This window comes from Pseudophryne corroboree, chromosome 11 (assembly GCF_028390025.1).
Source record: "Pseudophryne corroboree isolate aPseCor3 chromosome 11, aPseCor3.hap2, whole genome shotgun sequence".
Lineage (NCBI taxonomy): Eukaryota > Metazoa > Chordata > Amphibia > Anura > Myobatrachidae > Pseudophryne > Pseudophryne corroboree.
In genome coordinates this window covers 128,554,484-128,626,572 of record NC_086454.1, presented here as the reverse complement: position 1 = coordinate 128,626,572, position 72,089 = coordinate 128,554,484, and the positions used below count along the sequence as shown (strand labels likewise).

The 72,089-nt window shown below is 44.1% G+C and overlaps 1 protein-coding gene across 1 annotated transcript; it reads right to left on the bottom strand.

Annotated features, from left to right (window-relative positions):
• Positions 1-23,990: 23,990 nt before the first annotated feature.
• Positions 23,991-25,046, bottom strand: LOC134970013 (4-galactosyl-N-acetylglucosaminide 3-alpha-L-fucosyltransferase FUT5-like). The gene has a single exon (XM_063946129.1). It carries the CDS (start codon positions 25,044-25,046, stop codon positions 23,991-23,993), a length of 1,056 nt encoding a protein of 351 aa, XP_063802199.1.
• Between the last annotated feature and the right edge of the window lie 47,043 nt (positions 25,047-72,089).

Sequence of the window (72,089 nt, the reverse complement as noted above, 5' to 3'; positions counted from 1 at the left end):
GAGTCTGCTTGTGTAATGTGTAAAAAGGGGGACTCTGCTGCTGTAATGTGTAAAAAGGGGGACTCTGCTGCCATATTGTGTAAAAGGGGACTGTACCTGCGTTAATGTGTAACTAGAAGCTCTACCTGCCACAATGTGTAAAATGGGACTATACCTGGTGTAATGTGTGTAAGTGGTGCTACTGTGTGGTGTAATATGAATAATGGATACTACTGTACAGCGTAATATGAATTGTTATTCTTTTGCGGCCACATCCCTTCCCTATGAAGCCACATCCCTCATTTTTTTGCGCTCGCCTACGACGTGCACTATTTTAAGTATGGGGTGGGGGTGCCGATACTCTTTCTTGCACAAAGTGCTAAAATGTCTAGTTACCGCACTGCCTTCCTAACCATGATTAAATCAATTGTAATCTGCACATTGTGCCAGCTTCCCTAATACATGCTGTCCTCGCACAAAATCTTTCTTCACAACTCTCACAATTTTAAGGTTAAGCTCCTCCTGAGACCCTTTGCAGGTTATCATTCATTCCAGAATGATTCATGAGTAATATCCTTTCTGAAATCCATTAAAGCAAACCTTCAGGGCACCCTGAGATTTCCAAGACCATGAACATCTGTCCCATTTTGTGTGGTGACCTACAGATGGGTCCACATTAATCTTGACCTTTAATAGGATTAACTGAGACTGGCCAGTCGGATTTAATACCCTGCTGTAATGACTTAATCCCCTGCTGTATTGTTCTCTGTATTGTATTGCAGCTGAGAACAATAGATAAATGGTTTATGTTAATAAGTCATGTTGTGCCTAGGCACAGAAAACTAGTCAAGATAACCATGGACCCATCTGTACCATTGTTCCATATAAAAGGAATATGTTCAGGTATGTGAAGTTTGTGCGAGAAGTAAATCACTCAGAAGTGCTCCTTCAGGACAATTATTGCAGCTCTCCATAACTAGAATACATTGGATCCATATCCCAGTGGATTTCATTCACAATTTGCCATTGACCCTGGGAAAAAATGCCATCTGAGCTATAGTTGATTGTTTCAACAAGCTTGCTCATTTTGTTCCATTCACCAAATTAGCTAGTGCCAAGACTCTGGCTTCATTTTTCATCCAGCATATCTTCAGATCACACAGATTGCCTCTTGACATTGTCTCAGATGGAGAATGGCAATTTGTTGCTAAATTTTGTAAGTCATTTTGTGCACTATTGGGTATCAACCTTAGCTGTTGAGTACTGTTACAGTATGTCACAGTTAATAAGTAATAATTCTTCAGTGTTCATCAGCCACAGTCATCAATCATTAATTCTTCAGTGGTTTTCAGCTACAGTTATCAAGTATTCATTGTTCAGTGTTCTTCAGCTAGTTATCTAATATTCATTCATCAGTGTTCTTCAACCACTATTATCAAGTGTTCATTCCTCAGTGTTCTTTAACCACAGTTATCAAGTATCATGTCTTCTAAGTGATCTTGTGAACGTTATTGTTAGGCGCCGCGGTCCGGGACTTCCTCCCGGCCCGGCGCCTAGCAACTAGGGACAACGAGCGCGCTGAGCCGCCGGGTCCCTAGCAACGCTAGGACGCCGTGCACGCTGAGTCGCCGGCTCCCTAGCAACGCTAGGACGCCGGGCGCGCCGAGCCGCCGGGACCCTAGCAACGGGGACGCCGCGGACGGACCGCGTTCCCCGTTGCAGGGTTGATTAATTAACTGTGCACACATGTTTTCTGGTCGTGCAGCAGGGCAGCTGCACGACATTCATTGTAATCAGGCTCTGGACTCTGATTGGAGGATTCCCTGCTAAATGCCTTCTCAGTGCCTCACACAGACGCTGGTGATAGTTTCCTGCATGCTGCTCATGTTGGTGAACGTCTGTTCCTGGTCTGCTGTGCCCGGTCATTCCAGTCCTCGGAGTTCCTGAGTCTTGGTGTTTGTCATCTCATCCCAAGGAGTTCTCCTGGTCCTCATTTACCTGTGACAGTCTTTAGATGATCTCGTTTGGTTTCGTGAGTGGCGGCCCTGCCGCGTGCTGCGGCCTAGGCCGCTTTATATTGTGTTCTGGTTTTGGAGCATTTGCGGAGGTATCCGCTTCCACAGTCCTCTCCGGAACTCGGCGGTGCCGTGTAGGAGAGTGGACAAGTGTAGTATTTTGGTTGTTCTTTTCCCTGGTGGTAATCCGTGCATACTTTAGTTTTAGGCTTGTTAGTAGCCCCTGGCCTTGTTGTTTAGTTAGAGGGCCCCTTGTTATCACCCTGTCTCGGTTCACTCTTTGTCTCTCATTAAGACCTGAGGGGGCATCGGAGTTGGGCAGACGTAATCCGCCCTTCAAACGCGGCTGCCATGGGCCCAAGCAACCATAGTCTCGCAAGAGTGTACTGACAGCACGGGCGAGACAACGGAGATAGGGCACCAGGGGCTATTCCCATTCCTTTCCCCTTTCCAAGCATTACGTTCTGGTATTCAGGTCCTTTCATATAAGATCACCCCAGACCTGAGTATTGGAATCATAACATTATCACCGGCCCAAAAACTTAAAAAAAAAAAAAAAGAGGGTTTTAAATTTTTTCCCATTCAGTTTTGGAGAGAGTTAACCGGCTTCATGAATCCGGCAGGGTTAGGACCAAATCCCGGTCAGCTTTTAGTTAACCAAATTCAAGAACTTACTCAGATGGTTCAGGACCTTTCTCTTCGGGTGAGATCGCAGGAAGATCTTTTGCGAGCCTCCCCGAGGGTGGTCCCAGAACCAAAGATGCATTTACCCGACCATTTTTTGGGTAACCGAAAAGATTTTTTTAATTTTAAAGAAGCTTGTAAGCTATATTTTCGTTTAAGGCCTAGTTCCTCTGGTACTGAATCTCAGCGGGTTGGGATTATTATGTCGTTACTCCAGGGGGATCCACAGACCTGGGCATTTGGGTTAAAAGCTGAAGATCCTGCTTTGTTATCTGTAGACGCCTTTTTTAAATCATTAGTTCTGTTGTATGATGACCCAGATAGAGAGGCGTCAGCTGAGAGTCACCTGCGTACTCTTAAACAAGGTAAAAATCCAGCAGAGGTGTATTGTACCGAATTTCGCCGTTGGTCGAACGACTGTGGCTGGAATGACCCGGCCCTGCGCAGTCAGTTTCGCCTCGGTTTAGCTGAACTTATTAAAGACAGTCTCCTCCAGTACCCCGCTCCTGAGACTCTCGATAAACTCATGGAGCTTGCTATAAAAATAGATCGTCGTCTCCGAGAGCGGAGGGCTGAAAGAGGAACAACTGTTAGGCCTAGTCCTTGTGTTTATACCTTTCCAGAGGACGTCGAGGAGCCCATACAGATGGGTCTCTCCCGGCTGTCCCCAGAGGAAAGAACCAGAAGATTAAGTTCTGGTCTTTGTTTGTACTGTGGTGGTAAGGGACATATTGCTCGCAACTGCCCGAACAAGTCGGGAAACGCTCTGACCAAGTGAATTGTGAGGGGGTTCACTTAGGTCTGCAGCTTATCTCCTTAAATGACTCTCTCTTAGTCCCTGTTAAGATTTCCTTTGGCAGCCTCAGTTCATTGGTGTCGGCCTTTGTCGACAGTGGAGCTGCAGGAAATTTTATGGATTTAACTTGGGCTAAGGCCTTAGGCATTCCACAGATACCGTTGGATAAACGTATCACCATGCACGGGTTAGATGGGGGTCCGCTTTCCAATGGGATAATTACTCACCGCACACCTCCAGTATTACTTACAGTAGGAGCCTTATATTCTGAAGATATAGAATTCTGCCTTACACATTGTCCAGCAGTTCCGGTAGTTTTGGGTCACCCTTGGCTTGCCTTTCATAATCCCACCATTGATTGGCGGTCCAGGGAGATTTCCCAATGGGGTCCTTTTTGTGTTAAGGAATGTATTTCTTATCCAGTCCGGGTTGCAGCAGTCGTCCCAGAGCTTATTCCTGTGGAATATCAGGATTTTGCCGATGTGTTCTCCAAAGGCAATGCGGACATTCTGCCTCCCCATCGGTCCTACGATTGTGCAATTGAGTTAGTACCAGGTGCCACTTTGCCTAAGGGGAGATTATATGCCCTGTCCGGGCCAGAAACCACGGCCATGAATAATTACATTCAGGAAAGCCTTAAAAAAGGTTTTATTAGGCCTTCAAAATCTCCGTTGAGTGCAGGATTTTTCTTTGTTGAGAAAAAAGATGGGTCAATTAGACCATGTATTGATTTTAGGGCTCTGAATAAGATCTCTGTGAAAAACACCTATCCTTTGCCATTAATTTCAGTGCTTTTTGATCAGTTACGCTCCGCCGTGATCTTTTCGAAAATTGATCTTAGGGGAGCTTACAACCTCATCCGAATAAAATCTGGGGATGAGTGGAAGACGGCTTTCAGCACTCAGTCGGGTCACTATGAATACCTGGTGATGCCGTTCGGCCTGTCAAATGCTCCGGCGGTCTTTCAAGACCTCATTGACGATGTTCTCCGTGACTTCCTTGGGAAGTTCGTGGTCGTTTATCTTGACGCCATTTTGATATACTCTGAGTCTATGGAACAACATGTTACCCAGGTGCATCTGGTTCTTCAAAAATTACGAGAGAATCATTTATATGCCAAGCTTGAGAAGTGTGATTTTCACATCACAGAGGTGTCTTTCTTGGGGTACATTATTTCTCCCCAGGGATTTTTCATGGAACCAAAAAAACTCCAGGCCATCCTTAATTGGGCGCAACCCACTAATTTAAAAGCAATTCAGCGCTTTTTAGGGTTTGCTAATTATTATAGGCGGTTTATTCATACTTTTTCTGACCTGGTCGCTCCCATAGTAGCTTTGACTAAAAAAGGAGTGGATCCCTCCAATTGGTTGCATGAAGCTGAGTTAGCCTTCCGGGCCTTGAAGCAGGCCTTTGTCTCAGCTCCTGTCCTCAGACATCCTAATCCGGAGCTTCCCTTTATTGTGGAGGTTGATGCCTCAGAAGTTGGAGTGGGGGCTATCCTTTCTCAGGAAGATCCGGAGTCTCAGGAGTTACATCCTTGTGCCTTCATGTCCAGGAAATTCTCCTCCGCTGAATCCAACTATGACGTTGGTAATCGGGAATTACTGGCAGTAAAATGGGCTTTCGAGGAATGGAGGCATTGGCTGGAGGGATCTAGGCATACTATTACTGTTTTTACTGACCATAAGAACCTGCAATATATTGAATCAGCTAAACGGCTTAATGCTCGGCAGGCACGTTGGGCATTGTTTTTTACTCGTTTCAGGTTTATTATCACCTTCAGGCCTGGTTTCAAGAATACGAAAGCTGATGCCCTGTCACGTTGCTTTCTTCCGGTTCACAATAGCAATCCTGTTACTACCCCCATAGTTCCATCTTCAGTCATCCGGGCAGGCCTCACACATGATTTATTTACTCAGTTAAACCAGCTTCAACACCAAGCTCCTAGACTTACTCCTGCTGGTCGTCTTTTTGTCCCTGAATTTCTGAGAGGCACTGTTTTAACTGAGTTTCATGACAACAAAGTCTCGGGGCATCCGGGTATCACTAAGACCTTGGAGTTAGTCTCTCGCTCAGTGTGGTGGCCTAGTCTTTCTAAAGACGTTAAGGAATTCGTCCATTCCTGTCAGGTTTGTGCACAGCATAAGGTTCCTCGTTCGTTGCCTATCGGGCAACTTATGCCTTTAGCCGTTCCTCTCAGGCCATGGTCTCATATTTCCATGGATTTCGTGGTGGACCTTCCCCTTTCAGCCGGATTGCGAGTCATTTTGGTGGTAGTGGACCGTTTTAGTAAAATGGCTCATTTCATTGCTCTTCTCCGATTACCCTCTGCTCAAGGGTTGGCAGTTTTGTTCCTCCGCCATGTGTTCAGGCTCCATGGTTTGCCCACTGATGTTGTCTCTGATCGGGGTCCACAATTCATCGCACGATTCTGAAAACGTTTTTGTGCCTCACTGAAGATGAAACTGTCTTTAACATCGGGTTACCATCTATAGTCTAACGGGCAAACCGAACGAGTCAACCAGTCATTAAAACAGTACTTATGCTTGTATTCGGCCAAACTCCAGAATGATTGGTCCGAGTTTCTTCCTTTGGCCGAATTTGCTTATAATAACTCTTGTCATTCCTCCACCAAGGAGTCCCCATTCTTTTCAGTCTTTGGTTTTATCCTAGAGCCAACTCTTTTTTCCATCATTCTCCAGTTTCCTCCTTGACCTTAACCTCCCATCTCAGAGCAATTTGGAGAAAAGTGCACCTTGCCCTCAGAAAAGCGGCCTTCCGAGAAAAGACATTTTCTGATAGGCTCCGACGTCCTTGCACTTTTAAGGTTGGAGATAAGGTATGGCTGTCAACTCGCAACATCAAGCTTCGACAACCCTCGGCTAGACTGGGACCCAAATTTATTGGACCGTTTCTTATCATTAAGAAGGTCAACCCAGTTGCTTTTCGGCTACGCTTGCCGAGATCTCTCAGAATTGGAAATACTTTCCATTGTTCCCTGTTGAAACAATATGTTTCTTCCAGCAGATTTCCTCGGAGGACCTCCCAGGGTAGATCTCCAGTGGATGTGCAGGGACAACAGGAGTTCTTGGTAGAGAAGGTTTTAGATTCTAAAGTGTCCCGGGGCCGGCTTTATTTTTTGGTTCACTGGAAAGGCTATGGTCCTGTTAGGAATATTTGTGTTTTGTTTTGCCTTGCATTACCTCATTCCTGCCTCTAGGGGTCTCACTTGTTGCCTCAGGTCTGAATGGCAGTTGCACACTGCCTCTGCAGGGTAATTACCTGATTGTGTGCACCTGGAGCCCAACACCCTGCTGCTATTTAACTCCAGCTCACAGGCACTTAGTTGCAGAACATTGCGGTTCCGTATGGAGTGAGACTGGGCTCTCTCCAGTAACCCTGTCCAGATTCTGCCTTATTTGCTTCTTGGAGACTTCCCTGCAGTTTGCTAAAACGCATGTGCCTTGCTTCTGGACTTCTTACCCTGCCAGTTCAACATCTACATTTCTGGACTATTATTTGCAGTTTGTTTCCATTCCTGCCTGATCACTTCATTTTTGGTATGTTATTTTTCCCCTGCTTGATTTAAACCCGGATTTCTTCATGTTTATTTTGCATCTATGTTTAACCTGAAATATTCCATTTATCGTGTTTTGTTCCATGTAATCAAGCATCCAGTTTATATTTATTTTTACCACCACTTTTTCCACAATAAACTTTACTTAATTTTCACCTGGCTTCAGCTGACATCTTTCCAAGCACGCACACACAGAGAACTCTAGAAATCGTTACAGGTCCGGAGGAAAGGTCTTGGGTCCTGGATAAGGATCTACATGCCCCTAAACTCAAGAGATTATTCTTTCAGGAATTTCCTCAGAAACCTGGATTTAGGGGTTCGTTGACCCCTCCTCAAGGGGGGGGTACTGTAAGGCGCCGCTGTCCGGGACTTCCTCCCGGCCCGGCGCCTAGCAACTAGGGACGCCGAGCGCGCTGAGCCGCCGGGTCCCTAGCAACGCTAGGACGCCGTGCGCGCTGAGCCGCCGGCTCCCTAGCAACGCTAGGACGCCGGGCGCGCCGAGCCGCCGGGACCTTTGCAACGGGGATGCCACGGACGGACCGCATTCCCCATTGCAGGGTTGATTAATTAACTGTGCACACATGTTTTCTGGTCGTGCAGCAGGGCAGCTGCACGACATTCATTGTAATCACGCTCTGGACTCTGATTGGAGGATTCCCTGCTAAATGCCTTCTCAGTGCCTCACACAGACGCCGGTGATAGTTTCCTGCATGCTGCTCATGTTGGTGAACGTCTGTTCCTGGTCTGCTGTGCCCGGTCATTCCAGTCCTCTGAGTTCCTGAGTCTTGGTGTTTGTCATCTCATCCCAAGGAGTTCTCCTGGTCCTCATTTACCTGTGACAGTCTTTAGAGGATCTCGTTTGGTTTCGTGAGTGGCGGCCCTGCCCCGTGCTGCGGCCTAGGCCGCTTTATATTGTGTTCTGGTTTTGGAGCATTTGCAGAGGTATCCGCTTCCACAGTCCTCTCCGGAACTCGGCGGTGCCGTGTAGGAGAGTGGACAAGTGTAGTATTTTGGCTGTTCTTTTCCCTGGCGGTAATTCGCGCATACTTTAGTTTTAGGCTTGTTAGTAGCCCCTGGCCTTGTTGTTTAGTTAGAGGGCCCCTTGTTATCACCCTGTCTCGGTTCACTCTTTGTCTCTCATTAAGACCTGAGGGGGCATTGGAGTTGGGCAGGCGTAATCCGCCCTTCAAACGCGGCTGCCATGGGCCCAAGCAACCATAGTCTCGCAAGAGTGTACTGACAGCACGGGCGAGACAACGGAGATAGGGCGCCAGGGGCTATTCCCATTCCTTTCCCCTTTCCCAGCATTACGTTCTGGTATTCAGGTCCTTTCATATAAGATCACCCCAGACCTGAGTATTGGAATCATAACATTTATTTCTTGTATTTGTGTATTCAGACCATAGTATCCCAATACATAATCTTTAAGCTGCTGTATTTGGACATTATTGCTTCAACCCATAGTTGCGACTGGACTCGGATACCTGCTGTTGTTGCCTTCTGAAAACTGCTTTACACTGTATGAAATAAATCAGCTGTTGCACCTTGTACACAGGTTGTTTCCTGTTAGTATGTCCATACAGGGAAAATCCCATGTGAATCCTGACAAAAAAATAATGCCAAAAGAAATGGGAATTTGGGAGGGAATAGTTATCTCTAATTACAGCAAAGTTAAGGATTTGGCACTTCAGATCGAAGATCTAATTTGCAGAACAGAGCCCCCTCTCCACTGAAAAAAAAAACCCATTATGTAAAGAAGTAATAAAAGAAGGATTGTCTCATAAGGAAACATAAGGAGAGGCAGTAAGATCACTCTTTCGCTTTTTATGAAGTGAACCCCAACTAAAATAAGTATCCCTGAATTAAGGATGACTCAAAATATGGGAAGGGATAACAGATTTTTTTAGAATAAAGAAAAGCACAAGGAGAGAAAGGTCTAAAGCTAGATCTGTGTAAGTGCTCTTACCATGAAGCCAATCAGCAGCATAACGTAGAAACATGGATAAAGCATAGGAAAGAAAATCTGGAGCACCTGTGCCACTGACAGTCTTATCCTTAACCAGTTTTCAAAAAAGCAATATTTAGCTTCTTCCCCTGCCACAAGAAAGCACCCAAGCATAGCTCATCTGAGTCTCGGGGAAATTAATTTCTTTAATGTAATAATCTTTGCTCATGATAGCAACACCCCCCCCCCCCCTCTTTATTGCATGGTTTAATTACCATCTCTCTGTTTTGTGCTAATTCTCTTAAGGCTTGTTTTTCTTTCCTCGTCAGATTATTCCTCCTGGGTATATTTGGTTTTAAGCTCTTTATGTCATCCAGAACCTATTTATTGAAGACATTGATGTATTTCCCTTTGACATGTGATGGATAAAATGTTGATGTCTTATGAAAAGATGAATCTTCTTCTTTTTTCTCGTGCACCTCAGGTACTAACATTTCATTCTCCTTAATTTTGAAGAACTTCTTGAGGGCAATTTTTCAATATAAACTTTTCAGCATCAACAAAAACTGTGAAGGTGTCACAATCCGGGTACTGAGACACCATTTTCTACCCGTTAGGTGTCTCCTGAGGTTGGCTCAGTGGGCCAGGGCCGGGCTTTAGCTATGGTTATTGCTCGCAGCGCTGGTTTCAGAGGCCGCCTCGGTATATGTACTCACGGAGGTGCCGCCCTCTCAGCCCCGTCGCGTCCGTCACCGCAGCGCCTGTGGTCCTCTCTTGGATATGCATCCTCCATGTGTCTCTGCTGCCGCCTCTGTCCCTGTGGACGCTGTGCGCGTCTGGGCGCATGAAGTTCTGCTGCTGCGGCCTCCGCTGCCATTGTTACACATGCTTCACAATACTTAATTCCCCTTCAGTTCCTGTCTATGGGCGCCGCCATGATGGACTCTAGTTACATGTCATTCTTCCACCTGTCCTCAGTACTGCTGGAGCCCAGGTATTATGGTCAGCCAATCCCTGCTGTTCATCTGGTATAAATATCCTGTTTCCACACCTAGAAGGTTGTCAGTGCTTCCATTGTCTATCCTGTGAATACAGTGTGCAGTTCACTGTGAACTTCTCCTGCAGTTCAGTCTGACTCCCTGGAAGTTTCCTCTTGCTCCAGTTCTCCAGTGTTAAGCCCTGTGGTGCAGCCTGTCATTGTTGCTCCCGCATCCAGTGCTAACTAAAGGGTTATGCTCCGGCTTTCCAGTACCCACTCTCCAGTTACCCTCTGTGTTCCCCAGATTCTTCTACAGCTCTCCTGCGAACCCCAGCTTCGCCTAAAGTTTTCCTGCGAACCCCAGCTTCGCCTACAGATTTACTGCGAACCCCAGCTTCGCCTACACTTTTTCCACGAACCCCAGCTTCATTTATTATTTACCTGAGCAGCTCAGTATTATTTACAGTTCACCTGCTACTCCCAACTTCACGTTATACCTCACCTGGGCTCCCAAGTGTTATACTGGACTTTCACACTCATTCCGGATTACTGGTCCTAACCAGCTGTATTATATTCACCTGTGACTTTTGTTTATTTCATTACACCTTATATGACTTTTTATTTAATAAATATCCTCAAAGATATTCCAGTTGTCATGGTCACGCCTTCGGGCACTTACTGCTACTGTCTGACGTATGTTTAGGAGTCCACTCACTCCTCCTAAATTCCGGTACCCATCAGCCCCTACAACTGAGGCTTCCAGCTACCTTCACCAGCCCTCAGTTGTGACAGAAGGGATCAGTATTAGATGTTGACACAAATTGTAAGCCTTTTTCTAATAATTTTTGTTCCAGAGATGTTAGAGTTTTATCGCTAATGTTGAAGATTTTGCACTTCTTTGGTGAAATTGGATCATTCAACTTCTTATTATGTTTTTTTAACCCCCGCTAGTGTGTTATGAACTCCCATGGGTTACTGAGAAACCACAATTGACTGGCGATGGCAGTGAACACAAAATTAAGTTTATTATAGGTAATCACAAGAAACAGGGGTGTGCAGATAAACCAGTGATACAAAATGATGCTTGACAAACAGTTGGTCAAAGGAGCTGGGATACTAGAAATGCATACGCTGATAATGTAAATGAATCACTGATAGAGCAGATAACTGGTATGAATTATAATCAAACTAAAGTCCAGAATCACAGCAGAGTGAAAACAAGCTTGCAAATGCAGGGATAATACATACTGATAAACAGGAGTCTTGATGTGAATGAAGCGCAAACAAATATCCAGAAATAATAATAGAAGGATAACCTAAACTAGTGAAGAAGTTCTTTAAGAGTTGTAGACCTGTAACTGATACTGGAGCCGAAAATGAATCACAAAATATAGGAACCAGACTGGAAACATGAGAATGGCATCCACAGGACTAACATGGGCATCCAGAGATATTAGGCAGACAACATTAATGACCCAGCGCTGAATGCTGGGCCCAGGGGCATTAAATAGGCAAGGAACCAGGTGTTTCCCTTGCTGGTAATTGAATCACAATACCTGATACCAGACCACAATTCCAAGACAGAACTGCAGTGTGTTAGGCAGAATCCAGAACTGTGGCACACAAATAAGTTCCCGTTGACACCTAGTGGTAAAGGAACATACTGCTGGGGAACAAAGCAAAATAACAGACAGAACATATAACATAGTCCTCCTATACTTCTTCCGTCTTCTTTGGGGTTGTCTTTGACCGTTCCACAAAAAGGTCTTCAAGTCCGATTGCCAAACTCTTCCAAACAATCATATCTATTCAATATGAAATCATTCTGTGGAAAATAGAAGTAATCTCCTCTGAATATATTTCTGTTCTCTGGATAATAGCCATTTCTAGAGAAATCCTTGCGCCTATAAAATATTCTCTGAAAAATCCAATTGGTATCCCTTCTTTGGTTATATATTATTTATTAATAGTTTTTTACATAGTGCAGCATATTCCATTGTGCTTTACAATTAGAACAACAGTAATAGAACAAACTGGGCAGAAACAGAGATACAGTAGAGGGTAGGAGGTTAGTATGTCTTGCAGTGCTGTAACTAGGCATTTTAGCGCTGTGTGCAAGAAACGACAGTGGCGCCCCGCCATGTAAGATAGGGGCAGTGCGCGCCGCAGGCGCGTAAAAAATATATAGGGGCGTGGCTACATGGGGAAGGGGCGTGGCCACAAAATAATAGCAATTCATACTACGGTGCACAGTAGTCTACATTATTCAAATTACGCTGCACAGTAGCGCCCCTACACCAGGTAGAGCCCCTTTTAGACAGCGTCCCCTTTTTTACACATTACAGCAGACAGCGTCCCCTTTTTTAACATTATGGCAGACAGCGTCCCCTTTTTACACATTACAGCAGACAGCATCCCCGTTTTTACACATTACGGCAGACGGTGTCCCCCTTTATACACATTGCGGCAGCCAGTCCCCCTTTTTACACATTACGGCAGCAAGTCCCCCTTTTTACACATTGCGGCAGCCAGTCCCCATTTTTACACATTGCGGCAGCCAGTCCCCATTTTTACACATTGCGGCAGCCAGTCCCCCTTTTTACACATTGCGGCAGCCAGTCCCCCTTTTTACACATTACGGCAGCCAGTCCCCATTTTTACACATTGCGGCAGGCAGTCCCCATTTTTACACATTGCGGCAGCCAGTCCCCCTTTTTACACATTGCGGCAGCCAGGCCCCCTTTTTACATATTACGGCAACCAGTCCCCATTTTTACACACTGCGGCAGCCAGTCCACCTTTTTACACATTGCGGCAGCCAGGCCCCCTTTTTACACATTGCGGCAGCCAGTCCCCCTTTTTACACATTGCCGGCAGCCAGGCCCCATTTTTACACATTGTGGCAGCCAGTCCCAATTTTTACACATTGCGGCAGCCAGTCCCCCTTTTTACACATTGCAGCAGCCAGGCCCCCTTTTTACACATTACGGCAGCCAGTCCCCCTTTTTACACATTACGGCAGCCAGTCCCCATTTTTACACATTGCGGCAGCCAGTCCCCATTTTTACACATTGCGGCAGCCAGTCCCCCTTTTTACACATTGCGGCAGCCAGTCCCCCTTTTTACACATTTCGGCAGCCAGTCCCCATTTTTACACATTGCGGAAGCCAGTCCCCATTTTTACACATTGCGGCAGCCAGGCCCCCTTTTTACACCTTGCGGCAGCCAGTCCCCCTTTTTACACGTTATGGCAGACGGTGTCCCCCTGAGAGAGAGAGAGAGACATACTTACCATCTGCCCGCTGACAGGCTCCTCATGCAGCTCCCTCGGTGCAGGCAGGTGAGAAGGAGGAGGAAAGAGGGAACTGGAGCCGCAGCAGTACTATTTCATTGGTAGTAAGCGCCGCTGCAGCATCCCCCTCTCCTTCCGTATTGGCTACCCGGCGCTGCTGTGGATGCTGGGATGGAGGAACCGCATCCCAGCATCCACAGCAGCGCCGGGCAGCCAATACGGAAGGAGAGGGGGATGCTGCAGCGGTGCTTACTACCAATGAAATAGCGCTGCTGCGGCTCCAGTCCCTCTCCCTCCTCCTCCTTCTCACCTGCCCGGCGCTGTAGCTCTCCTCCACAGCGCGGTGGCGGCGCAGACTTAAGAGGCATGTAATGAGTCAATTTGACTCATTACATGCCGCTGCCCATGCGCCCTCAGGGCAACTGCGCTGTGTGCCAAGCCCACTTGGCACACACGTAGTTACGGCCCTGATGGCTTGAGGGGTATTGTTCCATTTCTCTTCTCCTTCTCTCAAATGTGAAAGGTTCAAGATTTTCCCTATATTTAATGTCACTATCTTTTCTGATAGGAGAATAAATTGAATTTCTCTTCATTGGTGTTCTATCCTCTTCATTTACTTTTCTATATGCGTGTTCCAATTTATTTTCTGTTAAGTCTATTAGATTTTTTGTTAATTTTTCTGCTGATAAATCACAAGGAGGATCATTACTCTCACTCTCTTCTGAAAGATCATCCATGCTTAATGCAAAATCCACTGCATTTTTCTGGGTGAGAACTTTCCTATCTTTTTCTCCTTTATAAAGCTTGTGATCTCTTATAAGTTTTTTTCTGTTTTTTATTTATGATATCTTTTGTATTTCACTTTATTTTAACTTCTATTTCTTTTTCTGTGATTACAAATTCTGGCAAATCTCAAATGGTTTTACCAGTATTTGTAAGAACTTAGGCCCTCATTCCGAGTTGTTCGCTCGCAAGCTGCTTTTATCAGTATTGCACACGCTAAGCTGCCGCCTACTGGGAGTGAATCTTAGCTTCTTAAATTTGCGAACGAAAGATTCTCAAAATTGCGATTACACACCTCTTAGCAGTTTCAGAGTAGCTCCAGACTTACTCGGCATCTGCGATCAGTTCAGTGCTTGTCGTTCCTGGTTTGACGTCACAAACACACCCAGCGTTCGCTCAGACACTCCTCCGTTTCTCCAGCCACTCCCGCGTTTTTCCCAGAAACGGTAGCGTTTTTTCCCACACGCCCATAAAACGGCCTGTTTCCACCCAGAAACACCCACTTCCTGTCAATCACACTCCGATCGCCTGAACGAAGAAAAAGCCGTGAGTAAAATACCTAACTGCATAGCAAATTTACTTGGCGCAGTCGCTGTGCGAACATTGCGCATGCGCACTAAGCGGAAAATCGCTGCGATGCGAAAAAATTTACCGAGCGAACAACTTGGAATGACCCCCTTAATCCTTTCATTAATTTATCTTAAATTATCTCAATAGGATAAATTGAATTAAAGAAAAGTAACATGTATCCTATATACACTCAGTACATGTTCCATACTTGTATATTTGTGTAAAAAGTAGCATCAACTGCTTTTTTTCTAATTATGAACTTATATCTGTGTGCATGCCTGAGTCTGTTTATGAAGCACAACAGAGCTTGTTTTATGAAAATTAAAAAAAAAAACCCTGTGTCTTCAACTTTTTATACATATATACAACAGAAATGTGTCCTTTGTGGGAATCGAATGCTAGCTGACAGGCATAGTAACCATCAGTGATACCACTATCCAAGAGAGCCATGGAGACAGGCAACTGACACCTGGAGTGACATAGTGATGTCACTCATTGTAATTTTTTATAGTGCTGTGTCCCAACTCTATCGCTGATTGTAATGATTTTATTTCTTTTAGAGAGCTGTGTAGAACTATTAATCCTGCTTTTGTGTGTGTGTGTGTGTGTGTGTGTGCGTGCGTGCGTGTGTGTGTGTGTGTGTGTGTGTGTGTGTGTGTGTGTGTGTGTGTTGGATAACCTGAGCCAATCTTTTTCTGTGTACACATTTCTAATTAATGTAGAGATCATCTACAAAAAAGTAGATCTTAAATTACAAGCATCGTTTGACTTTACAGTGGAGACTTCACACATGCGCAATGGTGGTTTTCAAAAACGACACCTGGTGGATGAACACCAATATTGCACCTGACGGCGACTCAATTCATCACACTGTGACTGAATACACCATGCTGTGACAAGTGCAGACAAAAGTAATGCGACTAGTCTTTCACACTACACACCATACGGAAGATAGATGAGCATGGCTACATGTACAGTGTCTGCTACCCATAAAAAGTGCCCCAGTGCTGCAACTCTCATAGCTATCAGCTGTCTGCGCTACCATAAGCATTTACCTAATTTGTCACCTAAAAAAGAAACCGCATACACTGACTGACAGGGGGAGGGGGATTTTGCATACACTGACTGGGGGGGGGGGGAGATTTGATATACATTGACTGTGGGAGATTGTTTGAGGGAGGGAGACCCAAATCGGTGTCGCCCTTAGGGCCCCATGAGGTCTAAATCCGCCTCTGGCTCTGAGGTGGTTAAAAATTACGGGATATGACTGGAAATTAATGTTATTGAGGTTAACAATACTGTATGAACCGAAAACTGCCCAAATTATGTGATTTTAGCAGTTTTTATGTATGTTTTGAAATAAGAAATACAGATGCAAAACCAAAACACGTGAGGTAGTTTCGGCAAAATAAAAAAGATCCAAAACACCAAGTTAATACAGATAAAAAAAATAAAAAAAAATACGGGGGACAGCGCACATCTCTGGTTTGTATTATTATTAGTGATGTGCACCGGAAATTTTTCGGGATTTGTGTTTTGGTTTTGGATACGGTTCCGTGGCCGTGTTTTGGATTTGGACGCGTTTTGGCAAAACCTCCCTGAACATTTTTTGTCGGATTCGGGTGTGTTTTGGATTCGGGTGTTTTTTTACAAAACCCCCTCAAAAACAGCTTAAATCATAGAATTTGGAGGTAATTTTGATCCCATAGTATTATTAACCTCAATAACCATAATTTCCACTCATTTTCAGTCTATTCTGAACACCTCACAATATTATTTTTAGTCCTAAAATTTGCACCGAGGTCGCTGGATGACTAAGCTAAGCGACCCAAGTGGCCGACACAAACACCTGGCCCATCTAGGAGTGGCACTGCAGTGTCAGACAGAATGGCAGATTTAAAAAATAGTCCCCAAACAGCACATGATGCAAAAAAAAAAAAAGAGGTGCACCAAGGTCGCTGGATGGCTAAGCTAAGCGACCCAAGTAGCTGACACAAACACCTGGCCCATCTAGGAGTGGCACTGCCGTGTCAGACAGGATGGCACTTCAAAAAATAGTCCCCAAACAGCACATGATGCAAAGAAAAAAAGAGGTGCACCAAGGTCGCCGGATGGCTAAGCAGCACGTGATGCAAAGATAAATGAAAGAAAAAAGAGGTGCAAGATGGAATTGTCCTTGGGCCCGGAATTGTCCTTGGGCCCTCCCACCCACCCTTATGTTGTATAAACAGGACATGCACACTTTAACAAACCCATCATTTCAGCGACAGGGTCTGCCACATGACTGTGACTGAAATGACTGGTTGGTTTGGGCCCCCACTAAAAAAGATGCAATCAATCTCTCCTTGCACAAACTGGCTCTACAGAGGCAAGATGTCCACCTCCTCCTCATCCTCCGATTCCTCACCTCTTTCACTGTGTACATCCCCCTCCTCACAGATGATTAATTCATCCCCACTGGAATCCACCATTTCAGGTCCCTGTGTACTTTTTGGAGGCAATTGCTGGTGAATGTCTCCACGGAGGAATTGATTATAATTCATTTTGATGAACATCATCTTCTCCACATTTTCTGAAATTACCCTTGTACGCCGATTGCTGACAAGGTGAGCGGCTGCACTAAACACTCTTTCGGAGTACACACTGGAGGGGGGGCAACTTAGGTAAAATAAAGCCAGTTTGTGCAAGGGCCTCCAAATTGCCTTTTTTTCCAGCCAGTATACGTACGGATGCGGTCACTCATATAATCCTCCACCATTCTTTCAATGGTGACAGAATCATATGCAGTGACAGTAGACGACATGTCAGTAATCGTTGGCAGGTCCTTCAGTATGGACCAGATGTCCATACACTCGCTCCAGACTGCCCTGCATCACCGCCAGCGGGTGGGCTCGGAATTCTTAGCCTTTTCCTCGCAGCCCCAGTTGCGGGAGAATGTGAAGGAGGAGCTGTTGACGGGTCACGTTCCGCTTGACTTGACAATTTTCTCACCAGCAGGTCTTTGAACCTCTGCAGACTTGTGTCTGCCGGAAAGAGAGATACAACATAGGTTTTAAATCTAGGATCGAGCACGGTGGCCAAAATGTAGTGCTCTGATTTCAACAGATTGACCACCCGTGAATCCTGGTTAAGCGAATTAAGGGCTCCATCCACAAGTCCCACATGCCTAGTGGAATCGCTCCGTTTTACCTCCTTCAATCTCCAGCTTCTTCTGCAAAAGCCTGATGAGGGGAATTACCTGACTCAGGCTGGCAGTGTCTGAACTGACTTCACGTGTGGCAATTTCAAAGGGTTGCAGAACTTTGCACAACGTTGAAATCATTCTCCACTGTGCTTGAGTCAGGTGCATTCCCCCTCCTTTGCCTATATCATAGGTAGATGTATAGGCTTGAATGGCCTTTTGCTGCTCCTCCATCCTCTGAAGCATATAGAGGGTTGAATTCCACCTCGTTACCATCTCTTGCTTCAGATGATGGCAGGGCAGGTTCAGGAGTGTTTGCTGGTGCTCCAGTCTTCGGCATGCGGTGGCTGAATGCCAAAAGTGGTACGCAATTCTTCGGGCCACCGACAGCATCTCTTGCACGCCCCTGTAGTTTTTTAAACAATTCTGCACCACCAAATTCAATGTATGTGCAAAACATGGGACGTGCTGGAATTTGCCCACATGTAATGCACGCACAATATTGGTGGCATTGTCCGATGTCACAAATCCCCAGGAGAGTCCAATTGGGGTAAGCCATTCTGCGATGATGTTCCTCAGTTTCCGTAAGAGGTTGTCAGCTGTGTGCCTCTTATGGAAAGCGGTGATACAAAGCGCAGCCTGCCTAGGAACGAGTTGGCATTTGCGAGATGCTGCTACTGGTGCCGCCGCTGCTGTTCTTGCTGCGGGAAGCAATACATCTACCCAGTGGGCTGTCACAGTCATATAGTCCTGAGTCTGCCCTGCTCCACTTGTCCACATGTCCGTGGTTAAGTGGACATTGGGTACAACTGCATTTTTTAGGACACTGGTGAGTCTTTTTCTGAGGTCTGTGTACATTCTCGGTATCGCCTGCCTAGAGAAGTGGAACCTAGATGGTATTTGGTACCGGGGACACACTAACTCAATAAATTCTCTAATTCCCTGTGAATTAACGGTGGATACCGGCAGGGGCGGATCCAGAACAAAATGACAGGGGGGGCACCACAGACAGCCGGCTAGTACAGAAAGGGGCGACGCATCATGTTTGTGGGGGGGGGTCAAGCTGCCCCCCTTCCCCGTTCCTACGCCTATGCCCTCTGTCCCCCGTCCTGTTTTCAGCATCTACCTGTCCCCTGACGTTCACCCACCTCACAGCAGCAAAGCCTGCTTTCTTCTCCCGGCTCCCCTGTCAGGCTGTGGCAGTGTCGCATCCTAATTACAGCAGATGTGCGACGTTGCCGGGACTGGTGCTGCTGTAAGGGACACGGAGGCAATGCACGCTAACACAGCTGACTACGCACCCTGTTACTGTATGGTATCAGTGGCAAACGCAGGATTTTCATGGGGGGGGGTTCCGTACGTGTGTGTGTGTTTGTAATTGAGCAGCCAGCACACTGCACAAGCTGTGTGTGTGCGTGTGTATATATATATATATATATATATATATAAACAAACAAAATTGAATCGGCACTCTCTCCTATCATGGATTATTGCCCTGGTGCCATCCGGAACAATCCAATACTTAACACATCCAGCAGCGGCGGCACTCACGGGTCTTACTCACAGTCAATAAAGTGCAAAAAGTGCTTTTATTTCATCACTTTGTGTCCGACGTTTCGGGGCCACAACGCCCCTTTTTCGAGGTGATATATCACCTCGAAAAAGGGGCGTTGTGGCCCCGAAATGTTGGACACAAAGTGATGAAATAAAAGCACTTTTTGCACTTTATTGACTGTGAGTAAGACCCGTGAGTGCCGCCGCTGCTGATTGTGTTAAGTATATATATATATATATATATATACACACAGAACATCTGTACATAGACATACACACACATACTGTACACAGCATACATGCGTACACAGTTTACATGCACACATCATACACACACACAGTATACATGCACACAGTATACATACATACATACTAACACGGTATACATGCAAACATACATACATAGTATGCATGCACATACATAGTATACGTGCACACAGCATACTATACATACACACGCTGCACATACATATACACAGTATATATGCACACAGCATACACACACACTATACATGCACACAGCATACTGTACATACCTACACACACACCAGTAGCGATCTTGCCACGGGCAAGCAGGACTTTTGCCCGGGGCGCCGCCTTCCGGAGGGCGCTGGCGCCATCCGGAGGGCGCCGCACCGTGGCAAGATCCGCCACTGCTGCCCGCTGTGTCCCCCGTCCGCCTCCGCTGCCGTCCCCGTCCGCCTCCTGTGAAGGGAACTAGACGCTATGCGTCTAGTTTCCCTTCGTGGAGAGTAACTTTGCTGAGCGGTGCGCGATGACGTCATCGCGCACCGCACAGCACAGGTCCTCTCCACGAAGGGAACTAGACGCATAGCGTCTAGTTTCCCTTCATGGAGAGGACCTTTTGCTGTGCGGTGCGCGATGACGTCATCGCGCACCGCTCAGCATTCAAGCGGCGCTAGCAATGTACAGGGGGCGTAACTGACCACGCCCCCTGTATTAGGCCACACCCCTTTTCCTGCCCGGGGCGCAGAGCGCCCTTGAACCGGCCCTGACACACACACACAGCATATATGCACACACAGTACACATGCATACAGCATATATACATAGTTACACACACACACTATACATTTAAATAGCAATACACACACTCATTAACAGTAAACAGAACCCCCTCCTCACTTTACACTACAGTGGGAGCCGAAGACTGCAGCCACTGCCTCACGTAGCTCTGTCTCATGGCCCCTTGAACTGCCTGAGAGGAGCTGCGCTTCCGCTGCAGCTCCCCCTACAGGCAGCCACCAGCGGCAGCAGCAGCAGCCAGGTTCTCACTGTCACTCGGACAGTGTAAGCAGCTTAACAAGCTTCTCCTCGTTAAAAAAAAAAATGACAGGGGGGGCACGTGCCTGGGTGCCCCCCCCCTGGATCCGCCACTGGATACCGGACACATGTTTAACACCACCCAGGCTGCCAAGGCCTGAGTTATCTGCTTTGCAGCAGGATGACTGCTGTGATATTTCATCTTCCTTGCAAAGGACTGTTGGACAGTCAATTGCTTACTGGAAGTAGTACAAGTGGTCTTCCGACTTCCACTCTGGGATGACGATCGACTCCCAGCAGCAACAACTGCAGCGCCAGCAGCAGTAGGCGTTACACTCAAGAATGCATCGGAGGAATCCCAGGCAGGAGAGGACTCGTCAGACTTGACAGTGACATGGCCTGCAGGACTATTGGCTTTCCTGTCTAAGGAGGAAATTGACACTGAGGGAGTTGGTGGTGTTGTTTGCAGGAGCTTGGTTACAAGAGGAAGGGATTTAGTTGTCTGTGGACTGCTTCCGTAGTCACCCAAACTTTTTGAACTTGTCAAAGACTTCTGATGAATGCGCTCCAGGTGACGTATAAGGGAGGATGTTCCTAGGTGGTTAACAGCCTTACCCCTACTTATTACAGCTTGACAAAGGCAACACACAGCTTGACACCTGTTGTCCGCATTTCTGTTAAAATAATTCCACACCGAAGAGGTGATTTTTTTTTTGTAATTTGACCAGGCATGTCATTGGCCATATTCGTCCCACGGACAACAGGTGTCTCCCCAGGTGCCTGACTTAAACAAACCACATCACCATCAGAATCTTCCTTGTCAATTTCCTCCTCAGCGCCAGCAACACCCATATCCTCATCCTGGTGTACTTCAACAGTGACATCTTCAATTTGACTATCAGGAACTGGACTGCGGGTGCTCCTTCCAGCACTTGCAGGGGGCGTGCAAATGGTGGAAGGCGCCACCTCTTCCCGTCCAGTGTTGGGAAGGTCAGGCATCGCAACCGACACAATTGGACTCTCCTTGGGGATTTGTGATTTAGAAGAACGCAGAGTACTTTGCTGTGCTTTTGCCAGCTTAAGTCTTTTCATTTTTCTAGCGAGAGGATGAGTGCTTCCATCCTCATGTGAATCTGAACCACTAGCCATGAACATAGGCCAGGGCCTCAGCCGTTCCTTGCCACTCCGTGTCATAAATGGCATATTGGCAAGTTTACGCTTCTCATCAGACGCTTTTAATTTTAATTTTTGGGTCATTTTACTGAACTTTTGTTTTTTGAATTTTACATGCTGTCTACTATGGCCTTGGCAGACGACGTTGATGGCATTTCATCGTCTCGGCCATGACTAGTGGCAGCAGCTTCAGCACGAGGTGGAAGTGGATCTTGATCTTTCCCTATTTTACCCTCCACATTTTTGTTCTCCATTTTTTAATGTGTGGAATTATATGCCAGTAATAAAAATCAATAGCAATGGCCTACTGTACCGTACTGCTATATATATACTGGTGGTCAGCAAAATTCTGCACTGTCCTCCTACTATATACTGCGCACAACTAAAATGCAGCACAGGTATGGATGGATAGTATACTTGACGACACAGAGGTAGAGCAGTGGACTACTGTACCATACTGCTATATATACACTGGTGGTCAGCAAAATCCTGCACTGTCCTCCTACTATATACTGCGCACAATTAAAATGCAGCACAGGTATGGATGGATAGTATACTTGACGACACAGAGGTAGAGCATTGGACTACTGTACCGTACTGCTATATATATAGTGGTGGTCAGCAAAATTCTGCACTGTCCTCCTACTATATATACTGCGCACAACTAAAATGCATCACAGGTATGGATGGATAGTATACTTGACGACACAGAGGTAGAGCAGTGAACTACTGTACCGTACTGCTATATATATACTGGTGGTCAGCAAAATTCTGCACTGTCCTCCTACTATATACAACAATGCAGCACAGATATGGAGCGTTTTTCAGGCAGAGAACGTAGATATTTTCAGCACACTGAGCACAGATATTTGCAAGCACACTGAGCACAGATATTTGCAGCACACTGAGCACAGATATTTGCAGCACACTGAACACAGAAACTGAGAGAACGCAGCCACGTCCTCTCGCTATCATCTCCAAAGCATGAGTGAAAATGGCGGCGACGTGTTGCTCCTTATATAGAATACGAATCTTGCAAGAATCCGACAGCGGGATGATGACGTTCGGGCGTGCTCGGGTTAACCGAGCAAGGCGGGAAGATCCGAGTCTGCCTCGGACCCGTGTAAAATGGGTGAAGTTCGGGGGGGTTCGGATCTCAACGAACCAAACCCGCTCATCACTAATTATTATTTTTTCATGTTATATGGAACAAACTGTGGAGCGAATCCCTTTACATTAAGGAAGGACAACGCAAGGACACATTTCAACTGAATAAAGAACATATAGTATCTTCATTCATCTTCTAATTGTTTGAACTCTATACCACTAAGCACCCAAATACTGTATGTGCTATTTCCCATTTTGTATTTATTTGTGAAGCTTTGTGTTGATAAAAGGTGATTTTGTACTACGCTCACCTCAGGGAAGGAGGGAAGGTATGAAGAAGTGTTGCTGCTGTATCTAGGGCTGTCCTGGGCCCTGTTCGTTATGATATAGTGAGTGATGGAACACAGCACAACTCAGTAAAGAAAGGGGGGGAGGTGGGTGTTTAGAGATGTGGGGAGGGAAATTAGGTATGATGGTGTAGGGGAAATGGATGGTGTGACGGTAAAGTGATCTGTTGTATCAAAGTTGTATGAATGTGGGTCCAAAACAAATTGCTATATGTTATTACAATAGTTTATTCAAAAAAATACATACATATATACATTATATGGGAGTCACAGTGCTTCCTGCTTTAAGTGGGTATTCGCTGAGACTACCCTTATGTATACCCACCTTGATGGTATACTGCAGTTAGATTCAGCAGCTCGGGACTTGGGAATCTAGATGCTGCAGCTCAGGAATTTTGTGCTCAACATTCCTGCTCAAGTTGGGTGAGAACGTAATTTCTTTGAATTTGTGGATTTATGGGACATGTCAAAGTCCTTTTATCACACTTATTTTAAAGATAACCCAAGGCTTTAAGGAGTCCATTCATGAAGCAGTAAAGAGTGTGGCGAAGTGAGCCAGTGGAGAAGTTGCCCATGGCAACCAATCAACTGCTACTTACAGTATGTATAATTTTATAGAATACACTTTAGAAATGTTACCCCAACACTGATTGGCTGCCATGGGCAACTTCTGCACTGGCTCATTTCTCCACTCTTTTAACTTCTTCATGAATAGACCCCTAAATTACTTGTACCAATCTCCAAGTCTTGAAATAGTTTTATGTTTAGGAGCTTCTTTTAATGCTTTGCAAACTCTACAGTAAGCATCCTGCCAATTAGTGATTGCAATAGGATGAAGTCTGGACCTCCAGTGGAAATATTGCTGGTAGGCTTTGTCATCACTGTCCAACTTTAAAATATATGTAGCCAGTTCCTGGGCAGTGGAGAAGTCATCTACATGAATAAAAGAGTCTTTTGGAATAAAACGCTCATAGTTTTCACGAGAGGGTCCCATAACAACTGGTACAATGCCAAATGTGAGGGAATTCCTCCACAGTTTCTCTGTAATGTAGTCTTCATGAATTGAGTTTTCAAAGGTCAGATAAAATTTGTATTTGGAAAGTATTTGCTGCTGTCCACTTCTGGGCAGAGGTTTATGCTTCCTTCCATATATGTCAATGGTTAAAAATGTCTTAAGCTGCTCATAATAATGCACCCTTCTAGAGTTTGGTTTCCAATTACTGACTGCCCAGGCCACCAGCTTAGTCTTTGGTGGGATAGTGAAGTTATCTTCTTCTTTATTCTCCTCCAACCAGCCATAAGGTGAGAATATATCAGAGTCAGTCCTGTAGGACATGGTCAGATTGAGGAGATTGTCCATAAAGTGTAAGTTTGGGCTGTGAGATGGGGACTCCTTGTTAAACCATACCCAGTACTGGTTTTGTGGTCTTGGCATATGCGGAAGTAGTTTTTTAGAGTAGCATACGTCCCTGTGATGGATAACAACTGCATCAGAAGAAGAAAACAATGTTCTGTTATCTGTATAGAAGCATCCACTAATATTAAGGTAGGATGGACAGTCATTAAGGGGAAATTTATTACGAAATGGCCAAGTCCAAACCAGGATGATTCGAGTATGTTCAGCTGGTTCCAGGTTAGGATCCACATTTTTAATTGTGTCAATAATTGCAGAGCCACCTATATTGTTATAGAGTATAAACAAAATGGCTGAAAGGCACAACTGTGCAATACATATCATAAAAGAATTCTTCATAGACAGTGTATTTCCTGAATACTCCATTTCATTAAGTACAAACACTGGAACAGTATGGCAAATTTCTTGCAGTGTAGACGTTTCTCAGAATTATGGTCACTGTTAAAGAAATAAACAGAACACGATAAAGTGGCAATGTAATGTAATGTTTTCTGCAGTGAAAATGTGCTTTTATTTTTAAGACATATCAGTGAATATTATAAGGTACTTTAATACCCCAAAAAAAGTTTTCGAAAATGTGCACATAAACAACAAGAAGCGCATTGTATGTATTTACTTTTCGCTGATATACTTTAAAATGAATAAAAGTTTTCTCAAAAAATATAAAAATAATAAAAATTAACAGAATTAATCTCTAAACTAAGCCATTTCAGTTATATTGAACCCTTAACTACCTAGTGGTCAATAATCAAATTAGAACCTTTCTGTTCTAATGAAAAATTTTAAATCAGGACAAAATAAATGGTTCATTTGTTACAGTTGTTAAAATATGTAGGAACTAGAGATGATCGGTTCTGATTTAAAGAAATCTGAACAGCTCCAAACTTTCGGGATCTGAGGCAGTTGAACAGCTCTGGTTTGCCTATATGAGCAAAAACCTTGAGATCCCGCTATCGGATCTCACAGTTTTGGCTTGTGTACCAATTTAAAAAATCCCACTGAAATCAATGGGCTTACTTCTGATTGGCTGAAAGAGCCATCTGTCATGGCTCTCAACCAATCAATGCATCCCCATAGACTTCAATGGAGCAAAATGGTAGCTAATGATACTGCCGTCCCCATGCCGACACCCCCACACTGCCTGCAGCCCGCACTGTCTGCACCACTGGCACCCCCACACTTAGGATACCGTGGTACTCTCACACTGACTACACTGCAGGTACCCCCGCACTGAGGACCCCACCAGCATTCCCGCATTGCTGACACTGCTGGTACTCCTGCACTGAGGACGCCGCCAACATCGCCAGCACCCAGAAGTATCAACACCACTAGCGACCCTGCACTGAGGACACTGCCAGCACTCCTACAGTGAGGACACCCCTGGCACGCCCACACTGACAACACAGTAGCAGTGCCGACACCACCAGCAACTCCACAAGGAGGACATGCCGGCACCCCCACACTGAGGACACCAGCAGCACCCCAGCAGCACCAACACTGCCAGCAACCCCACACTGAGAACACTACTGGCACCCCCGCACTGAGAACACCACCAGTGATCGGCATTTCAGCGATCAGAAAACCGACTGGGGCTTTGGTGAAAATCATCCCAACAGGAGCAAGGTAAGTATAGTTACCTTTGCCCAATGCCCCCTAACCCTCTTTTCCCACAGCCTAAACCTAACCCTCCACCCCTGCAGCCTAACCCTAACCCTCCCAGGTAGTACCTAAACCTCCACCCCAAGAGCATAACCCTAACCCTTTTCTTGTTGAATCCCATTGGTGAAAATCATCCCAACAGGAGCAAGGTAAGTATAGTTACCTTTGCCAAATGCTCCCTAACGCTCTTTTCCTGCAGCCTAAACCTAACCCTCCACCCCCGCAGCCTAACCCTAACCTTCCCCGGTAGTACCTAAACCTCCACCCCCACAGTGTAACTCTAACCCTCCTGGGTGGTACCTAAACCTAACCCTCTCTTCCCTCAACCTAAACCTAACCCCCCCATAGACTAACCCTAACTCTCCCCAGTGATGCCTAATCCACAAGGGAGGAACCAGAACTGCTATTTAATACTGATACTGAAGGTGTTTGTGGTAAAGATTGCATGTAATTTTACTTTTTGGAATGAACAACTTGCGGGATTACAATGCAAATGAATTATTAATGAGATGGTGCCTAGATTTCCAATATTCCTACCTCAACTAATTTTAGTGTCACAATGGTTACAGATGGCTTGATGGTACGTCCTTATCTATAATACTGTGTTCAATTCTGGGGGCCATATCTTCAGAAGGATACTAATACATTACAAAGAAGACTGTGTACAAAGAAGGGTAACTAAAATGGTGCATGGCCTACATCACAAAACATACCTGGAAAGACTAAAAACATCTAAATATGTATAGTTTGGAGCAGAGGAGGGAAAGGGGGGACATGATATAAATTTTCAAATAAATCAAGGGTTTTAACAAAGTTCAGACAGGAAACATTCTTCAAATGAAGAGATGTATTAAAACACGAGGACGTGCACTGAAACTGGAAATAGGTAGGTTCAGGGGAAATTGGAGGAAAAATTACTTCACAGAAAGGGAAGTGGACAAGTGGAATAGCTTAACATCAGAGGTGGTAGACAGTAGAGCAATTAAAGCATGCATGGAATAGACATAAGGATATCCTTACAAAGAAATAAGGATCAAATAAGTTTTGAGGTAAAAATATGGTAATAAAGGGGCAGAATAGATGGACCAAGTGGTTCTTATCTGCTGTCAAGTTCTATGTTTCTATGACAAACATTGTGTGGGTTGGGGTAGAGGCAGACTTGTAGTCTTTTGGCCAAGTATAACAACAATGCCTTTACAATGGGCATTAGGTGGGACCACTGGTGGCTGCCTTACTTGGAGACATTCATCACCATCATCATCATAAACATCATCTTTTTCATGTACAACACAGTCATCATTATCCTCATTGTCAGATAAACAATTATTGCCATCATCATGTTACAGTCTAACAACATTAAAATTTCCATTCTTTGAGCAACATAGTGAACCACCGCTCATTACAGCTGAGATGCCTTGTTGCACCTGAATCAATTTACCAACAAACTTTTCCATGGCTATTTGTTACACTTACAGCTGACTCAAATTTGCTGTTGCATTTCTTGCTGTGCATAGGATTCACATTCTTTTGCATGCGGTCAGTATATCTGTGAACTATCTTGTGACAACTGTAGCACTTAAATTTTACTGAATCTTTCACTTTTTATATGCAATTCAGTAGTCTCAGCACTTGCCTAACAGGGAAAACTGTCTTGACACTGTAATAACTTTGCTCTGACTGTGCCTTTGGTTAGCTTTACTATGTTTGCTTACAACAACACAGCTAAGAAACCAGGGGGTACATTTACTAAAAATCAGTTTTGAAACACTTTTAAATCTGACTCAAATCACGTGATTTTTCACAAATGTTTGTCTAAAATTGGGTTTTTACTAAAAGTTGTTTTTTTGTCCATATTAAAGATTGATGGTGAGTGAGTCAGTTTTAAAAGTAAATTGGTTTTATTTAAATAGACAGTATACAAAGTCGACTTAAAATTAACTTAAAACCAAATTCAATTTCTTGCTGCTCTGCTATTGACCAAAACATATCAAATGCACATGTAGTGATTTCCACACTGCAGGAAAATGCACAGGCTTGAATTTCCATGATTACTACAGCCAGAGTGCACCGTATGGATGTGTCTCTTTTTATAGACATCATAATAAAGTTTCAGCCAATTGCATATGTTTTAGAAGTTAAACAGACCTGCTTTATAATTTTCTTTTTATTTTTTGTTTTTTGAATCAATTTTGAGTTGGTTTTGAGTCGATTTTCGAACTGAGAGATATGTATAAGCTTTTATTAAAAACTACTGATGGGTGGTTTGATGGTCCATTTTAATCTAAAGTTTGATTATTAGTTGATTTTCAGTCAGTTCTAACTAATAAATCTGAGAATTTCAAAATTGAGTGAAAATCAAAATAGACTCTTCGTAAATATACTCCTTGGGCAACAAGTTCTGTAACACTGCTGTAGGAATTGCTTTATCATCTGTTTGTACTCCAGCAGATTATAGTTGGAGGGAAACAGACATCATTTTGTCTATGTGAACTCTCCTACTGCTGCATTCACTCAGCTTTGTGTTATAAACTGCACGTCTTAAATTAGTTCTTCTCATAAGATGTCTATCTTAATATGCTGCTTGTAGAGCTGTCCACGTGTCTTTAGCTGAAGTCTTCCCATGTATAATAGGCATGTTGCTCTACACTCAAACTAATAGTGCCCATGATACGCTCTACATCCTCTGGGTTTGGGTCTGTACCAGTATCTATTGTAACTTTCTACATATTGTCCTGCTTCAATTACAATTTTATAGCAACCTTTGAAGTTGTATAATTTTCTGTACCTTTTAGCTTGATAAACTGAATTATGGGTGTAGCTCCTGTATTCATGTTTCTTACAGATATAACTATGCAGCCTTTGTGCACTAAACAGTTTCTGTGCTGCTACACTTCACTGCAAATACTCTGCTGTCTTCAGTCTGTGTTCTATGCAGCTTCTATGCTGACACACTGTGCTAGAAACACTCTGTAACTTTCTTAACTTTGTGCTTTATGGCAGTTTTCACTACACATGTTCTTACGATGGTATTTGTATGCTGATCTGGGTGTCCTATAAGCTTTGGGCTTGCGTACTTAAACTTTGTGTGCCTGTGTCGATAACCTGATGGAAATTATGTATGTGCAGGTGTCAATATTGCAGGGTTATATAGGTACACACTAGTGGATGACTGACTCAAACTATGAACAGCACAGTACCTTAAACAGTGGTGTTGGTTTATTGATAGATAGCTGGTTGAGCTGTACTCACTGTTACATGTACACTGGTGATTGAGTGGAGCTTGAGCATAGCAGGGTATCATACAGCTCACCAGCTGGTGAGTGTATACTGCAAATGGATAACAGTGCAGGGAGACTGGAACAGCTTTATATCAGCAGGTAATCACAGGTCTAGATTCCTGTCTCCCACCAAGTCACACTACACAGTGTCAAAATGGCTCCTGCACATGCACTGTACATATCATAATGGTCATCTTTGGATAGGGCATGCAAGCTCCTTAGAGAACAGGAAGACAGAAGTGTGTGTAGTAGTCCATTCATCTTTCAACAGTAGTTGCATTAAGCAGACAAGTATTATTTTAATTGTTAATGAGTTATTGTGGAACTAAAAGCACCAATATGCTTGCTGTGTAGTCTGGCTCTTTAATATGGGAGGGTATAGTAGTGGGACTAGAACCATAATAAGGTAACAAGGAGGCAATTTATCTTTCTGTTGACTGAAGGGAGGAAAATTCTTTGGAAATATGCGGATGCCAGGAGTGGCACTCGATCTCCCGGCTGTCGGGATACTGGCACTCAGAATACCGGCGCCAGGATACCGACACCTATTTTCCCTCTTGTAGTCTCCACGACAACCCTGGAGGGAGAATAAATAACATGGCGTGCATAGTGTGAGTCTTTTGCGCTCGCCCAGCTGCCGGCATTCCGTTGGTCAGGATCCCGGCACCAGTATTCGGGGTGCCGGGATCCCGAGCGCCGGTGAATCGTAGTACACCCGATGCCAGAGTGGGGTCAAAAGGAAATTCATGTTGCCTACTTTACTTAACAGTTTTTACAAGGAGCCCTATTAGACTTCTTTACCTTCCACTCTATTTTATGTTTGCACTGTCAATCTAAAGATCAGCTGTCCCCCTGATTCTTTTTACTACTTCCTCTGTAGCAGTGAAACTTAGGATTCGGCAGTGGCACTGTGCATTTGTGAACTTGGGTTCATGCATGAGTGACTTCCTGCAGGAGGAGTCCGACTGGGGTGGAGGGTGTAATAGGAAGCAGCAGTGGGTGTAGGAAGAAATGACATCTGAAGATAGCGAAGGTTCCAGGAGTGAAATGGCAAAATGTTGTATTTTCAGAGCATAATGAATTTAGGTCACCATACTATAGTATGGGGATAGCGGGCCAGATCAGGACTGAAAGGTAAACATCCATGATATCTTCTGCATGGTATCCAGTTGATAGATCTATACATGGGTCTTCAACCTGTGGCCTCCAGCACATATTTTTAAACGTTTGCTTGATTAACCATCCATGTAGACTACGATTGGGAATAGTAACCTGTGTCGAGTGCAGCGAGGCACCTTGCCCAAAGAAAGCCCATAATGGTACACATTTGCAATAATTGTGGTCACATATGATGAAACAGAGAAAATGACACAGAAAAAAAACATGAAAAACTTGTGTCAACCTCTTTTATGTCGGAAATTTCCATGTTAACCTTTTAACCCTGTCAACCTTTGGTACCTATCAAACTTATTTACTATCTACATTTCCAATATCAACCTTTTGACCATGTCGACCTAATCCATGTCAACCATACGGGGTCGACCTAATGACTGTGTATCTTTTTATTTTTTATTTAAGATCTATTTATTAGTGATGAGCGGGTTCGGTTCCTCGGAATCCGAACCCCCCCGAACTTCACCCATTTTACACGGGTCCGAGGCAGACTCGGATCCTCCCGCCTTGCTCGGTTAACCCAAGCGCGCCCGAACGTCATCATCCCGCTGTCGGATTCTCGCGAGATTCGTATTCTATATAAGGAGCCGCGCATCGCCGCCATTTTTCACTCGTGCATTGGAGATGATAGTTAGAGGACGTGGCTGGCGTTCTCTCAGTTTCTGTGTTCAGTGTGCTGCAAATATCTGTGCTCAGTGTGCTTTATTGTGGGGGACTGGGGACCACCAGTATTATATAGTAGGAGGACAGTGCAGAGTTTTGCTGACCAGTAACCACCAGTATTATACGTTCTCTGCCTGAAAAACGCTCCATATCTGTGCTGCATTGTAGTATATAGTAGGAGGACAGTACAGAATTTTGCTGACCAGTGACTACCAGAATTATATCAGTACGGTACAGTAGTCCACTGCTCTACCTACCTCTGTGTCGTCAAGTATACTATCCATCCATACCTGTGGTGCATTTAAGTTTTTGTGCGCAGTATATATATAGTAGTAGGACAGTGCATAATTTTGCTGACCACCAGTATATAATATATAGCAGTACGGTACAGTAGTCCACTGCTCTACCTACCTCTGTGTTGTCAAGTATACTATCCATCCATACCTGTGGTGCATTTAAGTTTTTGTGCGCAGTATATATATAGTAGTAGGACAGTGCATAATTTTGCTGACCACCAGTATATAATATATAGCAGTACGGTACAGTAGGCCACTGCTCTACCTACCTCTGTGTCGTCAAGTATACTATCCATCCATACCTGTGGTGCATTTAAGTTTTTGTGCGCAGCATATATATAGTAGTAGGACAGTGCATAATTTTGCTGACCACCAGTATATAACATATAGCAGTACGGTACAGTAGGCCACTGCTCTACCTACCTCTGTGTCATCAAGTATACTATCCATCCATACCTGTGGTACATTTAAGTTTTTGTACACAGTATATATATATAGTAGTAGGACAGTGCATAATTTTGCTGACCACCAGTATATAATATATAGCAGTACGGTACAGTAGGCCACTGCTCTACCTACCTCTGTGTCGTCAAGTATACTATCCATCCATACCTGTGGTGCATTTAAGTTGTGCGCAGTATATATAGTAGTAGGCCATTGCTATTGATATATTACTGGCATATAATTCCACACATTAAAAAATGGAGAACAAAAATGTGGAGGGTAAAATAGGGAAAGATCAAGACCACTTCCACCTCGTGCTGAAGCTGCTGCCACTAGTCATGGCCAAGATGATGAATTGCCATCAACGTCGTCTGCCAAGGCCGATGCCCAATGTCTTAGTAGAGAGCATGTAAAATCCAAAAAACAAAAGTTCAGTAAAATGACCCAAAAATCAAAATTAAAAGCGTCTGATGAGAAGCGTAAACTTGCCAATATGCCATTTACGACACGGAGTGACAAGGAACGGCTGAGGCCCTGGCCTATGTTCATGGCTAGTGGTTCAGATTCACATGAGAATGGAAGCACTCATCCTCTCGCTAGAAAACTGCAGTGCCACTCCTAGATGGGCCAGGTGTTTTTGTCGGCCACTTGGGTCGCTTAGCTTAGTCACACAGCTACCTCATTGCACCTCTTTTTTTCTTTGCATCATGTGCTGTTTGGGGACTATTTTTTGAAGTGCCATCCTGTCTGTCACTGCAGTGCCACTCCTAGATGGGCCAGGTGTTTGTGTCGGCCACTTGGGTCGCTTAGCTTAGTCACACAGCGACCTTGGTGCACCTCTTTTTTTCTTTGCATCATGTGCTGTTTGGGGACAATTTTTTTGAAGTGCCTTCCTGTCTGACACTGCAGTGTCACTCCTAGATGGGCCAGGTGTTTGTGTCAGCCACTTGGGTCGCTTAGCTTAGTAACACAGCTACCTCATTGCGCCTCTTTTTTCTTTGCATCATGTGCAGTTTGGGGACTATTTTTTGAAGTGCCATCCTGTCTGACACTACAGTGCCACTCCTAGATGGACCAGGTGTTTGTGTCGGCCACTTGGGTCGCTTAGCTTAGTCACACAGCGACCTTGGTGCACCTCTTTTTTTCTTTGCATCATGTGCAGTTTGGGGACTATTTTTTGAAGTGCCATCCTGTCTGACACTGCAGTGCCACTCCTAGATGGGCCAGTTGATTGTGTAGGCCACTTGGGTCGCTTAGCTTAGTCACACAGCGACCTTGGTGCACCTCTTTTTTTCTTTGCATCATGTGCTGTTTGGGGACTATTTTTTAAATCTGCCATCCTGTCTGACACTGCAGTGCCACTCCTAGATGGGCCAGGTGTTTATGTCGGCCACTTGGGTCGCTTAGCTTAGTCATCCAGTGACCTCGGTGCAAATTTTAGAACTAAAAATAATATTGTGAGGTGTGAGGTGTTCAGAATAGACTGGAAATGAGTGGAAATTATGGTTATTGAGGTTAATAATGCTATGGGATCAAAATGACCCCCAAATTCTATGATTTAAGCTGTTTTTTAGGGTTTTTTGTAAAAAAACACACGAATCCAAAACACACCCGAATCCGACAAAAAAATTTTAAGGGAGGTTTTGCCAAAACGCGTCCGAATCCAAAACACGGCCGCGGAACCGAATCCAAAACCAAAACCAAAAAAATGTCCGGTGCACATCACTACTATTTATTGAAGATTTTACAACAGACAACAAGACATACAGTAGCATATTCATTGTAGGATTACATACAGTAATATAGAACGGTCTCAATGTAAATAATCTGAAGTCCAAGACCAATAGTTAGAATAGCGGGAGGTGTAGGATTGGTTCCACAACAGTTCAGCAAAAGTCTATAAAGAAATTGTTTTGCAATGAATAAAGAATGTTGGCATTAAAGAGAAACAAGGCAAAGCTAAAACAAGCAATGTATAAAGAAATATTACCAACAACTCTTGTTAGGGTAAGCAAGCCTTATTATTGTAAATTGTAGAATAACATATATCTTACGCTACATATATTTCTCAGGTCAAAGTAATAAAAGAGAGAAGGGGGGGGCGTAAAGAGAGAACATAGGACAGGAGAAAAAGGGGGAAGGGATTTAAAAAATCTGAGTATTTCCACCTATATTGAGTCTATTCTCTGAAAAATCTTTACATTGCAAAAAATAACAAACCCAACATCAGGTGGAGATATATGATGAGAGTGATCAAGATATACAAGTCTGGTAATAAGACAGGTTACAATCTAGGACTTTTAAAATATGCACTTTAGTAGAGGGTTCTAGGAAGTCAATATATACTAGAGATGAGCGCCTGAAATTTTTCGGGTTTTGTGTTTTGGTTTTGGGTTCGGTTCCGCGGCCGTGTTTTGGGTTCGACCGCGTTTTGGCAAAACCTCACCGAATTTTTTTTGTCGGATTCGGGTGTGTTTTGGATTCGGGTGTTTTTTTCAAAAAACCCTAAAAAACAGCTTAAATCATAGAATTTGGGGGTCATTTTGATCCCATATTATTATTAACCTCAAAAACCATAATTTCCACTCATTTTCAGTCTATTCTGAATACCTCACACCTCACAATATTATTTTTAGTCCTAAAATTTGCACCGAGGTCGCTGGATGACTAAGCTAAGCGACCCTAGTGGCCGACACAAACACCTGGCCCATCTAGGAGTGGCACTGCAGTGTCACGCAGGATGTCCCTTCCAAAAAACCCTCCCCAATCAGCACATGACGCAAAGAAAAAAAGAGGCGCAATGAGGTAGCTGTGTGAGTAAGATTAGCGACCCTAGTGGCCGACACAAACACCGGGCCCATTTAGGAGTGGCACTGCAGTGTCACGCAGGATGTCCCTTCCAAAAAACCCTCCCCAATCAGCACATGACGCAAAGAAAAAAAGAGGCGCAATGAGGTAGCTGTGTGAGTAAGATTAGCGACCCTAGTGGCCGACACAAACACCGGGCCCATTTAGGAGTGGCACTGCAGTGTCACGCAGGATGTCCCTTCCAAAAAACCCTCCCCAATCAGCACATATAGACATATAGCTAATATAGACTGGTTGATAAAGAGATGTCGTAGTATGTATGTATAAAGAAGAAAGAAAAAAAAACCACGGTTAGGTGGTATACAATTATGGACGGACTGCCGAGTGCCGACACAGAGGTAGCCACAGCCGTGAACTACCGTACTGTACTGTGTCTGCTGCTAATATAGACTGGTTGATAAAGAGATGTCGTAATATGTACGTATAAAGAAGAAAGAAAAAAAAACCACGGTTAGGTGGTATACAATTATGGACGGACTGCCGAGTGCCGACACAGAGGTAGCCACAGCCGTGAACTACCGTACTGTACTGTGTCTGCTGCTAATATAGACTGGTTGATAAAGAGATGTCGTAGTATGTATGTATAAAGAAGAAAGAAAAAAAAACCACGGTTAGGTGGTATACAATTATGGACGGACTGCCGAGTGCCGACACAGAGGTAGCCACAGCCGTGAACTACCGTACTGTACTGTGTCTGCTGCTAATATAGACTGGTTGATAAAGAGATGTCGTAGTATGTATGTATAAAGAAGAAAGAAAAAAAAACCACGGTTAGGTGGTATACAATTATGGACGGACTGCCGAGTGCCGACACAGAGGTAGCCACAGCCGTGAACTACCGTACTGTACTGTGTCTGCTGCTAATATAGACTGGTTGATAAAGAGATGTCGTAGTATGTATGTATAAAGAAGAAAGAAAAAAAAACCACGGTTAGGTGGTATACAATTATGGACGGACTGCCGAGTGCCGACACAGAGGTAGCCACAGCCGTGAACTACCGTACTGTACTGTGTCTGCTGCTAATATAGACTGGTTGATAAAGAGATGTCGTAGTATGTATGTATAAAGAAGAAAGAAAAAAAACCACGGTTAGGTGGTATACAATTATGGACGGACTGCCGAGTGCCGACACAGAGGTAGCTACAGCCGTGAACTACCGTACTGTGTCTGCTGCGACTGGATGATAAATAATGATATAAAAAATATATATATATCACTACTGCAGCCGGACAGGTATATATATTATATAATGACGGACCTGCTGGACACTGTCTGTCAGCAGAATGAGTTTTTTATAGAATAAAAAAAAAAACACCACACAAGTGAAGTCACACGACGAGTGTTTAACTTTTTCAGGCAATCACAATATAGTATACTACTAACTATACTGGTAGTCAGTGTGGTCAGGTCACTGGTCAGTCACACTGGCAGTGGCACTCCTGCAGCAAAAGTGTGCACTGTTTAATTAATTTTAATATAATATGTACTCCTGGCTCCTGCTATAACCTATAACTGGCACTGCAGTGCTCCCCAGTCTCCCCCACAATTATAAGCTGTGTGAGCTGAGCACAGTCAGATATATAATATATACATAGATGATGCAGCACACTGGGCTGAGCAGTGCACACAGATATGGTATGTGACTGTCTTGTACTCCTGGCTCCTGCTATAACCTATAACTGGCACTGCAGTGCTCCCCAGTCTCCCCCACAATTATAAGCTGTGTGAGCTGAGCACAGTCAGATATATAATATATACATAGATGATGCAGCACACTGGGCTGAGCAGTGCACACAGATATGGTATGTGACTGAGTCACTGTGTGTATCATTTTTTTCAGGCAGAGAACGGATATATTAAATAAAACTGCACTGTCTGGTGGTCACTGTGGTCAGTCACTAGTAAACTCTGCACTCTCTTCTACAGTACTCCTAAGCTCCAGTAAATCAGGTCAATCTCTCTCTCTCTCTCTCTCCTAATCTAAATCACTGTACTCCCTAACAGCTGCTCCCCGTCCCCAATCCTCCCCACAATTATAACTAAGTCACTCAGTCTTTACTCTTTTCTACTATAACGGAGAGGACGCCAGCCACGTCCTCTCCCTATCAATCTCAATGCACGTGTGAAAATGGCGGCGACGCGCGGCTCCTTATATAGAATCCGAGTCTCGCGAGAATCCGACAGCGTCATGATGACGTTCGGGCGCGCTCGGGTTAACCGAGCAAGGCGGGAAGATCCGAGTCGCTCGGACCCGTGAAAAAAAACATGAAGTTCGTGCGGGTTCGGATTCAGAGAAACCGAACCCACTCATCTCTAATATATACACTCCATTTGTTATAAAACTTACGCGTTCCTGTTTCGGTATCTGAATCTAATATTTTTCTATCATAGTATAAAAAGTGTAGGAGCTTTTGCTGCACCTCCAATAGGGAAAAAGCAGATCATTTCACCCAATGTATTAATGTACATTTTTTACCTAGCGTAAGTATGGTGGTAAGAAGGGTGATAATAGTATGTTTATTGGGAGGAAGAGACCAATTCTTAAAATTTAAGCATAAGCAGGCCAACGGGTTAGGATGTAATTGAAGTGAAAATATTTGGTTAACATATGATAAAAGTTTAGACCAGAACCGTCTTATTTTTCTACACTCCCACATACAATGCAAGTAAGAAGCCAAAGATATTCTACATTTTATACAACAACTTGTTTCGGTTTGTACCATATGCTTGCGTTGTAAAGGGGTGATATATGCCCTGTGAATTGTACGCAGATGCACTTCTTGTGAATATGAATATTGTAAAATCTTAAGCGTTTTTTCACATGGATTGGTAAGGTCTGTTATATCTGTCAGTTCAGGTAAGTATGCTTTCCATCTAGCATAGAGAAGCTCCCATTGTGGGTTACTGGTAGAAGATAAGAGTATGGAGTAGAGATGTGCACCGGAAATTTTTTGGGTTTTGTGTTTTGGTTTTGGGTTCGGTTCCGTGGCCGTGTTTTGGGTTCGAACGCGTTTTGGCAAAACCTCACCGAATTTTTTTTGTCGGATTCGGGTGTGTTTTGGATTCGGGTGTTTTTTTTTCAAAAAACCCTAAAAAACAGCTTAAATAATAGAATTTGGGGGTCATTTTGATCCCAAAGTATTATTAACCTCAATAACCATAATTTCCACTCATTTTCAGTCTATTCTGAACACCTCACAATATTATTTTTAGTCCTAAAATTTGCACCGAGGTCGCTGGATGACTAAGCTCAGCGACCCAAGTGGCCGACACAAACACCTGGCCCATCTAGGAGTGGCACTGCAGTGTCACGCAGGATGGCCCTTCCAAAAAACACTCCCCAAACAGCACATGACGCAAAGAAAAATGAAAGAAAAAAGAGGTGCAAGATGGAATTGTCCTTGGGCCCTCCCACCCACCCTTATGTTGTATAAACAGGACATGCACACTTTAACCAACCCATCATTTCAGTAACAGGGTCTGCCACACGACTGTGACTGAAATGACGGGTTGGTTTGGACCCCCACCAAAAAAGAAGCAATTAATCTCTCCTTGCACAAACTGGCTCTACAGAGGCAAGATGTCCACCTCATCATCATCCTCCGATTCATCACCGTGTACATCCCCCTCCTCACAGATTATCAATTCGTCCCCACTGGAATCCACCATCACAGCTCCCTGTGTACTTTGTGGAGGCAATTGCTGCTGGTGAATGTCTCCATGGAGGAATTGATTATAATTAATTTTAATGAACATCATCTTCTCCACATTTTCTGGAAGTAACCTCGTACGCCGATTGCTGACAAGGTGAGCGGCGGCACTAAACACTCTTTCGGAGTACACACTTGTGGGAGGGCAACTTAGGTAGAATAAAGCCAGTTTGTGCAAGGGCCTCCAAATTGCCTCTTTTTCCTGCCAGTATACGTACGGACTGTCTGACGTGCCTACTTGGATGCGGTCACTCATATAATCCTCCACCATTCTTTCAATGGAGAGAGAATCATATGCAGTGCCAGTAGACGACATGTCCGTAATCGTTGGCAGGTCCTTCAGTCCGGACCAGATGTCAGCATCAGCAGTCGCTCCAGACTGCCCTGCATCACCGCCAGCGGGTGGGCTCGGAATTCTGAGCCTTTTCCTCGCACCCCCAGTTGCGGGAGAATGTGAAGGAGGAGATGTTGACAGGTCGCGTTCCGCTTGACTTGACAATTTTCTCACCAGCAGTTCTTTGAACCCCTGCAGACTTGTGTCTGCCGGAAAGAGAGATCCAAGGTAGGTTTTAAATCTAGGATCGAGCACGGTGGCCAAAATGTAGTGCTCTGATTTCAACAGATTGACCACCCGTGAATCCTTGTTAAGCGAATTAAGGGCTCCATCCACAAGTCCCACATGCCTAGCGGAATCGCTCTGTTTTAGCTCCTCCTTCAATGTCTCCAGCTTCTTCTGCAAAAGCCTGATGAGGGGAATGACCTGACTCAGGCTGGCAGTGTCTGAACTGACTTCACGTGTGGCAAGTTCAAAAGGTTGCAGAACCTTGCACAACGTTGAAATCATTCTCCACTGCGCTTGAGACAGGTGCATTCCACCTCCTATATCGTGGTCAGTTGTATAGGCTTGAATGGCCTTTTGCTGCTCCTCCAACCTCTGAAGCATATAGAGGGTTGAATTCCACCTCGTTACCACTTCTTGCTTCAGATGATGGCAGGGCAGGTTCAGGCGTTTTTGGTGTTGCTCCAGTCTTCTGTACGTGGTGCCTGTACGCCGAAAGTGTCCCGCAATTCTTCTGGCCACCGACAGCATCTCTTGCACGCCCCTGTCGTTTTTTAAATAATTCTGCCCCACCAAATTCAAGGTATGTGCAAAACATGGGACGTGCTGGAATTTGCCCAGATTTAATGCACACACAATATTGCTGGCGTTGTCCGATGCCACAAATCCACAGGAGAGTCCAATTGGGGTAAGCCATTCTGCGATGATCTTCCTCAGTTGCCGTAAGAGGTTTTCAGCTGTGTGCGTATTCTGGAAAGCGGTGATACAAAGCGTAGCCTGCCTAGGAAAGAGTTGGCGTTTGCGAGATGCTGCTACTGGTGCCGCCGCTGCTGTTCTTGCGGCGGGAGTCAATACATCTACCCAGTGGGCTGTCACAGTCATATAGTCCTGAGTCTGCCCGGCTCCACTTGTCCACATGTCCGTGGTTAAGTGAACATTGGGTACAACTGCATTTTTTAGGACACTGGTGAGTCTTTTTCTGAGGTCTGTGTACATTTTCGGTATCGCCTGCCTAGAGAAATGGAACCTAGATGGTATTTGGTACCGGGGACACAGTACCTTAAACAAGTCTATAGTTGGCTCTGCAGTAATGATGGATACCGGAACCACGTTTCTCACCGCCCAGGATGCCAAGGCCTCAGTTATCCGCTTTGCAGCAGGATGACTGCTGTGATATTTCATCTTCCTCGCAAAGGACTGTTGGACAGTCAATTGCTTGGTGGAAGTAGTAAAAGTCGTCTTACGACGTCCCCTCTGGGATGACCATCGACTCCCAGCAGCAACAACAGCAGCGCCAGCAGCAGTAGGCGTTACACGCAAGGATGCATCGGAGGAATCCCAGGCAGGAGAGGACTCGTCAGAATTGCCAGTGACATGGCCTGCAGGACTATTGGCATTCCTGGGGAAGGAGGAAATTGACACTGAGGGAGTTGGTGGGGTGGTTTGCGTGAGCTTGGTTACAAGAGGAAGGGATTTACTGGTCAGTGGACTGCTTCCGCTGTCGCCCAAAGTTTTTGAACTTGTCACTGACTTATGATGAATGCGCTGCAGGTGACGTATAAGGGAGGATGTTCCGAGGTGGTTAACGTCCTTACCCCTACTTATTACAGCTTGACAAAGGCAACACACGGCTTGACACCTGTTGTCCGCATTTCTGTTGAAATACTTCCACACCGAAGAGCTGATTTTTTTGGTATTTTCACCAGGCATGTCAATGGCCATATTCCTCCCACGGACAACAGGTGCCTGACTTAAACAAACCACCTCACCATCAGAATCCTCCTTGTCAATTTCCTCCCCAGCGCCAGCAACACCCATATCCTCCTCATCCTGTAGTACTTCAACACTGACATCTTCAATCTGACTATCAGGAACTGGACTGCGGGTGCTCCTTCCAGCACTTGCAGGGGGCGTGCAAATGGTGGAAGGCGCATGCTCTTCACGTCCAGTGTTGGGAAGGTCAGGCATCGCAACCGACACAATTGGACTCTCCTTGTGGATTTGTGATTTCAAAGAACGCACAGTTCTTTGCTGTGCTTTTGCCAGCTTAAGTCTTTTCATTTTTCTAGCAAGAGGCTGAGTGCTTCCATCCTCATGTGAGGCTGAACCACTAGCCATGAACATAGGCCAGGGCCTCAGCCGTTCCTTGCCACTCCGTGTGGTAAATGGCATATTGGCAAGTTTACGCTTCTCCGACGATTTTATTTTAGATTTTTGAGTCCTTTTTTTACTGATATTTTGTGTTTTGGATTTTACATGCTCTGTACTATGACATTGGGCATCGGCCTTGGCAGACGACGTTGATGGAATTTCATCGTCTCGGCCATGACAAGTGGCAGCAGCTTCAGCACGAGGTGGAAGTGGATCTTGATCTTTCCCTATTTTTGGAACCTCAACATTTTTGTTCTCCATTTTTAATAGGCACAACTAAAAGGCACCTCAGGTAAACAATGGAGATGGATGGATACTAGTATACTTATGGATGACGAGTGACTGACGACACAGTGGTAGCTACAGCCGTGGACTACCGTACTGCATCTGCTAGTATAGAGATGATAATGATATAAAAAATATATATATATCACTACTGCAGGTATATATAATATAATGACGGACCTGCTGGACACTGTCAGCAGACTCCTAAACTACTAGTATGAAGAAGATAGAAAAAAAAACCCCACCACAGGTAGGTATACAATTATGGACGAGCACTGACGACACAGAGGTAGCTACAGCCGTGGACTACCGTACTGCGTCTGCTAGTATAGAGATGATAATGATATAAAAAATATATATATATCACTACTGCAGGTATATATAATATAATGACAGACCTGCTGGACACTGTCAGCAGACTCCTAAACTACTAGTATGAAGAAGATAAAAAAAAAACCCCACCACAGGTAGGTATACAATTATGGACGAGCACTGACGACACAGAGGTAGCTACAGCCGTGGACTACCGTACTGCGTCTGCTAGTATAGAGATGATAATGATATAAAAAATATATATATATCACTACTGCAGGTATATATAATATAATGACGGACCTGCTGGACACTGTCAGCAGACTCCTAAACTACTAGTATGAAGAAGATAGAAAAAAAAACCCACCACAGGTAGGTATACAATTATGGACGAGCACTGACGACACAGAGGTAGCTACAGCCGTGGACTACCGTACTGCGTCTGCTAGTATAGAGATGATAATGATATAAAAAATATATATATATCACTACTGCAGGTATATATAATATAATGACGGACCTGCTGGACACTGTCAGCAGACTCCTAAACTACTAGTATGAAGAAGATAGAGAAAAAAACCCACCACAGGTAGGTATACAATTATGGACGAGCACTGACGACACAGAGGTAGCTACAGCCGTGGACTACCGTACTGCGTCTGCTAGTATAGAGATGATAATGATATAAAAAATATATATATATCACTACTGCAGGTATATATAATATAATGACGGACCTACTGGACACTGTCAGCAGACTCCTAAACTACTAGTATGAAGAAGATAGAAAAAAAAACCCCACCACAGGTAGGTATACAATTATGGACGAGCACTGACGACACAGAGGTAGCTACAGCCGTGGACTACTGTACTGCGTCTGCTAGTATAGAGATGATAATGATATAAAAAAAATATATATATCACTACTGCAGGTATATATAATATAATGACAGACCTGCTGGACACTGTCAGCAGACTCCTAAACTACTAGTATGAAGAAGATAGAAAAAAAAAACCCACCACAGGTAGGTATACAATTATGGACGAGCACTGACGACACAGAGGTAGCTACAGCTGTGGACTACCGTACTGCGTCTGCTAGTATAGAGATGATAATGATATAAAAAATATATATATATCACTACTGCAGGTATATATAATATAATGACGGACCTGCTGGACACTGTCAGCAGACTCCTAAACTACTAGTATGAAGAAGATAGAAAAAAAAACCCCACCACAGGTAGGTATACAATTATGGACGAGCACTGACGACACAGAGGTAGCTACAGCCGTGGACTACCGTACTGCGTCTGCTAGTATAGAGATGATAATGATATAAAAAATATATATATATATCACTACTGCAGGTATATATAATATAATGACAGACCTGCTGGACACTGTCAGCAGACTCCTAAACTACTAGTATGAAGAAGATAGAAAAAAAAAACCACCACAGGTAGGTATACAATTATGGACGAGCACTGACGACACAGAGGTAGCTACAGCCGTGGACTACCATACTGCGTCTGCTAGTATAGAGATGATAATGATATAAAAAATATATATATATCACTACTGCAGGTATATATAATATAATTACGGACCTGCTGGACACTGTCAGCAGACTCCTAAACTACTAGTATGAAGAAGATAGAAAAAAAAAACCCACCACAGGTAGGTATACAATTATGGACGAGCATTGACGACACAGAGGTAGCTACAGCCGTGGACTACCGTACTGCGTCTGCTAGTATAGAGATGATAATGATATAAAAAATATATATATATCACTACTGCAGGTATATATAATATAATGACGGACCTGCTGGACACTGTCAGCAGACTCCTAAACTACTAGTATGAAGAATATATAGAAAAAAAAACCACCACAGGTAGGTATACAATTATGGACGAGCACTGATGACACAGAGGTAGCTACAGCCGTGGACTACCGTACTGCGTCTGCTAGTATAGAGATGATAATGATATAAAAAATATATATATATCACTACTGCAGGTATATATAATATAATGACGGACCTGCTGGACACTGTCAGCAGACTCCTAAACTACTAGTATGAAGAAGATAGAAAAAAAAACCCCACCACAGGTAGGTATACAATTATGGACGAGCACTGACGACACAGAGGTAGCTACAGCCGTGGACTACCGTACTGCGTCTGCTAGTATAGAGATGATAATGATATAAAAAATATATATATATCACTACTGCAGGTATATATAATATAATGACGGACCTGCTGGACACTGTCAGCAGACTCCTAAACTACTAGTATGAAGAAGATAGAAAAAAAAAACCACCACAGGTAGGTATACAATTATGGACGAGCACTGACGACACAGAGGTAGCTACAGCTGTGGACTACCGTACTGCGTCTGCTAGTATAGAGATGATAATGATATAAAAAATATATATATATCACTACTGCAGGTATATATAATATAATGACGGACCTGCTGGACACTGTCAGCAGACTCCTAAACTACTAGTATGAAGAAGATATAAAAAAAAAAACCCACCACAGGTAGGTATACAATTATGGACGAGCACTGACGACACAGAGGTAGCTACAGCCGTGGACTACCGTACTGCGTCTGCTAGTATAGAGATGATAATGATATAAAAAATATATATATATCACTACTGCAGGTATATATAATATAATGACGGACCTGCTGGACACTGTCAGCAGACTCCTAAACTACTAGTATGAAGAAGATAGAAAAAAAAAACCCACCACAGGTAGGTATACAATTATGGACGAGCACTGACGACACAGAGGTAGCTACAGCCGTGGACTACCGTACTGCGTCTGCTAGTATAGAGATGATAATGATATAAAAAATATATATATATCACTACTGCAGGTATATATAATATAATGACAGACCTGCTGGACACTGTCAGCAGACTCCTAAACTACTAGTATGAAGAAGATAGAAAAAAAACCCCACCACAGGTAGGTATACAATTATGGACGAGCACTGACGACACAGAGGTAGCTACAGCCGTGGACTACCATACTGCGTCTGCTAGTATAGAGATGATAATGATATAAAAAAATATATATATATCACTACTGCAGGTATATATAATATAATGACGGACCTGCTGGACACTGTCAGCAGACTCCTAAACTACTAGTATGAAGAAGATAGAAAAAAAAACCCACCACAGGTAGGTATACAATTATGGACGAGCACTGACGACACAGAGGTAGCTACAGCCGTGGACTACCGTACTGCGTCTGCTAGTATAGAGATGATAATGATATAAAAAATATATATATATCACAACTGCAGGTATAAATAATATAATGACGGACCTGCTGGACACTGTCAGCAGACTCCTAAACTACTAGTATGAAGAATATAGAGAAAAAAACCCCACCACAGGTAGGTATACAATTATGGACGAGCACTGACGACACAGAGGTAGCTACAGCCGTGGACTACCGTACTGCGTCTGCTAGTATAGAGATGATAATGATATAAAAAAAATATATATATCACTACTGCAGGTATATATAATATAATGACGGACCTGCTGGACACTGTCAGCAGACTCCTAAACTACTAGTATGAAGAAGATAGAAAAAAAACCCCCACCACAGGTAGGTATACAATTATGGACGAGCACTGACGACACAGAGGTAGCTACAGCCGTGGACTACCGTACTGCGTCTGCTAGTATAGAGATGATAATGATATAAAAAATATATATATCATTACTGCAGGTATATATAATATAATGACGGACCTGCTGGACACTGTCAGCAGACTCCTAAACTACTAGTATGAAGAAGATATAAAAAAAAAACCCCACCACAGGTAGGTATACAATTATGGACGAGCACTGACGACACAGAGGTAGCTACAGCCGTGGACTACCGTACTGCGTCTGCTAGTATAGAGATGATAATGATATAAAAAATATATATATATCACTACTGCAGGTATATATAATATAATGACGGACCTGCTGGACACTGTCAGCAGACTCCTAAACTACTAGTATGAAGAAGATAGAAAAAAAAACCCCACCACAGGTAGGTATACAATTATGGACGAGCACTGACGACACAGAGGTAGCTACAGCCGTGGACTACCGTACTGCGTCTGCTAGTATAGAGATGATAATGATATAAAAAATATATATATCACTACTGCAGGTATATATAATATAATGACGGACCTGCTGGACACTGTCAGCAGACTCCTAAACTACTAGTATGAAGAAGATAGAAAAAAAAACCCACCACAGGTAGGTATACAATTATGGACGAGCACTGACGACACAGAGGTAGCTACAGCTGTGGACTACCGTACTGCGTCTGCTAGTATAGAGATGATAATGATATAAAAAATATATATATATCACTACTGCAGGTATATATAATATAATGACGGACCTGCTGGACACTGTCAGCAGACTCCTAAACTACTAGTATGAAGAAGATAGAAAAAAAAACCCCACCACAGGTAGGTATACAATTATGGACGAGCACTGACGACACAGAGGTAGCTACAGCCGTGGACTACCGTACTGCGTCTGCTAGTATAGAGATGATAATGATATAAAAAATATATATATATCACTACTGCAGGTATATATAATATAATGACGGACCTGCTGGACACTGTCAGCAGACTCCTAAACTACTAGTATGAAGAAGATAGAAAAAAAAAACCCCACCACAGGTAGGTATACAATTATGGACGAGCACTGACGACACAGAGGTAGCTACAGTGGTGGACTACCATACTGCGTCTGCTAGTATAGAGATGAAAATGATTTAAAAAATATATATATATCACTACTGCAGGTATATATAAAATAATGACGGACCTGCTGGACACTGTCAGCAGACTCCTAAACTACTAGTATGAAGAAGATAGAAAAAAAAAACCCACCACAGGTAGGTATACAATTATGGACGAGCACTGACGACACAGAGGTAGCTACAGCCGTGGACTACCGTACTGCGTCTGCTAGTATAGAGATGATAATGATATAAAAAATATATATATATCACTACTGCAGGTATATATAATATAATGACGGACCTGCTGGACACTGTCAGCAGACTCCTAAACTACTAGTATGATGAAGATAGAAAAAAAAAAACCACCACAGGTAGGTATACAATTATGGACGAGCACTGACGACACAGAGGTAGCTACAGCCATGGACTACCGTACTGCGTCTGCTAGTATAGAGATGATAATGATATAAAAAAATATATATATATATCACTACTGCAGGTATATATAATATAATGACGGACCTGCTGGACACTGTCAGAAGACTCCTAAACTACTAGTATGAAGAAGATAGAAAAATAAACCCCACCACAGGTAGGTATACAATTATGGACGAGCACTGACGACACAGAGGTAGCCACAGCCGTGGACTACCGTACTCGTCTGCTAATATAGAGATGATAAAGATGATAGAGATGAACAAAAAATATATAACACTACTGCAGGTAAATATTTATATAATATAATGAATGACGGACCTGCTGGACACTGTCAGCAGAATGCGTTTATAGAATAATAAAAAAAACACCACAGGAGTGTTTAACTTTTTCAGGCAGACAATATACTGGTGGTCACTGGTCAGTCACACTGGCAGCAAAAGTGTGCACTGTACTCCTGCTATAACTGCACCCCAGTCTCCCCCACAATTCAGCTGTGTGAGCAGTGAGCACTCAGCACAGTCAGATATACATAGATGATATTATCATGCAGCACACTGAGGCTGAGCTCAGATATGGTATGTGACTGTGTATCGTTTTTTTTCAGGCAGAGAACGGATTATATTAAATAATAAATAAAACTGGTGGTGGTCACTAGTAACTATCAGCAAAACTCTGCACTCTGAGTACTCCTAATGCTCCCCAAAATTACTAAGTTAGTAGTAAATCAACTCAAGTGTCTCTATCTATTCTAACGGAGAGGACGCCAGCCACGTCCTCTCCCTATCAATCTCAATGCACGTGTGAAAATGGCGGCGACGCGCGGCTCCTTATATAGAATCCGAGTCTCGCGATAGAGTACGAGCCTCGCGAGAATCCGACAGCGGGATGATGGCGTTCTGGCGCGCTCGGGTTAACCGAGCAAGGCGGGAAGATCCGAGTCTGCCTCGGACCCGTGTTAAAAGGCTGAAGTTCGGGGGGGTTCGGATTCCGAGGAACCGAACCCGCTCATCTCTAGTATGGAGTAAATATATTTTATCTTAAAGGGATGGGTTTGAAGTGTTTTGAGTAAAGAATCTATGGCTTTAAATGCCGAAGTGGTGCCATGAGATAAAGGTGGGTTGGAGAGGTTAAGTGATTGTATAAAGTGACACACCTGAAAATACATAAACAGGTGGTGTTTAGATAAGTCATATTTGTGACATAAATCTGAAAAATAATATAAAGTACAGTACCTCCTGGGTCAAAGATCTTCGAAAAAGAGTCCAAACCTTTAGCTTTCCAGAGAGAAAAAGTTGAGTTATGTAACAAAGGGGGGAATACCAGATTAATCCATAGTGGGATATATTGTGAGACGTATGGGTTTTTTTGACAGTGTTTATTAAGCAGAGAACATTAAATATGATCTTTACCTTTGGCAGGTACTAGGGAGAGTTTTAAATGAAGTAGAGCACTTGGAGAATACGGGAAAAAGACAGACGACTCTAGAGCCAAGTCAGTAAAATACTTTTGTTTAAAAGTTAGTTGGTTATATAACGGAAGTGGGCCACTATAGAGTAAGCTGCTAAATCAGGGGCACCATATCCCCCCTGTTTTGGGGGGGATTTAAGTTTTTTGTCTGGCTATACGGGGTATTTTGTTATGCCATAAGAAAGGGCTTCTAATCTTTGGAGATCTGAGCGTGTCAGAGAAATTGGTAGCATTTGCATATAATAAAAAAATTTTGGAAAAATTACACTTTTAATTACTGCGAGCCTTCCTAAAAGTGGTAGGGGTAGATCTGACCATGACTCCAATTTCAATGCTATTTTGGAAATGGCAGAGGAAAAATGTATTTTGTATAGGTTGGTAAGATCAGAGGAGATACGTATGCCTAAGTATTTAAATAGAGCTTTCGCTAATATAAAAGGAGGGATACCAGGTGCATCTAACATAGAAGGATGTGTGTTGCCTAATAGTAATATTTCTGATTTTGAGATATTTATTTTGTAACCAGCAACCTGTCCAAACGAGTGTATAAGACTAATTAGTGCTGGCAGGGATTGGTCATCGTTTAGATAAAATAGGATGAGATAATAGACCATTGCATGCAACCTGTGAAGATGGAGAGGAGTATAGAGAGCAAAAATTTTTTACAAATTCAGTAGGGAAACCACATTTTTCTAGTGTACGAAAAAAGTGAGGCCACAACAAAAGGTAAAAGGCCTTTTCTGCATCTAGTGAAAGAATAAGATTAGAATGGGGGCACAAATAAGAATTGGAAGAAACATGTTGAATGACCGATAGGACTCTCCTGATATTCACCACTGAGTGTCTTCTCATTATGAAGCTGGTTTGGTCTTTATGATAAACAATCGGAAGTATTACTTTTAAACGGTTTGCTAAAATTTCGGTGAAGATTTTATAATCAACGTTTAATAAAGAAATTTGGCCTATATGAGCCTGGGAGTGAAAGGACCCTATCTGGTTTTGGTAAAACTTTATTCACAGCAGTGGCGAAGTGATCTGGGAGAGTACCATCGGTCATAATTTGGTTGTAAAAGGCTTGGAGTGATTTACACATTTTTGGACTCAAGAGTTTGTAAAACTCATTGGCATAGCTATCCGGGCCTGGGGCTTTGGCGTGTTTGAGGTGTTTGATAGCATTTGAGACTTCTTCCAATGATATTGGAGCGGTCAACGTAGGGATGAGACTTTCAGGGATTTGGGGTAGTGAGAGTGAATCCCGGATATAGGAGGAAGAAGAGCATATATCGTCAGTGGGTGAAGAAGAGATAGGATGAGGTGCGGGGGAGTATACTTTCCATTAAAAATCTCACATAATGTTAAGAATTTGACTATTTGTGGAAGTAAGTGAACCATCTGAGGTTCTTAAAGGATGTACTACCATAGGTTTTCGGGATCCTTGAAGCAGTCTAGTAAGGAGCCTGCCAGTCTTATTTCCAAATCTATGAAAGTTGTAGCTGACATTTTATCAATTTCATTAAAATGAGTTTTAGCATTGATATATGCATTTTTATTTGCAAAGGTTGGGTTGAGCTTATAGGTTTGATATGCTATTGATAAAGAGGTTTGTTTTCTAGGTATAGGGAATTATATTGCTTTTTAAGATATGAATAATATGAGACTATTTCACCCCTTTATACCATTTTGGCCGCTTGCCAGAAGAGGGACGGGTTATCAGATTGAATGGGTGGAATTGTTTAATTGATAATTATCCCAGGCAGATTCAATTGCTTTTCTAAAGCCAATAGCTTTCATCAAATGGGAGGGGAATTTCCATATAGGTTTTGAGTCAACGTCATTTAGATATGTTCATTCTATCCAGACTAAACCATGGTCTGATATAACTATTGAAAAAAGGACTAGGTTTTTTTTGAGAGTGTACCAATATGGTGCAAAGCAGCTTAGGTGTTCAGGCCCAAAAATAAATTTCACCACATTTACAAAACAGAATATCAAACAAAAAAGATTTTAAGTCTATTGAACACACTGTGCGCTAAAGAAATAATATTACTAATACATCCCTTTTAGAGGAAATGCAGAGGGTCTTTACAGTTCTAATCCTTCTTCCGGTGGTAGATGTTCAGTACAATGACTCCAATATGAAAAATAAAGCAAATAACAAGCAATGTGCAGTATATTCTGCGTATTCAAGAGGAAAATTAGAGTAGAGGTGTCGGCTTTAACAGATTAATACCCTACAAAGATACCTTGATGTGCCTGTTACTCATTTTCTTGCTGTGAGTGTTGGGGTACACTTCTTTAATATTGTAAGCAAACCAGTCTTCTGTCTATATCACCTACCTGTCCTGTACCCTAGAGATTGACACCATATTGGATCATCTAAGGAAGTTGGGAATCACCTGGTGAAAGATTCCTTAATGTGCATACTTTCTTTACTCTCTGTGTGAGTGGGGTATGCCTTTGAATAGATCTTGGCATTAAAGCCGACACCTCTACTGTAATTTTCCTCTTGAATAAGCAGAATATACTGCACATTGGTTGTTATTTGCTTTATTTTTCATATTGGAGTCATTGTACTGAACATCTACCACCAGAAGAAGGATTCGAACTGTAAAGACCCTATGCATTTCCTCTAAAAGGGATGTATTAGTAATATTATTTCTTTAGCGCACAGTGTGTTCAATAGGCTTAAAATATTTTTTGATATAACTATTGGTTCTATAGAAGCTTGCCTAATGTTCGAAAATAAAACATTAGAGACAAGGATGTAGTCTATTCGGGACCATGTATAATGGGCCATTGACAGACATGAAAATTCATTTTCAATAGGGTGTGTTGTACGCCAGGAGTCAATTAGTTTAAGCCTTTTTGCTAGTAGAGGATACCCAATATTTGAAGGGAGTTAGAATGTACTTTGTAATGTGATTTATCTAGATATAAAGACGAAACCAGATTGAGTTCTCCACATAAAATAAGGGAAGATAAATCACAAGAGAATAGTTTTGTTAGAAGGGATGTGAAAAAGGTCTTTTTACAATTATTAGGTGCATAAACGTTACCTTTATCATAGGTTTTACCCTTAAATTTAAATTGTATTATAATATAACAACCCTCAGGGTCTGCCGTAACAGAAAGTACTTCTATTTGTAGTGATTTTTTCACCAGGATTGCTACACCACATGATTTAGAGTTAAAGGAGGCGGCTCCTAAAAGTGTCCAATTTAACATTTGTAGTGTGCATCTCTTGTATACAGGCTATGTCAATAGATTTCTTGTTCAGATAGAGTAATATTTTGCGGCATTTAGCCAGGGTATTAATTCCCCCTACATTAAGAGTGCCTATTTTTAGAGTTGACATAAAGCATGTACAGGGAAAACAATACCAAACAATAGTATAGCTATTAAAATACCATATTTTAGGAGGGGATGAAAAAAGAAATTGGGGAAGGAGAAAACATTGGGAGAGAGACAGAACAAGAGACTGGGGGGGACATAGGAGTAGGATATACAAAACATAAACAGCATTTGCAACAACAGTGTCGCTAAGGATTGTAGCCAAAAGGACTTTGGGCTAGATATGTATAACATAGTACAGAACAAAATCACCAACATAAAAGTGGCAGAGCTCCTTACTACCACCAGCATCTGCATTAAATATAACAAATATAAAAGAGTGCTCACTTTTATTAATATTGTGAAAACAGAAGAAATTATGTAAAGACAAGTCAGCCAACAAATTGGAATAATAAGCTTATAAGTATTACTCATACTTATAATGAATAGAACAAAACAGGCAAGCTGACATATATAAATCATACGTTCAGACTGTTGGAGAGTCTGCAATATCATGAATGAGGGACTCAGACTCTTTTAGGAAGGCTTCAGCGTCATCAGGATTTGTAAAATCTTTGTAGGATGATCCTTTGAATATACGCTGACGTGCTGGATACAGCATAGTGAACTTTTCTTTAATCAGTGCAGCACATATGGGAGCATAGGCTCTACATAGCCTGGGAAGTTCAACTGAAACCTCTTTTACACTCGCAGGAAAGTTCATTCCCGGGAATGTGTCCCGGTATATTTGCCGGGACACATTCCCGGGAATGACCCTTTCACATTAGCGGGCTGACCCGGCATATTGCCGGGTCAGTGACGTCACAGCTGAGTCTCCCAGAGGCGGTGCTTGGAGATAATCTTCTCCAAGCACCGCCTCCTCCTATGAAGAGAACGGGTGCCGGGTCGCCTTGACCCGGTATACCCGTTTACACTGGCAGCTTCCCGGGACGGTCCCGGGTTCAACCCTGCTCTAGACCTGGGATGAAATCCCGGGATGCTCGTCCCGGGAAATTGTCCCTGTACCCATTTACACTGAGAAAAATCCCGGGATGATGCGCGTTCACGTGCAATATCCCGGGATTTTTCTGCGAGTGTAAAAGGGGTGTTAGTAATCTTGAAATATTCTCAGGTTGTTTCCTTCCCAGAGAAGGGGAACAGCTTTACGTGAAGCTCTCCAAATGATATCTTTATGTAAATAATTTAAGGTCTTAAATATCACCACAAGTGGTTTATTTGCAGCTTGGCAGGGTTTTCGTCCCATTCTGTGTACTCGTTCCACCACCATGTCTGTACATTCAGAATCTATTTGGAGGAGTTTAGGTAACGTGCTGCGTACAAAATGATCAAGACTTGTGCCAGTGACGGATTCAGGGAGACCTACTATACGTAGGTTGCTACGACGCATACAGTTCTCAATTTTGTCTTTTTTCTTTTGCAAGTGTCTATTATCCTTCTCTAAATGCGTGACTTTATGCTGCAGCTGTGTGACATCATCCATTGTAGACCCCAAATGCTCTTCTGCTGCTGATACCCTGTGTGAGAGTGATTGCCACTGGGCAGTGATATCGCTAACTGCCTTCTGTAGCAGATGTGACATAGTGTTTTCAATGGCAGTTACTATTTCATTGTATGTGACAGGTGCGTTAGTACTGTCACATACCTGCGCTTGATCAGGGTCCCCTGAGGTGGCTGCAATAGATTTCTTTGCTGCCGGCATTCCCGGGCCTGCTTCCGCATTCAGCGCCATGTTATGCTCGGCGTGTCGCTTCTCCTGTCTAGGAAGCACAGCTGGCGGCGCCTGTTTAGGGTTCGGTGGAGGTCCTAAAAACTTCTTCATGACAAAGTAGTTGCCCTGAAGTAAAAGAGGTGAGTGGTGTGTAGCTGTAATAAACAGCGCTATGCAGGGTAGCTGGTGGCATGGACGGAGCTCGTGGGAGCTGCTGCTCACTCTTCCATGCCGGTACCGGAAGTCGACTGTGTATCTAAGGGGATAATTCAGAGTTGAATGTAAGAGTTAAATTAAGCACATCTACGATCATTTACTCTGACATGCGGGGGGGACCCCCAGCACAGCGGCGATGCTTTTGGACCTGACAAGTAGCTCCCTGCCAGCGCAGCTCCTGCACGCTGGAAGGGGGCTAACAACCACGTCCTGGGTGGCAGCGGTTGCGTGTGACATCCCACAGCCGCCGCAGCCCGACCACCCAATGGTCCAGACATTCCTCTGTTGTCCAGGCTGCGCCCCGCCAACGGCGTTCTAATGCCATTGGCACACCCCCTCCCTCCACGCGACCGCCTCTGCCTGTCAATCAGGCAGAGGCGATCGCACTAGTGAGAAGCTTTTGCATCTCACTGGCTGCACATGCGCAGTGCGTCCGCCGTGCGTGCGCACTGCGCTTAGTAATTCAGACTGCAATCGCTGCTGCTGCTGTAGCTGAGGGGAGAGCAGTCCCTAGCATGGGATCGGCACTGAAGCACCGTCACGCTGCTACTCTGCAGCTGCCTGTCATACACACTTTTACAGGTGCAGCAGCAGTTGATAGCAGTGGAGTGGGGAGAGCGATTCTGTAGCCTGGTGCCTCCCTGCTTTGCTAACCTCGCCGATCGCATTGCGCCGGCTCTGGTTACACTTAATGTGATATTGCTAACTACTTGCTCTCACATCAAATCTGTGTATAGACTGGATAATATGTTGACCAATCCAGCAGATCAGACCATCATAGTATTCACCTCGGCGCATATCGGACAGTGTGCATGCCAGATATGCACTCTCCCACCTTCGTTAGTGATATCTTCTGGTCAGCCCTGCTGATGGTGATGGTGAGCTCACCATCCACCTACCACCTACTGTATTTGGGACTTACCTATGCACTGAGCCACACTTGAGGATTTGGTCTCCATATCGGCACCATCTTTGGACATCTGTTCCATCAATTGGGATCACCCTGCAGTATATTGCCAGCTCATCCCTTCAGCCATTAAATGGACTTCTCCTAAAGCTGATGCACCATCAAGGGATCATCTATATCTCAGTCTGGTAACTAACACTGCGTTAGTGACTGTGTCCAATTTCATTGGAAGTTGTCCTAGCCGAATATTACTGGAGTCATACTATCCATTTCTCAGTGGCCTGACAACTATAAATCCCAACATACATAGGTGATACCTACTTTTTATTCAATGTGTATATACCCATCATGTTAATTTAGATTTATTTATGTAATAATGTATTAATTTCTTTTTAAAACAAACCGTCCTACCTCTAGAGTTTTTTCATGAGACAGCCAGCGCTGATTTATATACTCTGCAGCAGCAAATGTGTTAGCTAATGGGCAAAACCTAGGGGGTCATTCCGAGTTGTTCGCTCGCTAGCTGTTTTTAGCAGCCGTGCAAACGCTAGGCCGCCGCCCTCTGGGAGTGTATCTTAGCTTAGCAGAAGTGCGAACGAAAGGATTGCAGAGTGGCTACAAAAAAATATTGTGCAGTTTTAGAGTAGCTCCAGACGTACTCAGCGCTTGCGATCACTTCAGACTGTTCAGTTACGGATTTGACGTCACGAACATGCCCTGCGTTCTCCCAGCCATGCCTGCGTTTTTTCTGGCACGCCTGCGTGTTTTCGAACACTCCCTGAAAACGGTCGGTTGACACCCAGAAACGCCCACTTCATGTCAATCACTCTGTGGCTAGCAGTGCGATTGAAATGCTTCACTAAACCTTGTGTAAAAATACATCGGCCGTTGTGAAAGTACATCGCGCATGCATACTGCATCGCATACGCATGCGCAGAAGTGCCGGATTTGTCCTTAATTGCAGCGCAACGAACATTATTAGCTAGCGATCAACTCGGAATGACCCCCCATGTGCACTGCAGGGAGGCAGATATAACATGTGCAGAGAGAGTTAGATTTGGGTGGGGTGTGTAGAAATTGAAATCTAAATTGCAGTGTAAAAATAAAGCAGCCAGTATTTACCCTGAACAGAAACAATATAACCTACCCAAATCTAACACTCTCTGCTAGAGATGTGCACCGGAAATTTTTCGGGTTTTGTGTTTTGGTTTTGGATTCGGTACCGCGGCCTTGTTTTGGATTCGGACGCTTTTGGAAAAACCTCCCTTGAAATTTTTTGTCGGATTCGGGTGTGTTTTGGATTCGGGTGTTTTTTTTAAAAAACCCCTCAAAAACAGCTTAAATCATAGAATTTTGGGGTAATTTTGATCCTATAGTATTATTAACCTCAATAACCATAATTTACACTCATTTCCAGTCTATTCTGAACACCTCACAATATTATTTTTAGTCCTAAAATTCGCACCAAGGTCGTTGGATGACTAAGCTAAGTGACCCAAGTGGCCGGCACAAACACCTGGCCCACCTAGGAGTGGCACTGCAGTGTCATACAGGATGATCATGGCACTTAAAAAAATAGTCCCCAAACAGCACATGATGCAAAGAAAAGAGAAAAAGAGGTGCACTGTGGTCGCTGGATGGCTAAGCTAAGCGATACAAACACCTCAATATCACATTTAAAGGTAAAAGTACAGAGCGCTTGTAATGATAATAATGTTATACTGTTTAGGTCAAATGCTGAAAAAAAGAAATTGTGGTTAGATAAAAGAAATGTTTAAGCTCTTTTAGTGATTTGGTTTAAAAAGTTCCGATAGCATGGAGTCAGTCCGCTTTTTTCAACACTATTGTGAGGGCCCAGGCGGGCAATCTAACTTTCCCTACCCTACTTCCGGTAATCTGGTTGTAGTAGCGGCTTTCCAAACTCCGCCGGCGTCTCTCTCTCCTAACCGGAAGTTTGGATGGTGCTGCGGAACGTCACTTCCGGGTGACGCGATACGGGGCTTCTGGTGTCCAACGCGTTTCATGTACTGCGGCACTTCGTCTTGGGTAGTTGGTGCTTGTACTGGAGTCCTTATTTATAAGGGATTTCAAATTAACTGTATTGGAGAACTTTGTTTAAAAACGGAAGTTACATCACAGGAACTTCCTTATAAAAAGCGGCAAGCACATGTTCATTCAGCATATGTTAGATGTATTTTATTTTAATTACACTAAAAGGGGTAAAAAGGTTTTTATCTATAAAAAATATATAATAATGGGTGTATTTGTGTTTTTATACTAAAAAAAACATTTAGTTCAATGTTTATATTTAATCCATGAGGTCTCAAAGTTTGCAATTCATAGATCCACTTGGTTTCAATTTTTTTCAGGTTTGTAGTCATATCCCCTCCTCTCCAATAAGTCTCAACTTTCTGGACGGGGATGAATTTAAGTCCGCTCGGATCTTTTCCATGGTGGGTTAGAAAATGGTGCGACACACTGTGACTTTCCAACCCCCTTCTAATATTGTAGATGTTTTCTGACAGTCTGGTCTTTAATTTACAATTAGTTTGGCCCACCTATTGTTTGCCACAGGGGCATTCCAACAGGTATACTACTCCTTCTGTCTCACATGTTATTTCTTTCTTTATGGTGTATATTTTGTCCATTTGGTTTGATTTGAATAAAGACAATGCTTTTATTGTTTTTATTTTCGTTGTTTTACAACCCATGCATTTTAAACATGAAAAGAAGCCGTTGGTATTTCTCCTTTTTTTTTCTTGTTCTAGGGGAATATAACTTTGAGTAAGTTCTTGTTTAAGATTTTTTGCACGTTTATATATGATTTTTGGTTTTGCTGGAAAAATTGTTTTCAAATTTTCATCCAACATGAGGATATGCCAGTTTTTCTGGATAAAAAACAATAAAACCATTGTCTTCAATAAAACCATTGTCTTCAATAAAACCATTGCACTGATGATCAGGATACTGTCTAGAACTGAGTCTGACATGGAGCTGCAAGATACAGCAATGGCCTACTATACTGTACTACTATAATTATATACTGGTGGTCCCCACAGTGTAGCACTGTACTCTCAAAATCAAACTTTTTTTCAAGAAAATAATCAAAATAATTGATTCCGTGACAATTTTACCTCACAGAAAACAAATTTAATGCACCTCTCCTCCCTCTCCATCTCACCAGCATCATCAGATTTAGCTATAAATTTACATCTGTTTTGACTGACAGGAAATGCAGCCATGCATCCTAGGAAGAGCGTTTGTAATCCTAATGCTCATCAATAGCGGGCACAGGAGGAGAGAGACTAGGCTGGTCAGCGCACTGTCATAATGTCATATGCACACATACAAGGGATGGCCGGGATGGTTTCCATTGGTTACTAGGCAGGGCAGGCAACGCACAGGAGCAAAAAGGCACCCATGATCTTCCCAGTCAGTAATTCCATTGCTGACGGGACAGACATTAATTGGGCATTATTTACATAGTTACTTGGCAGTCAGGCTAATGGGTGGTACGGTGCACACCCAGACCACTCCTTAGTTTTGCTTACGCCCATAATCCTCTCCTGCAGCTAGCAGCCCAGGGACCCCCAATTCTCTCCTTCAGACAGTAGCCCAGGGACCCACAATCAGGGGCAGTTTTCAGGAGCCTGACAAGGGTCCCATTAGTACCGCTGAGCCCTAGGCATGTGCCTAGGTTGAATAGCGGTAAATCCAGTCTTGATGGTAGTACCCTTTATTAGTGATGAGCGGGTTCGGTTTCTCGGAAACCGAACCCCCCCGAACTTCACCCTTTTTACACGGGTCCGAGCCATACTCGGATTCTCCCGTATGGCTCGGGTAACCCGAGCGTGCCCGAACGTCATCATCCCGCTGTCGGATTCTCGCGAGACTCGGATTCTATATAAGCAGCCGCGCGTCGCCGCCATTTTCACTCGTGCATTGGAAATGTTAGGGAGAGGACGTGGCTGGCGTCCTCTCCGTTATTGTTGAACTTGATTGTGCTTTATTGCTTAATTGTGGGGAGGGCTGGGGAGCAGCTGTATAATATAGGAGGAGTACAGTGCAGAGTTTTGCTGATCAGTGACCACCAGTTATCCGTTCTCTGCCTGAAAAAAACGCTCCATATAGGTGCTCAGTGTGCTGCATATATCTGTGCTCACACTGCTTAATTGTGGGGACTGGGGAGCAGCTGTATTATATAGCAGGAGTACAGTGCAGAGTTTTGCTGACAGTGACCACCAGTATACGTTGTCTGCCTGAAAAACACTCCATATCTGTGCTCAGTGTGCTGCTTTATTGTGGGGACTGGGGACCACCAGTATAATATTATATAGGAGGAGTACAGTGCAGAGTTTTGCTGACCAGTGACCACCAGTATATAATACATAGCATTACGGTACAGTAGGCCACTGCAGTACCTACCTCTGTGTCGTCATTAAGTATACTATCCATCTAGATTCTATACCTGTGGTGCATTTCAGTTTTGCAGTTTGCTGACACAGTGACCTCAAGTATACTATATATAGCAGTACGGTACGGAAGGCCACTGCTGTACCTACCTCTGTGTCGTCATTAAGTATACTATCCATCTACATTCTATACCTGTGGTGCATTTTAGTTTTGCAGTTTGCTGACACAGTGACCACCAGTATACTATATATAGCAGTACGGAAGGCCACTGCTGTACCTACCTCTGTGTCGTCATTAAGTATACTATCCATCTAGATTCTATACCTGTGGTGCATTTCAGTTGTGCAGTTTGCTGACACAGTGACCACCAGTATATATAGCAGTACGGTACGGAAGGCCACTGCTGTACCTACCTCTGTGTCCTCATTAAGTATACTATCCATCTAGATTCTATACCTGTGGTGCATTTCAGTTTTGCAGTTTGCTGACACAGTGACCTCAAGTATACTATATATAGCAGTACGGTACGGAAGGCCACTGCTGTACCTACCTCTGTGTCGTCATTAAGTATACTATCCATCTACATTCTATACCTGTGGTGCATTTTAGTTTTGCAGTTTGCTGACACAGTGACCTCAAGTATACTATATATAGCAGTACGGTACGGAAGGCCACTGCTGTACCTACCTCTGTGTCGTCATTAAGTATACTATCCATCTACATTCTATACCTGTGGTGCATTTTAGTTTTGCAGTTTGCTGACACAGTGTCCACCAGTATACTATATATAGCAGTACGGAAGGCCACTGCTGTACCTACCTCTGTGTCGTCATTAAGTATACTATCAATCTAGATTCTATACCTGTGGTGCATTTCAGTTGTGCAGTTTGCTGACACAGTGACCACCAGTATATATAGCAGTACGGTACGGAAGGCCACTGCTGTACCTACCTCTGTGTCCTCATTAAGTATACTATCCATCTACATTCTATACCTGTGGTGCATTTTAGTTTTGCAGTTTGCTGACACAGTGACCACCAGTATACTATATATAGCAGTACGGTACGGAATGCCACTGCTGTACCTACCTCTGTGTCGTCATTAAGTATACTATCCATCTACATTCTATACCTGTGGTGCATTTTAGTTTTGCAGATTGCTGACAGTGACCACCAGTATATATAGCAGTACGGTACGGAAGGCCACTGCTCTACCTACCTCTGTGTCGTCAAGTATACTATCCATCCATACCTGTGGTGCATTTCAGTTGTGCGCAGTATATATAGTAGTAGGCCATTGCTATTGATAGTTACTGGCATATAATTCCACACATTAAAAAATAGAGAACAAAGATGTGGAGGTTAAAATAGGGAAAGATCAAGATCCACTTCCACCTCGTGCTGAAGCTGCTGCCACTAGTCATGGCTGAGACGATGAAATGCCATCAACGTCGTCTGCCAAGGCCGATGCCCAATGTCATAGTAGAGAGCATGTAAAATCCAAAAAACAAAAGTTCAGTAAAATGACCCAAAAATCAAAATTAAAAGCGTCTGAGGAGAAGCGTAAACTTGCCAATATGCTATTTACGACACGGAGTGGCAAGGAACGGCTGAGGCCCTGGCCTATGTTCATGGCTAGTGGTTCAGCTTCACATGAGGATGGAAGCACTCATCCTCTCGCTAGAAAAATGAAAAGACTTAAGCTGGCAAAAGCACAGCAAAGAACTGTGCGTTCTTCTAAATCACAAACCCCAAGGAGAGTCCAATTGTGTCGGTTGCGATGCCTGACCTTCCCAACATTGGACGGGAAGAGCTTGCACCTTCCACCATTTGCATGCCCCCTGCAAGTGCTGGAAGGAGCACCCGCAGTCCAGTTCCTGATAGTCAAATTGAAGATGTCACTGTTGAAGTACACCAGGATGAGGATATGGGTGTTGCTGGCGCTGGGGAGGAAATTGACAAGGAGGATTCTGATGGTGAGGTGGTTTGTTTTAGTTAGGCACCCGGGGAGACACCTGTTGTCCGTGGGACGAATATGGCCATTGACATGCCTGGTCAAAATACAAAAAAAAATCAGCTCTTCGGTGTGGAATTATTTCAACACAAATGCGGACAACAGGTGTCAAGCCGTGTGTTGCCTTTGTCAAGCTGTAATAAGTAGGGGTAAGGACGTTAACCACCTCGGAACATCCTCCCTTATACGTCACCTGCAGCGCATTCATCATAAGTCAGTGACAAGTTCAAAAACTTTGGGTGACAGCGGAAGCAGTCCACTGACCACTAAATCCCTTCCTCTTGTAACCAAGCTCCTGCAAACCACACCAACAACTCCCTCAGTGTCAATTTCCTCCTTACCCAGGAAAGCCAATAGTCCTGCAGGCCATGTCACTGGCAAGTCTGACGAGTCCTCTCCTGCCTGGGATTCCTCCGATGCATCCTTGAGTGTAACGCCTACTGCTGCTGGCGCTGCTGTTGTAGCTGCTGGGAGTCGATCGTCATCCCAGAGGGGAAGTCGGAAGACCACTTGTACTACTTCCAGTAAGCAATTGACTGTCCAACAGTCCTTTGCGAGGAAGATGAAATATCACAGCAGTCATCCTGCTGCAAAGCAGATAACTCAGGCCTTGGCAGCCTGAGCGGTGAGAAACGTGGTTCCGGTATCCACCGTTAATTCAGAGCCAACTAGAGACTTGATTGAGGTACTGTGTCCCCGGTACCAAATACCATCTAGGTTCCATTTCTCTAGGCAGGCGATACCGAAAATGTACACAGACCTCAGAAAAAGACTCACCAGTGTCCTAAAAAATGCAGTTGTACCCAATGTCCACTTAACCACGGACATGTGGACAAGTGGAGCAGGGCAGACTCAGGACTATATGACTGTGACAGCCCACTGGGTAGATGTATTGCCTCCCGCAGCAAGAACAGCAGCGGCGGCACCAGTAGCAGCATCTCGCAAACGCCAACTCGTTCCTAGGCAGGCTACGCTTTGTATCACCGCTTTCCAGAAGAGGCACACAGCTGACAACCTCTTACGGAAACTGAGGAAGATCATCGCAGAATGGCTTACCCCAATTGGACTCTCCTGGGGATTTGTGACATCGGACAACGCCAGCAATATTGTGCATGCATTACATGTGGGCAAATTCCAGCACGTCCCATGTTTTGCACATACATTGAATTTGGTGGTGCAGAATTATTTCAAAAACGACAGGGGCGTGCAAGAGATGCTGTCGGTGGCCCAAAGAATTGCGGGCCACTTTCGGCATTCAGCCACCGCGTACAGAAGACTGGAGCACCACCAAACATTCCTGAACCTGCCCTGCCATCATCTGAAGCAAGAGGTGGTAACGAGGTGGAATTCAACCCTCTATATGCTTCAGAGGATGGAGGAGCAGCAAAAGGCCATTCAAGCCTATACATCTGCCCACGATATAGGCAAAGGAGGGGGAATGCACCTGACTCAAGCGCAGTGGAGAATGATTTCATCGTTGTGCAAGGTTCTGCAACCCTTTGAACTTGCCACACGTGAAGTCAGTTCAGACACTGCCAGCCTGAGTCAGGTCATTCCCCTCATCAGGCTTTTGCAGAAGAAGCTGGAGACTTTGAAGGAGGAGCTAAAACAGAGCGATTCCGCTAGGCATGTGGGACTTGTGGATGGAGCCCTTAATTCGCTTAACCAGGATTCACGGGTGGTCAATCTGTTGAAATCAGAGCACTACATTTTGGCCACCGTGCTCGATCCTAGATTTAAAACCTACGTTGTATCTCTCTTTCCGGCAGACACAAGTCTGCAGAGGTTCAAAGACCTGCTGGTGAGAAAATTGTCAAGTCAAGGGGAACGTGACCCGTCAACATCTCCTCCTTCACATTCTCCCGCAACTGGGGGTGCGAGGAAAAGGCTAAGAATTCCGAGCCCACCCGCTGGCGGTGATGCAGGGCAGTCTGGAGCGAATGCTGACATCTAGTCCGGACTGAAGGACCTGCCAACGATTACTGACATGTCGTCTACTGTCACTTCATATTATTCTCTCACCATTGAAAGAATGGTGGAGGATTATATGAGTGACCGCATCCAAGTAGGCACGTCAGACAGTCCGTACGTATACTGGCAGGAAAAAGAGGCAATTTGGAGGCCCTTGCACAAACTGGCTTTATTCTACCTAAGTTGCCCTCCCTCCAGTGTGTACTCCGAAAGAGTGTTTAGTGCAGCCGCTCACCTTGTCAGCAATCGGCGTACGAGTCTTCCAGAAAATGTGGAGAAGATGATGTTCATAAAAGTGAATTATAATCAATTCCTCCGTGGAGACATTCACCAGCAGCAATTGCCTCCACAAAGTACACAGGGACCTGAGATGGTGGATTCCAGTGGGGACGAATTAATAATCTGTGAGGAGGGGGATGTACACAGTGAAAGGGGTGAGGAATCGGAGGATGATGATGAGGTGGACATCTTGCCTCTGTAGAGCCAGTTTGTGCAAGGAGAGATTGATTGCTTCTTTTTTTGGTGGGGGCCCAAACCAACCAGTCATTTCAGTCACAGTCGTATGGCAGATCCTGTCGCTGAAATGATGGGTTCGTTAAAGTGTGCATGTCCTGTTTATACAACATAAGGGTGGGTGTTAGGTAGAGATGAGCGGGTTCGGTTTCTTTGAATCCGAACCCGCACGAACTTCACTTTTTTTTTCACGGGTCCGAGCGACTCGGATCTTCCCGCCTTGCTCGGTTAACCCGAGCGCGCCCGAACGTCATCATGACGCTGTCGGATTCTCGCGAGACTCGGATTCTATATAAGGAGCCGCGCGTCGCCGCCATTTTCACACGTGCATTGAGATTGATAGGGAGAGGACGTGGCTGGCGTCCTCTCCATTAGAATAGATTAGAAGAGAGAGAGAGAGAGAGAGATTGTGCAGACAGAGTTTACCACAGTGACCAGTGCAGTTGTTGTTAAGTTAACTTTTATTTAATATATCCGTTCTCTGCTATATCCGTTCTCTGCCTGAAAAAAACGATACACAGCAGTCACACAGTGTGACTCAGTCTGTGTGCACTCAGCTCAGCCCAGTGTGCTGCACATCAATGTATAAAAGCTTATAATAATTGTGGGGGAGACTGGGGAGCACTGCAGGTTGTTATAGCAGGAGCCAGGAGTACATAATATTATATTAATTTAAAATTAAACAGTGCACACTTTTGCTGCAGGAGTGCCACTGCCAGTGTGACTAGTGGTGACCAGTGCCTGACCACCAGTATAGTAGTATATTGTTGTATACTATCTCTTTATCAACCAGTCTATATTAGCAGCAGACACAGTACAGTGCGGTAGTTCACGGCTGTGGCTACCTCTGTGTCGGCAGTCGGCACTCGGCAGGCAGTCCGTCCATCCATAATTGTATAATTATATACCACCTAACCGTGGTATTTTTTTTTCTTTCTTTATACCGTCGTCATAGTCATACTAGTTGTTACGAGTATACTACTATCTCTTTATCAACCAGTGTACAGTGCGGTAGTTCACGGCTGTGGCTACCTCTGTGTCGGCAGTCGGCAGGCAGTCCGTCCATCCATAATTGTATTATTATAATATATACCACCTAACCGTGGTTTTTTTTTCATTCTTTATACCGTCATAGTGTCATACTAGTTGTTACGAGTATACTACTATCTCTTTATCAACCAGTGTACAGTGCGGTAGTTCACGGCTGTGGCTACCTCTGTGTCGGCAGTCGGCAGGCAGTCCGTCCATCCATAATTGTATTATAATATATACCACCTAACCGTGGTTTTTTTTTCATTCTTTATACCGTCATAGTGTCATACTAGTTGTTACGAGTATACTACTATCTCTTTATCAACCAGTGTACAGTGCGGTAGTTCACGGCTGTGGCTACCTCTGTGTCGGCAGTCGGCAGGCAGTCCGTCCATCCATAATTGTATTATAATATATACCACCTAACCGTGGTTTTTTTTTCATTCTTTATACCGTCATAGTCAGTCATACTAGTTGTTACGAGTATACTACTATCTCTTTATCAACCAGTGTACAGTGCGGTAGTTCACGGCTGTGGCTACCTCTGTGTCGGCACTCGGCAGGCAGTCCGTCCATCCATAATTGTATTATAATATATACCACCTAACCGTGGTTTTTTTTTCATTCTTTATACCGTCATAGTGTCATACTAGTTGTTACGAGTATACTACTATCTCTTTATCAACCAGTGTACAGTGCGGTAGTTCACGGCTGTGGCTACCTCTGTGTCGGCAGTCGGCAGGCAGTCCGTCCATCCATAATTGTATTATAATATATACCACCTAACCGTGGTTTTTTTTTCATTCTTTATACCGTCATAGTGTCATACTAGTTGTTACGAGTATACTACTATCTCTTTATCAACCAGTGTACAGTGCGGTAGTTCACGGCTGTGGCTACCTCTGTGTCGGCAGTCGGCAGGCAGTCCGTCCATCCATAATTGTATTATAATATATACCACCTAACCGTGGTTTTTTTTTCATTCTTTATACCGTCATAGTCAGTCATACTAGTTGTTACGAGTATACTACTATCTCTTTATCAACCAGTGTACAGTGCGGTAGTTCACGGCTGTGGCTACCTCTGTGTCGGAACTCGGCAGGCAGTCCGTCCATCCATAATTGTATTACAATATATACCACCTAACCGTGGTTTTTTTTTCATTCTTTATACCGTCATAGTCAGTCATACTAGTTGTTACGAGTATACTACTATCTCTTTATCAACCAGTGTACAGTGCGGTAGTTCACGGCTGTGGCTACCTCTGTGTCGGAACTCGGCAGGCAGTCCGTCCATCCATAATTGTATTACAATATATACCACCTAACCGTGGTTTTTTTTTCATTCTTTATACCGTCATAGTCAGTCATACTAGTTGTTACGAGTATACTACTATCTCTTTATCAACCAGTGTACAGTGCGGTAGTTCACGGCTGTGGCTACCTCTGTGTCGGAACTCGGCAGGCAGTCCGTCCATCCATAATTGTATTATTATAATATATACCACCTAACCGTGGTTTTTTTTTCATTCTTTATACCGTCATAGTGTCATACTAGTTGTTACGAGTATACTACTATCTCTTTATCAACCAGTGTACAGTGCGGTAGTTCACGGCTGTGGCTACCTCTGTGTCGGCAGTCGGCAGGCAGTCCGTCCATCCATAATTGTATTATAATATATACCACCTAACCGTGGTTTTTTTTTCATTCTTTATACCGTCATAGTCAGTCATACTAGTTGTTACGAGTATACTACTATCTCTTTATCAACCAGTGTACAGTGCGGTAGTTCACGGCTGTGGCTACCTCTGTGTCGGAACTCGGCAGGCAGTCCGTCCATCCATAATTGTATTACAATATATACCACCTAACCGTGGTTTTTTTTTCATTCTTTATACCGTCATAGTCAGTCATACTAGTTGTTACGAGTATACTACTATCTCTTTATCAACCAGTGTACAGTGCGGTAGTTCACGGCTGTGGCTACCTCTGTGTCGGCACTCGGCAGGCAGTCCGTCCATCCATAATTGTATTACAATATATACCACCTTACCGTGGTTTTTTTATACCACCTAACCGTGGCAGTCCGTCCATAATTGTATACTAGTATCCAATCCATCCATCTCCATTGTTTACCTGAGGTGCCTTTTAGTTCTGCCTATAAAATATGGAGAACAAAAAAGTTGAGGTTCCAAAATTAGGGAAAGATCAAGATCCACTTCCACCTCATGCTGAAGCTGCTGCCACTAGTCATGGCCGAGACGATGAAATGCCAGCAACGTCGTCTGCCAAGGCCGATGCCCAATGTCATAGTACAGAGCATGTCAAATCCAAAACACCAAATATCAGAAAAAAAAGGACTCCAAAACCTAAAATAAAATTGTCGGAGGAGAAGCGTAAACTTGCCAATATGCCATTTACCACACGGAGTGGCAAGGAACGGCTGAGGCCCTGGCCTATGTTCATGGCTAGTGGTTCAGCTTCACATGAGGATGGAAGCACTCAGCCTCTCGCTAGAAAACTGAAAAGACTCAAGCTGGCAAAAGCACCGCAAAGAACTGTGCGTTCTTTGAAATCCCAAATCCACAAGGAGAGTCCAATTGTGTCGTTTGCGATGCCTGACCTTCCCAACACTGGACGTGAAGAGCATGCGCCTTCCACTATTTGCATGCCCCCTGCAAGTGCTGGAAGGAGCACCCGCAGTCCAGTTCCTGATAGTCAGATTGAAGATGTCAGTGTTGAAGTACACCAGGATGAGGAGGATATGGGTGTTGCTGGCGCTGGGGAGGAAATTGACCAGAAGGATTCTGATGGTGAGGTGGTTTGTTTAAGTCAGGCACCCGGGGAGACACCTGTTGTCCGTGGGAGGAATATGGCCGTTGACATGCCAGGTGAAAATACCAAAAAAATCAGCTCTTCGGTGTGGAGGTATTTCACCAGAAATGCGGACAACAGGTGTCAAGCCGTGTGTTCCCTTTGTCAAGCTGTAATAAGTAGGGGTAAGGACGTTAACCACCTCGGAACATCCTCCCTTATACGTCACCTGCAGCGCATTCATAATAAGTCAGTGACAAGTTCAAAAACTTTGGGTGACAGCGGAAGCAGTCCACTGACCAGTAAATCCCTTCCTCTTGTAACCAAGCTCACGCAAACCACCCCACCAACTCCCTCAGTGTCAATTTCCTCCTTCCCCAGGAATGCCAATAGTCCTGCAGGCCATGTCACTGGCAAGTCTGACGAGTCCTCTCCTGCCTGGGATTCCTCCGATGCATCCTTGCGTGTAACGCCTACTGCTGCTGGCGCTGCTGTTGTTGCCGCTGGGAGTCGATGGTCATCCCAGAGGGGAAGTCGTAAGCCCACTTGTACTACTTCCAGTAAGCAATTGACTGTTCAACAGTCCTTTGCGAGGAAGATGAAATATCACAGCAGTCATCCTACTGCAAAGCGGATAACTGAGTCCTTGACAACTATGTTGGTGTTAGACGTGCGTCCGGTATCCGCCGTTAGTTCACAGGGAACTAGACAATTTATTGAGGCAGTGTGCCCCCGTTACCAAATACCATCTAGGTTCCACTTCTCTAGGCAGGCGATACCGAGAATGTACACGGACGTCAGAAAAAGACTCACCAGTGTCCTAAAAAATGCAGTTGTACCCAATGTCCACTTAACCACGGACATGTGGACAAGTGGAGCAGGGCAGGGTCAGGACTATATGACTGTGACAGCCCACTGGGTAGATGTATGGACTCCCGCCGCAAGAACAGCAGCGGCGGCACCAGTAGCAGCATCTCGCAAACGCCAACTCTTTCCTAGGCAGGCTACGCTTTGTATCACCGCTTTCCAGAATACGCACACAGCTGAAAACCTCTTACGGCAACTGAGGAAGATCATCGCGGAATGGCTTACCCCAATTGGACTCTCCTGTGGATTTGTGGCATCGGACAACGCCAGCAATATTGTGTGTGCATTAAATATGGGCAAATTCCAGCACGTCCCATGTTTTGCACATACCTTGAATTTGGTGGTGCAGAATTTTTTAAAAAACGACAGGGGCGTGCAAGAGATGCTGTCGGTGGCCAGAAAAATTGCGGGACACTTTCGGCGTACAGGCACCACGTACAGAAGACTGGAGCACCACCAAAAACTACTGAACCTGCCCTGCCATCATCTGAAGCAAGAAGTGGTAACGAGGTGGAATTCAACCCTCTATATGCTTCAGAGGTTGGAGGAGCAGCAAAAGGCCATTCAAGCCTATACAATTGAGCACGATATAGGAGATGGAATGCACCTGTCTCAAGTGCAGTGGAGAATGATTTCAACGTTGTGCAAGGTTCTGATGCCCTTTGAACTTGCCACACGTGAAGTCAGTTCAGACACTGCCAGCCTGAGTCAGGTCATTCCCCTCATCAGGCTTTTGCAGAAGAAGCTGGAGGCATTGAAGAAGGAGCTAACACGGTTCGATTCCGCTAGGCATGTGGGACTTGTGGATGCAGCCCTTAATTCGCTTAACAAGGATTCACGGGTGGTCAATCTGTTGAAATCAGAGCACTACATTTTGGCCACCGTGCTCGATCCTAGATTTAAAGCCTACCTTGGATCTCTCTTTCCGGCAGACACAGGTCTGCTGGGGTTGAAAGACCTGCTGGTGACAAAATTGTCAAGTCAAGCGGAACGCGACCTGTCAACATCTCCTCCTTCACATTCTCCCGCAACTGGGGGTGCGAGGAAAAGGCTCAGAATTCCGAGCCCACCCGCTGGCGGTGATGCAGGGCAGTCTGGAGCGACTGCTGATGCTGACATCTGGTCCGGACTGAAGGACCTGACAACGATTACGGACATGTCGTCTACTGTCACTGCATATGATTCTCTCAACATTGATAGAATGGTGGAGGATTATATGAGTGACCGCATCCAAGTAGGCACGTCACACAGTCCGTACTTATACTGGCAGGAAAAAGAGGCAATTTGGAGGCCCTTGCACAAACTGGCTTTATTCTACCTAAGTTGCCCTCCCACAAGTGTGTACTCCGAAAGAGTGTTTAGTGCCGCCGCTCACCTTGTCAGCAATCGGCGTACGAGGTTACATCCAGAAAATGTGGAGAAGATGATGTTCATTAAAATGAATTATAATCAATTCCTCCGCGGAGACATTGACCAGCAGCAATTGCCTCCACAAAGTACACAGGGAGCTGAGATGGTGGATTCCAGTGGGGACGAATTGATAATCTGTGAGGAGGGGGATGTACACGGTGATATATCGGAGGGTGAAGATGAGGTGGACATCTTGCCTCTGTAGAGCCAGTTTGTGCAAGGAGAGATTAATTGCTTCTTTTTTGGGGGGGGTCCAAACCAACCCGTCATATCAGTCACAGTCGTGTGGCAGACCCTGTCACTGAAATGATGGGTTGGTTAAAGTGTGCATGTCCTGTTTTGTTTATACAACATAAGGGTGGGTGGGAGGGCCCAAGGATAATTCCATCTTGCACCTCTTTTTTCTTTTCTTTTTCTTTGCATCATGTGCTGATTGGGGAGGGTTTTTTGGAAGGGACATCCTGCGTGACACTGCAGTGCCACTCCTAGATGGGCCCGGTGTTTGTGTCGGCCACTAGGGTCGCTAATCTTACTCACACAGCTACCTCATTGCGCCTCTTTTTTTCTTTGCGTCATGTGCTGTTTGGGGAGGGTTTTTTGGAAGGGACATCCTGCGTGACACTGCAGTGCCACTCCTAGATGTGCCCGGTGTTTGTGTCGGCCACTAGGGTCGCTAATCTTACTCACACAGTCAGCTACCTCATTGCGCCTCTTTTTTTCTTTGCGTCATGTGCTGTTTGGGGAGGGTTTTTTGGAAGGGCCATCCTGCGTGACACTGCAGTGCCACTCCTAGATGGGCCCGGTGTTTGTGTCGGCCACTAGGGTCGCTAATCTTACTCACACAGCTACCTCATTGCGCCTCTTTTTTTCTTTGCGTCATGTGCTGTTTGGGGAGGGTTTTTTGGAAGGGACATCCTGCGTGACACTGCAGTGCCACTCCTAGATGGGCCCGGTGTTTGTGTCGGCCACTAGGGTCGCTTATCTTACTCACACAGCGACCTCGGTGCAAATTTTAGGACTAAAAATAATATTGTGAGGTGTGAGGTATTCAGAATAGACTGAAAATGAGTGTAAATTATGGTTTTTGAGGTTAATAATACTTTGGGATCAAAATGACCCCCAAATTCTATGATTTAAGCTGTTTTTTAGTGTTTTTGGAAAAAAACACCCGAATCCAAAACACACCCGAATCCGACAAAAATAATTCGGTGAGGTTTTGCCAAAACGCGTTCGAACCCAAAACACGGCCGCGGAACCGAACCCAAAACCAAAACACAAAACCCGAAAAATTTCAGGCGCTCATCTCTAGTGTTAGGGCCCAAGGACAATTCCATCTTGCACCTCTTTTTTCTTTCATTTTTCTTTGCATCATGTGCTGTTTGGGGACAATTTTTTTGAAGTGCCATCCTGCCTGACACTGCAGTGCCACTCCTAGATGGGCCAGGTGTTTGTGTCGGCCACTTGTGTCGCTTAGCTTAGTCACACAGCGACCTTGGTGCGCCTCTTTTTTTCTTTGCATCATGTGCTGTTTGGGGACAATTTTTTTGAAGTGCCATCCTGCCTGACACTGCAGTGCCACTCCTAGATGGGCCAGGTGTTTGTGTCGGCCACTTGTGTCGCTTAGCTTAGCCATCCAGCGACCTCGGTGTAAATTTAAGGACTAAAAATAATATTGTGAGGTGTGAGGTGTTCAGAATAGACTGGAAATGAGTGGAAATTATGGTTAATAGGTTAATAAAACTATGGGATCAAAATGACCCCCAAATTGTATGATTTAAGCTGTTTTTTAAGGTTTTTTGTAAAAAACACCCGAATCCAAAACACACCCGAATCCGACAAAAAAATTTCGGTGAGGTTTTGCCAAAACGCGTCCGAATCCAAAACACGGCCGCGGAACCGAATCCAAAACCAAAACACAAAACACGAACAATGTCCGGTGCACATCACTACCCTTTATACATAATGCCCACAGCAGTAGTGCCACATAAATGCATAATTCCCACAGTAATAGTTTCTCTTACTCATAATGCCCACAGGAGTAGGGCCACTTACACACACAATGTCAATGGTAGTAATGCCAATTACATACATAATGGC

What these genes read in the sequence shown, in the direction of transcription:
- LOC134970013 (XM_063946129.1), bottom strand. Translation starts at nt 25,046, where the DNA reads ATGGAGTATTCAGGAAATACACTGTCTATGAAGAATTCTTTTATGATA.